The sequence below is a fragment of the Salvelinus namaycush genome, chromosome 6, assembly GCF_016432855.1.
Source record: "Salvelinus namaycush isolate Seneca chromosome 6, SaNama_1.0, whole genome shotgun sequence".
Taxonomy (NCBI): Eukaryota; Metazoa; Chordata; class Actinopteri; order Salmoniformes; family Salmonidae; genus Salvelinus; species Salvelinus namaycush.
The window spans coordinates 39,726,872-39,798,960 of NC_052312.1; the positions used below are offsets into that span (position 1 = coordinate 39,726,872).

Sequence of the window (72,089 nt, forward strand, 5' to 3'; positions counted from 1 at the left end):
GAGAGGACATTGTGGCTGAGGTCCAATCGGGTGACATAGCCAGGGAGGTCAGGGGGAACGGTTGACAGATTGCGACCACTGCAGGAGATGATGTCGCTAGCACACATGCAGGGTGGTGGGCAGGCGGCCGTGAACGTCATACGGGACAGACGCATGGACAGGAGGAATGCCAAGGTAACCCTAAAGCCATGTAAGTGCCCGTCAATGGACACACACAGCGGTTGTGGCACAACGGGACACATTCTACAGTTTGAGGGCTGAGTCTCAGGTTGTTGGTGAAGAAGTTGCAAACATCTTATGAGCCACTCTTAAGCGTTCCATTCAAAAAGAGCTGAGAGAGAGGAGAGAGAGAGACACACAGAGACAGAGAAAGATGGGTATTGGCATCCAATACTGTCATATGACAGTTATTAACTTGTTTTCTCTGCAAAATAACCTTAATGCTAGAGTCCTTAATTAAAACAATAAAAAAGCGGCCATCCCACCTCTGTTTTGGTTAAAAAAAAAACTGAGGGATGGACATGGAGAAATGTAACCACTCAAATTCATAGACATAATGGATCATCAGTCCCTGCATCCACAGCTCTATCATAATTATAGTTTTAACCATGTTGAGGCTTTACAACAGGGCTGCCCAACCCTCTTCCTGGAGATCTACCTTCCTGTGGGTTCTCAGTCCAACCCTAATTTAACACACCTGATTCTACTAAATTAGCTGCTCAACAAGACCTAAATTAGTTGAATCAGATATGCTAAATTAGGGTTGGACTGAAAACCTACTGGACAGTTGATCTCCAGGAAAAGGGTTGGGCAGCCCTGTTTTACAGTGTTTGTTTACATTTACAAACATTGTAGTACAATTTGTTGACATTTTGGGTTTTTATGGGGTTAGTTGAACTAAACTCATGAGGCATTAGCTATTAAATTAGATAACCATCTGGATTATGCTCGTTTAGTTGACTACTTACAGTGGAATACCTCGAACCACCATGTAGTTTAGAACTACTAGTGAAACTGTTATTTTACCAGCTGAAAATTAGGCTATCAGGGAATAGATCGAGTCTCATTGAAAAGACTCCCAGAGAGCTGCCAAACAAAAGAAAAGGTCAAAGCAATAGAACGTTTAACATAACCACTTACATTTCCAAACGATGAAGATCCTCACAATAATGCGACATCGTTTTCTTCGTATTGTGACCATAACCAATGAACGTATTTCGTTATCCTCTGGAACTGTTCTCATCTCACAGAAGATGCGTAGGCTATATTTCGTAAAAGAAAAAAATATTATATCCAATACTTCATACAATAAAATACACTTTCAAGCAGAATGCCACATGATTGCGCACTTCAAACGCGGCGTTGTCATCTCTAAACAGACTTCAAAAGCGTCCGAATGAAAGCAGAGCTTTTAGGACTCAGGAAGCGTGTTGTTCAGTTCACCTTTTTGTGGTAGCGGTTGCGCACAAAATACATATGGCACATCGATAGTAGGCTTAGGCTATTAAATCAATTAGGCGACTTGTTTCCTCGTGTCCCCGACAAATACAAGCGTTGCTTGTTTCTCTCAAATGTTGTGCACCAATTTGTTTACATCCCTATATGTGAGCATTTCTCATTTGCCAAGATAATCTATCCCCCTGACAGGTGTGGCATATCAAGACACTGATTAAACAGTACGATCATTAAACAGGTGCACCTTGTGCTGGGGACAGTAAAAGGCCACTAAAATGATTTGTCACACAACACAATGCCACAGATGTCTCAAGTTGAGCAATTGGCATGCTCACTGTAGTAATGTCCAACAGAGCTGTTGCCAGAGAATTGGATGTTAATTTCTCTACCATAAGTCATTTTAGAGAATTTGGCAGTACATCCAACAGGCCTCACAACCGCAGACCACGTGTAACCCAAAAACTCATTCTGATTGGCTGCGCCTGGCTTCCCTGTGGGTGGACATGGCTCCCAAGTGGGTGGGCCTATGCCCTCCCAGGCCCATCCATGGCTGCGCCCCTGCCCAGTTATGTGAAATCCATAGATTAGGGCCTAATGAATTTTTTTCAATTGACTGATTTCATTCTATGAACTGTAACTCAGTAAAATCATAGATGGGCTTGGGCTTGCTCCTACCTATCTTTCCGAGTTGGTCCTGCCGTACATACCTACACGTACGCTACGGTCACAAGACGCAGGCCTCCTAATTGTCCCTAGAATTTCTAAGCATACAGCTGGAGGCAGGGCTTTCTCCTATAGATCTCCATTTTTATGGAATGGTCTGCCTACCCATGTGAGAGACGCAGACTCGGTCTCAACCTTTAAGTCTTTACTGAAGACTTATCTCTTCAGTAGGTCATATGATTGAGTGTAGTCTGGCCCAGGAGTGTGAAGGTGAACGGAAAGGCTCTGGAGCAACGAACCGCCCTTGCTGTCTCTGCCTGTCCGGTTCCCCTCTCTCCACTGGGATTCTCTGCCTCTAACCCTATTACAGGGGCTGAGTCACTGGCTTACTGGTGCTCTTTCATGCCGTCCCTAGGAGGGGTGCGTCACTTGAGTGGGTTGAGTTACTGACGTGATCTTCCTGTCTGGGTTGGCGCCCCCCCTTGGTTTGTGCTGTGGTGGAGATCTTTGTGGGCTATACTCAGCCTTGTCTCAGGATTGTAAGTTGGTGGTTGAAGATATCCCTCTAGTGGTGCGGGGGCTGTGCTTTGGCAAAGTGGGTGGGGTTATATCCTTCCTGTTTGGCCCTGTCCGGGGGTATCATCGGATGGGGCCACAGTGTCTCCTGACCCCTCCTGTCTCAGCCTCCAGTATTTATGCTGCAGTAGTTTGTGTCGGGGGGCTAGGGTCAGTTGGTTATATCTGGAGTACTTCTCCTGTCTTATCCAGTGTCCTGTGTGAATTTAAGTATGCTCTCTCTAATTCTCTCCTTCTCTCTTTCTTTCTCTCTCTCGGAGGACCTGAGCCCTAGGACCATACGTCAGGACTACCGGGCATGATGACTCCTTGCTGTCCCCAGTCCACCTGGCCTTGCTGCTGTTCCAGTTTCAACTGTTCTGCCTGCGGTTATGGAACCCCTACCTGTCCCAGACCTGCTGTTTTCAACTCTTAATGATCGGCTATGAAAAGCCAACTGACATTTATTCCTGATTATTATTTGACCATGCTTGTCATTTACGAACATTTTGAACATCTTGGCCATGTTCTGTTATAATCTCCACCCGGCACAGCCAGAAGAGGACTGGCCACCCCTCATAGCCTGGTTCCTCTCTAGGTTTCTTCCTAGGTTTTGGCCTTTCTAGGGAGTTTTTCCTAGCCACCGTGCTTCTACACCTGCATTGCTTGCTGTTTGGGGTTTTAGGCTGGGTTTCTGTACAGCACTTGGAGATATTAGCTGATGTACGAAGGGCTATATAAAATAAACTTGATTTGATAGAAATTGTTGCATGTTGCGTTTATATTTTTGGTCAATATAGATAGGCTAACCTACCCCGGTAGAAGATTATGGCATAGGGTTTCACACACATGTGTTAAAATCCATTTAATCAGTTTTATTTAGAAATTATTTAGTAAGTAATACTGAAAAGCTAAGTCTAGTTGTCTTATTTTAACGATTTAAATAAAATATGGGGGGATGGTGTTGCATGTCACCATTAATACCCGCACTATGAGGAGATTTGATGTAAAGTCCTTTTTAACTCACCTGCACATTCATTTGATTTGTTCTTTCTTTGTTGCTCCTTTTCCATACAATCCATGATGTACCATTACACTAAATATTATTTGAATAATGCAAGATCTTAAATCCCAGAAGTCTTTAAAATGACATTCAGGAGCAAAAGGTTTTCTATAGTGTTTATAATTAATAAAAAAAATATTCATTGGAATATAATATTGGAATGAAATATAAATAATATTAAATAACATTGGAATATAACATTTAATAACAGTAACATAACTAATTAACTCAGTGTAACGATGTGGCAACTCTCTTATGTTCTACTATTGCACAATTCTAATTAGTACATGTAGGTCACAAATAAAGCTATCCCTAGTAAAATTGGAGCACAACTCATGAGCCCACCTCCTGCACTGCTTGCACCTAATCCAGTCCCCACCTGTGACTGAAAACAGGGGGAGAGATGCCAATTGAAAAGCTCTCTCTTAGCTATCTACATTTTTTCTAGCTATATGACATAAAATGCTGTGTAAAATAGCTAAAAGGCTATAAAGTTGAATTAACAGTAAAGCTATCAGTCACTAGCGGAAACATTTAGAACTGAAATTAAGTTATTGTTACATCTGCTCCTGCAACGCCCTCTACTGCTCATCCTGTGTCTCCTTGACCTCTCCTTCACCACTCCCCCAGTACTCTCTCCCGCTCCCTCTCTGTGTGTGTGTGTGTAATTGTGTGGGCGGAGACAGGTGTGCTGGAGTCAGAGCAGATCTCCACCAGCTGCAACCTGTTCCATAATCAAGACTTTTACAAATACTCAGCCCTGCCACTTCCACACTGCCAGATTGTAATATCTGCTCAGTCAGTCTACGCGGCTAGCTATTTGTTACTATTCAGATCCTGTTTTCCTTGCCTGATGCTGTTTTCCTCTCCGCTACAGTTCTGCCCGCTCTGACTCTGGTGCCTGTCCCACGTCTCGTCATCATGCTACTCTGTCCTGGATTCCCCATTCTATTACTCCCTTGGATTCCCCTCCGGACCTGCTTACCCTGTCTCAACCCCTCTCACTCCAGCCTCCGCACCTGGTTTCCAGCAACCCGCCCGAGCTTCCCCTGACCTGCACTCCATCTCCCCCCTGGGGTTCAATAAATACCTTGGTTACTTCATCCCACTCTCCTTGTCGGAGTCTGCTCTTGGGTTCCCCTGTTCCACTCTGCGTAACAGTTATGTTATCTTTTTTAATGTATTTTTACCTCAGACGATCTGGTAGTGAGGTTGCTAGCTAGCACTCCTAGCAGCTTATGCTAACTAGCTAGCTGGCAAGCATTTAATGCTAGTGAAGTTGCTAGCTAGCATAAACTAGCGCTAACTGGGCTAGTCATTGTCTAACTGACAGGTATAAACACATTCATAACCATAAAGGGGTAACTAGCCCCCAGAGGTCAGTTACTCCCTAGTAGGGGGGAGAGTTGCCCCAACACACTCATCTAACATACTCAAACTATCAACATGTTTCTCTCTAAACAAGTTGGTTATTTATCTTAAGGCTTTCCTACTTGAATATTTAACAAAGATATATAGATCTAACTTCATTGGAATGTATCTACAACTTTTTCTAAATGTCCAAAAATTTGATCAATTTACCACAAAATCGTTTTGTTGAAATATCTCAAAGTTGTCATGACACAGGACATTTTTTGTTCAGCAAGAACAGTGACAGCCAGGGAAAGTGTTGGAAAAATAATTTGACATCTTGTGGTCTTTATGTGAATTACAGGGGGGGTGGGGGCAGTTACCCCAGGTGGCTACTACTACCCTATTTACAATTATTGTTGCTAAAGGCTAATCAAATGCCATTTGTAATATACAAGTCTAATCAAGAAATGTAGGCTATGAAAGCGAAGAGAAATCACAGATATTGATAAAATCCATAATCAGTAAGTGCAATCAAAGGTTTTTTCTTGAATTATGTAGGCTACATTCCACTGGACATTTGTTGTCAACTAAATTGAATACAGCAACAAAAAATTCCCCATGTCATTGGATTTATGTTTAAAGTCGGGTGAAAACACCCCGATATACCCTTATGTTGATGTTGATTTGATTTTGATAGATTTTTGAAAAATCCAATCAGTTTTCCAAATTGATTCAACGTTGAATCAACTTAACCAGTTTTTGCCCAGCGGGATGTTTCTTTTGCCAAACATGTTATTGCGTTGCATTCTCTGTTGTTCATGTTATAAAATCATTGAAAGGATCCTGCGCAGACACAATTAGGTGGCCTATCCCATATCTCTCAAGTCTCCACTTAAAGGGCCAATCCGCTGTTGAAACAATAACAAAGCGTCAACCCTGCCTCTGTTTTGGTAAAAAGCTGAGGGACGGGCCTGGAGAAATTTAACCATTTAAATTCATGGACAGAGGACTGACCATACATTATATCAAAGGTGTTGTTTTAACCATTAATACCATGTTTTAACTATGTTTTTCGTCTATACAGTGTTGAGGCTATACATTTACAACGTTTACAATCATTGTAGTAAAACCAGCTTATATTTTGGGTTCAGATGGGGTGTGACAGTTCAACTAAGCTCATGAGGCATTACGTTATATTCTTCAAGAATGGGTATATATAATTAATTTATAAGTCCAAAAATGGATGTAGCAACTGCAGTTTGCCCTTCATTCTGTCCCTGAGCAAGGAAGTTAACCCACTGTTCCCCGGGCGCCGATGACGTGGATGTCGATTAAGGCAGCCCCCCGCACCTCTCTGATTCAGAGGAGTTGGGTTAAATACATAAGACACATTTTAGTTGAATGCATTCAGTTGTACAACTGACTAAGCATCCCCCTTTCCCTTTAAGTCATATGAAGACAGTGGCTTTTTAAATCGGAATAGAGAGTAGCATGGTTATGGAAATCACCATATGTCTTCTACCACAGTCTTTAGTGGAGAAGAATTTCAACAGACATCCACTGTAACAAACTGGTGCATTGAACTGTATTTAGCACCTGGAAAAGGGAACAATAGATTGATTGTATAAGAAGATAATTATAGGCCTACAGTATATATTTATACAAAATAATCAACACTTGAACTTGTCTACTTTGGATAAAAAATAATATATTTCATAATTGAATATGAGGTACTCTTATTGTCACAACAAAGGACATACTGTATGCCATGTCTATTGAACAGCAGTTATTAGGCCTATCTGGCAACGTTTCAAGTCTTTTGGGACAATCGAAAGACCATGGAGCTTTAAATTCAGCCCATACCCCTGACTCATGTACCTCATTTCCTGTGACTGTGTTCTTCGAAAAGGTCCCGCTGACATGACCAATGCCTGGTGGTGTTATATTGATGTTATATGCCACCCACGGGGTAGTATTACCCACATATTCTATTAGGAATAACATTATTTTAATAAATTCAGTGCATGGGTTAAATCTAAGTTTGATGGGTTTGATCGGCATAACCAATATGAAACACTTCTCACCCACCTATATAAAATATCTGATTAGCTTGAATGATACAACCCATCCTACACAGATTCCCTCCCTAAATAGGACATGATGTGAATCGCTGTAGGCAGTGGTATAGTGGTGCCTGGAGAAGTGGATATAAAATCCAAGAGAGGAAAAAAAAATCCAAATGGCCCACCCGGCAACAGAAAGGCACCCTGTGTGAAAACATCTGAGAAATAGTGACACACTCTGAATGACCAAAAATGATAAATCCCATATTGGTCTTTCACAGTCAGGCCTACCCAAGCTGTACTGTGCAAGTAGGCTAATAGTAGGCCTTCTATTGAAACAGATAAATGAGTCTGTCAACTGAGTCAGAAATTCACAGGTTTCTTATTTATATATTTTTTAAGGTTTTTAAGTCACTTTTTTAATATTATTATTTTTTTTAAATTGGAAGTTCTAAGTCACACTTGTCAAACTCATTCCACGGAGGACCGAGTGTCTGTGGGTTTTCGCTCCACCCTTGTACTTGATTGATGAATTAAGGTCACTAATTACAATAGTAAGGAACTCCCCTCACCTGGTTGTCTAGGTCTTAATTGAAAGGAAATAACAAAAACCTGCAGACACTTGGCACCTCCATGGAATGAGTTTGAACCTCCTCTTCTCCACATGGTCTGTGAAAAATCAAATACATACATTTTTTATTGTAGTTACCCTTTGATTCAAGTGTGAAAGCACATAGCACTGTTGTTTGGTTAGCGGTGTTTCTGTAGCACATGGGATGGAGTTTTCAAAACAAATAGCCACTGGATTGATGCAAATAATCATGATATCATTCAGCCAGGTAGGCTACTTTGTAGCTGGTTAACATTTAATTGAGAAGGTTTTGGGAAAGCCTTTTCATCTACCAGAAGGCGGTTAGTCCCATCAATTGGCAGCAATTACATTATACAATACTTCCTCATATGCATTCTCCTGTTTTATTGGTTTTCTTTAAACTTTCTTTCGTTGTCTAGCCACCAAAGGCATAATCCTAGTCATATTAGCAACCCATGATGTTGCATCTTTAGATCTCCTGTCACGATCGTCTTGATAAGAGAGAGAGGACCAAGGCGCAGCACGTGAAAAATACATCTTCTTTTAATGAAGGAAAAAACAAAACACTTACAAAATGAACAAAACAAACGATCGTGAAGCTAAACCTGAACTAAGTGCACACATGCAACATAGAACATAGACAATTACCCACAAACACCTAAAGCCTATGGCTGCCTTAAATATGGCTCCCAATCAGAGACAGTGACATAACCCCCCCCTTAAGGTGCGAACTCCGGGCGCACCAGCATAAAGTCTAGGGGAGGGTCTGGGTGGGCGTCTGTCCACGGTGGCGGCTCTGGCGCTGGTTGTGGTCCCCACCCCACCATAGTCACTACCCGCTTTCGTAGCCTCCTCCAAATGGCCACCCTCCAAATTAACCCCACTGGATTAAGGGGCAGCACCGGACTAAGGGGCAGCACCGGACTGAGGGGCAGCACCGGACTGAGGGGCAGCACCGGACTGAGGGGCAGCACCGGACTGAGGGGCAGCACCGGACTGAGGGGCAGCTCCGGACTGGCTGGCGGATCCTGGCTGGCTGGCTCTGGCGAATCCTGGCTGGCTGGCGGATCCTGGCTGGACGGCTCTGGCGGATCCTGGCTGGACGGCTCTGGCGGATCCTGGCTGGACGGCTCTGGCGGATCCTGGCTGGACGGCTCTGGCGGATCCTGGCTGGACGGCTCATGGCTGGCTGACGGATCTGGCTGCTCATGGCTGGCTGACGGATCTGGCTGCTCACGGCTGGCTGACGGATCTGGCTGCTCACGGCTGGCTGACGGATCTGGCTGCTCACGGCTGGCTGACGGATCTGGCTGCTCACGGCTGGCTGACGGATCTGGCTGCTCACGGCTGGCTGACGGATCTGGCTGCTCACGGCTGGCGGAAGGCTCTGGCTGATCCTGGCTGGCTGACGGATCTGGCTGCTCATGGCTGGCGGAAGGCTCTGGCTGATCCTGTCTGGCGGAAGGCTCTGGCTGATCCTGTCTGGCGGAAGGCTCTGGCTGATCCTGTCTGGCGGAAGGCTCTGGCTGATCCTGTCTGGCGGAAGGCTCTGGCTGATCCTGTCTGGCGGAAGGCTCTGGCTGATCCTGTCTGGCGGAAGGCTCTAGCGGCTCCTGTCTGGCGGACGGCTCTGAAGGCTCATGGCAGACGGGCGGCTTTGCAGGCTCATGGCAGACGGGTGGCTTTGAGGGCTCAGTACAGACGGGCAGTTCATGCGGCGCTTGGCAGACGGACAGTTCAGACGCCGCTGGGCAGACGGGCAGTTCAGGCGCCGTTGGGCAGACGGGCAGTTCAGGCGCCGTTGGGCAGATGGGCAGTTCAGGCGCCGTTGGGCAGACGGGCAGTTCAGGCGCCGTTGGGCAGACGGGCAGTTCAGGCGCCGTTGGGCAGACGGGCAGTTCAGGCGCCGTTGGGCAGACGGGCAGTTCAGGCGCCGTTGGGCAGACGGGCAGTTCAGGCACCGCTGGGCAGACGGACAGTTCAGGCACCGCTGGGCAGACGGCAGACTCTGGCCGGCTGAGACGCACTGTAGGCCTGGTGCGTGGTGCCGGAACTGGAGGTACCGGGCTACGGACACGCACCATCAGGCTAGTGCGGGGAACAACAACAGGGCACACTGGACTCTCAAGGCGTACTATAGGCCTGGTGTGTGGTACCGGCACTGGTGGTACCGGGCTGAGGGCACGCACATCAGGGCGAGTACGGGGAGAAGGAACAGTGCATACAGGACTCTGGAGACACACAGGAGGCTTGATGCGTGGTGCCGGAACTGGAGGCACTGGACTGGAGACACGCACCACAGGAAGAGTGCATGGAGGAGGAACAGGGCTCTGGATACGCACTGGAAGCCTGGTGCATGGTGTAGGCACTGGTGGTACTGGGCTGGAGCGGGGAGGTGGCGCCGGAAATACCGGACCGTGCAGGCGTACTGGCTCCCTTGAGCACTGAGCCTGCCCAACCTTACCTGGTTGTATGCTCCCCGTCGCCCGACCAGTGCGGGGAGGTGGAATAACCCGCACCGGGCTATGTAGGCGAACCGGGGACACCATGCGTAAGGCTGGTGCCATGTAAGCCGGCCCGAGGAGACGCACTGGTGGCCAGATATGTAGAGCCGGCTTCATGGCACTTGGCTCAATGCTCAATCTAGCCCTACCAGTGCGGGGAGGTGGAATAACCCGCACCGGGCTATGAACACGTACAGGAGACACCATGCGTTCTACTGCGTAACACGGTGTCTGCCCGTACTCTCGCTCTCCACAGTAAGTACAGGGAGTAGGCGCAGGTCTCCTACCTGACTTCGCCACTCTCCCTTTTTGCCCCCCCCCAAGAAATTTTTGGGGTTTACTTTCGGGCTTCCGTGCTAGCCGAGTACCTTCATACCCCTGGTTCCTCTCTCCGGTTGCCTCCGCTCTCCTCGCTGCCTCCAGCTGTTCCCATGGGAGGCGATCCTTTCCAGCCAGGATCTCCTCCCATGTGTAACAACCCTTGCCGTCCAAGACGTCTTCCCATGTCCATAAATCCTGTGTAGGTGGGTCCTGTTGCCGCTTGACACGCCGCTTGGTCCGATTCTGGTGGGTAATTCTGTCACGATCGTCTTGATAAGAGAGAGAGGACCAAGGCGCAGCACGTGAAAAATACATCTTTTAATGAAGGAAAAAACAAAACACTTACAAAATGAACAAAACAAACGATCGTGAAGCTAAACCTGAACTAAGTGCACACATGCAACATAGAACATAGACAATTACCCACAAACACCTAAAGCCTATGGCTGCCTTAAATATGGCTCCCAATCAGAGACAACAATAAACAGCTGTCTCTGATTGAGAACCAAATCAGGCAACCATAGACTTTCCTAAACACCTACACTGAACACAACCCCATACATACTAAAAACCCCTTAAACAATACACACACCCTAAACTAGACAAAACACACAAAGACAACCCACCCCAACTCACGCCCTGACCAACTAAATAAATAACAGAAAAAGGAACAATAGGTCAGGAACGTGACATCTCCCCTCTTTCAAAATGTCTAACGGATATTTAGATCTCTGTCCATGAAACTGCTCGCATGTGCGATGGGCATTTCAGAACAATGTTTTCCCGCAAATTGCATTTTGGAACATTTGCGAGTAGGCCTACCACCATGTAGCCTCTGCAGACTCCCCAACAACTGGATGTTCAGTTTTGAGGGAAATAGAGCCTGTGATGCAACTTTTTCTATTGGATTTTAACAAGGTGACGCTCCAGCTTAACTCCTCCTCCACATGTACTGGATTGGTTGAACAGTGCAGAAGAGAACCTCCCGACAGCTTTTTTTCCTTCTCGTCAAGAGCAGTATGTAGGGGATCTAGTTTCAGGCGTTTCTTTTACGCCTGCTACATTAGGTTAAACTCCGTGTGCACATTGGTGCGCTTAAAATGTGAAGAAATAAGTTTATCAACATTTTAAGATGTTGATTCAAAATTGTCTGTTCCATCAGCCTTATTAATTGATACGGCGTATACTGTACCTCCACTACACTAGTCTCTGTGTCGTCAGCAAACTTAATGATGGTGTTGGAGTCGTGTTTGGCCATGCAGTCATAGATGAACAGGGAATACAGGAGGGTACTAAGTACACACCCCTGAGGGGCCCCAGTGTTAAGGATCAGCGTGGCAGACGTTTTGTTGCCTACTCTTAACACCTGGGGGCGGCCCGTCAGGAAGTCCAGGATCCAGTTGCAGAGGGAGGTGTTTAGTCCCATAATCCTTAGCTTAGTGATGAGCTTCGTGGGCACTATGGTGTTGAACCCTGAGCTGTAGTCAATAACAGCACTCTCACATAGGTGTTCCTTTTGTCCAGGTGAGAAAGGGCAGTGTGGAGTCATCTGTGGATCTGTTGGGGTGGTATGCTAATTTGAGTGGATCTAGGGTGTCCGGGAGGATGCTGTTGATGTGATCCATGACCAGCCTTTCAAAGCACTTCATGGCTACCGACGTGAGTGCCACGGGGCGGTAATCATTTAGGAAGCTTCCTTGAGCACAGGGACTATGGTGGTCTGCTTGAAACATGTAGGTATTACAGACTTGGTCAGGGAGAGGTTGAAAATGTCTGTGAAGACAGTTGACAGTTGGTCCGTGCATGCTTTGAGTACATTGTATATATTGTTACTCACTGTGTAATTATTATTACTTGTTTTACTTTTCTATTATTTTTTTACTTTTCTATTATTTCTCAGATTTTCTTTCTCTCTGCATTGTTGGGAAGGGTCTGTAAGTAAGCATTTCACTGTTAGTTTACAAAGCATGTGATGAATAAAAATGTATTTGGTTTATGCTACTAACTTCCGATGTTTATGGTCTCCCAAGTTGTCCCTCTTTAAACACTTGTGCCCAAATACTACTTCCCTAAATCAAACTGCCCTCCATCTTTCCCACCTGACTATCCTTCTTCCTCTTTCTGTGTAACACTTTTTTATCTTCCATGCCAAATAAACCAAATGTCAATCAAGCCTGATTGATTGCACCTGCTGCTCATTCCTGGTACATAGTTATTTAAATTAGTAAGGAGCTAGGTTTCCATCCAATTGGCGACAGATTTTCATGTTGATATTCTAAAATCTGCGCATTTCCCAACAGTGATGTGTCCACCAAACTGAATTGTTGTGGATAAAAATCAGTGCGTGATGATGTAGTGCACACAAAATGTACTTTTCCGCCTTAGTTTTAATGTACCAAATAAAAATCTAATGTTCAATGTATTCCATCACATTTTCAACTCCCAATAGTTTCGTCACAAAAAATATTGCGTTAAATAAACAATGAGCCCACTCTGGTCTTGGCACGTGCGCTCTAGCCAACAGCTAGCAGATACTCTGCGGGTATGTTAGTCTGCAATACATGTGTCACGATCATCTATGGGTGAGAGAGAGGACCAAGGCGCAGCGTGTGCAAAATACATTCTCTTTTATTTAGAGAAAGGAAAAACACGAAACGAACACTGAATACAAACTAAACAAAACAACAAACGACCGTGAAGCTAAATGACGTAAGTGCAATGACAAGCAACAAACGTTCAACATAGACAATTACCCACAAAACCCAAATGCCTATGGCTGCCTTAAATATGGCTCTCAATCAGAGACAATAAACCACAGCTGCCTCTAACTGAGAACCAATCTAGGCAGCCATAGACATACAAACCCCTAGACAATACAAAAACACATACATTCCCCATGTCACACCCTGACCTAACTAAAATAATAAAGAAAACAAAGAATACTAAGGCCAGGGCGTGACAACATGAGATTATTTTGTATTTGTCAAATGGCAGTCAAGCATTGATAATCATGTCAACAGAATAAGACCAACATTTATTGGAAAGGAGCATCAAGCTCATACTGTGCACTTTCACCACCCTGTGAAGTTCATCATAATTTATTTCATCTGTAGCCTAATAAACGGCATGATTTTCCGAATCGTAGTGGGAGGACCACACACCATGTCATCGCATGACTCCAAGTTTACTTCGATATGATGGTTATTATATCAATATTTGTGCATAAAGGCGTTTCCACCGCCATTTCTCGCACAAAAAGAAAGAACAAATGATCTCTTAGAAGTTATAAAAATGTACCAAAACCTGTTTCCATCACAGCTGTTGTGATTTTCTTATATATGGTATGTCTTAAAAACTGTGGATGGAAACGCGGTTACTGTTATGAATTGCGACACTCAACTTTTTCCATACTGCACCTTTGGGCTCCCGAGTGGCGCAGCGGTCTAAGGCACTGCATCTCAGTGCTAGAGGCGTCACTACAGACCCTGGTTTGATTCCAGGCTGTATCACAACTGGCTGTGATTGGGAGTCACATAGGGCAGTGCACAATTGGCCCAGCTATGTTAGGGTTTGGCCGGGCTGTCATTGTAAATAAGAATGTGTTCTTAAAAGCCAACTGAGATTTATTCCTGATTATTATTTGACCATGCTTGTCATTTATGAACATTTTGAAAATCTTGGCTCTCTCTAATTTTCTCCTTCTCTCTTTCTTTCTCTCGGAGGACCTGAGCCCTAGGACCATACGTCGGGACTACCGGGCGTGGTGACTCCTTGCTGTCCCCAGTCCGCCTGGCCTTGCTGCTATTCCAGTTTCAACTGTTCTGCCTGCGGTTATGGAACCGCCACCTGTCCCAGACAAGCCAACTGAAAATGATTCATGATTATTATTTGACCATGCTTGTCACTTATGAACATTTTTGAACATCTTGGCATAGTTCTGTTATAATCTCCACCCGGCACAGCCAGAAGAGGACTGGCCACCCCTCATAGCCTGGTTCCTCTCTAGGTTTCTTCCTAGGTTTTGGCCTTTCTAGGGAGTTTTTCCTAGCCACCGTGCTTCTACACCTGCATTACTAGCTGTTTGGGGTTTTAGGCTGGGTTTCTGTACAGCACTTCGAGATATTAGCTGATGTACGAAGGGCTATATAAAATAAACTTGATTGATTGATTGATTATTAACTGACTTGCCTAGTTAAATAAAATACAAAAATAAACTTTACATGGGTTAATTACCATAGTGAAACACATGGGAGATTTTGAAAACACAGAGAGAAATACTGGCTGATTATGATAAACAGCTGACTGCACGTGTACAAACCTAAGGTAGATGCTGGGCTAAGTGCTTGTGTGTGTGCGCGTCTGTGCGTGTGTATGTGTTAGTGTTCATAATTGTTGCAACCCCTATTACTAGCCTGTTCAACCTCTCTTTCGTATCGTCTGAGATTCCCATAGATTGGAAAGCTGCAAAGGGGGGAGACACTCTAGACCCAAACTGCTACAGACCTATATCTATCCTGCCCTGCCTTTCTAAGGTCTTCGAAAGCCAAGTTAACAAACAGATTACTGACCATTTCGAATCCCACCGTACTTTCTCCGCTATGCAATCTGGTTTCAGAGCTGGTCATGGGTGCACCTCGGCCACGCTCAAGGTCCTAAACAATATCATAACCTCCATCGATAAGAGACATTACTGTGCAGCCGTATTCATCGACCTGCCTAAGGCTTTCGACTCTGTCAATCACAACATTCTGGCAGACTCAACAGCCTTGGCTTCTCAAATGACTGCCTCGCCTGGTTCACCAACTACTTCTCTGATAGAGTTCAGTATGTCAAATCGGAGGGCCTGTTGTCTGGACCTCTGGCAGTCTCTATGGGGGTGCCACAGGGTTCAATTCTCGGGCCGACTCTCTTCTCTGTATACATCAATGATTTCGCTCTTGCTGCTGGTGATTCTTTGATCCACCTCTACGCAGACAACACCATTCTGTATACCTCTGGCCTTTCCTTGGACACTGTGTTAACTAACCTCCAGATGAGCTTCAATGCCATACAACTCTCCTTCCAACTGCTCTTAAATGCAAGTAAAACGAAATGCATGCTCTTCAACCGATCGCTGCCCGCACCTGCCCGTCCGTCCAGCATCACTACTCTGGACGGTTCGGACTTAGAATATGTGGACAACTACAAATACCAAGATGTCTGGTTAGACTGTAAACTCTCCTTCCAGACTCACATTAAGCATCTCCAATCCAAAATTAAATCTAGTATCGGCTTCCTATTCCGCAACAAAGCATCCTTCACTCATGCTGCCAAACATAGCCTCGTAAATCTGAATATCCTACCGATCTTCGACTTCGGCGATGCCATTTACAAAATAGCCTCCAACACTCTACTCAACAAATTGGATGCAGTCTACCACACTGCCATCCATTTTGTCACCAAAGCCCCATATACTACCCACCACTGCGACCTGTACGCTCTTGTTGGCTGGCCCTCACTTCATACTCGTCGCCAAACCCATTGGCTCCAGGTCATCTACAAGTCTCTGCTAGGTAAAGCCCCGCAGTCTCTCAGCTCACTGGTCACCATAGCAGCACCCACCCGTAGCACGCGCTCCAGCAGGTATATTTCACTGGTCACCCTCAAAGCCAATTCTTCCTTTGGCCGCCTTTCCTTCCAGTACTCTGCTGCCAATGACTGGAACGAACTGCAAAAATCACTAAAGCTGGAGACTCTTACCTCCCTCACTAGCTTTAAGCACCAGCTGTCAGAGCAGCTCACAGATCACTGCACCTGTACATAGCTCATCTGTAAATAGCCCATCCAATCTACCTCATCCCCATATTGTATTTATTTATCTTGCTCCTTTGCACCCTAGTATCTCTACTTGCACATTCATCTTCTGCACATTCTACTATTCCAGTATTTAATTGCTATATTGTAATTACTTCACCACCACTGCCTATTTATTGCCTTACCTCTCTTATCCTACCTCATTTGCACATACTGTATATAGATTTTTCTACTGTATTATTGATTGTTTGTTTGTTTATTCCATGTGTAACTCTGGGTTGTTGTATGTGTCGAACTGCTTTGCTTTATCTTGGCCAGGTCGCAGTTGCAAATGAGAACTTGTTCTCAACTAGCCTACCTGGCTAAATAAAATTGAAATAAAAACAATAAAAAAGAAATAATACATTGGTTCTTGTAAGTTGTGTCTTCTGCAGGTCACGGCTGTAAGGGGGATGTGCTACTGGGTCATTGGTATTTCATACATCCCCTCATCCCCTGCAGGTCAGGGGTCACCAAGGCTATGACATTAGAGGTGTAACTTTAGCCCACCCTTCAAAGTTCCCATCCAACTTTGTTTACGACCTACAGTGGCAAGAAAATGTATGTGAACCCTTTGGAATTACCTCAATTTCTGCATAAATTGGTCATCAAATTTGATCTGATCTTCATCCAAGTCACAACAATAGGCAAGCATAGTGTGCTTAAACTAATAACACAAATTATTGTATTTATCTTGTCTATATTGAATACATAATTTACACATTCACAGTGTAGGTTGGAAAAAGTATGTGAACCCCTAGACTAATGACTTCTCCAAAAGCTAATTTGAGTTAGTAGTCAGCTAACCTGCAGTCCAGTCAATGAGACTAGATTGGAGATGTTGGTTAGAGCTGCCTTGCCCTATAAAAAACACTCACAACATTTGAGTTTGCTATTCACAAGAAGCATTGTCTGATGTGAACCATGCCTTGAACAAAAGAGATCTCAGAAGACCTAAGATTAAGAATTGTTGACTTGCATAAAGCTGGAAAGGGTTACAAAAGTATCTCTAAAAGCCTTGATGTCCATCAGTCCACGGTAAGACAAATTGTCTATAAATTGAGAAAGTTAAGCACTGTTGCTACTCTCCCTAGGAGTGGCCATCCTGCAAAGATGACTGCAAGAGCACATCGCAGAATGCTCAATGAGGTTAAGAAGAATCCTAGAGTGTGTGTGTGTGTGTGAGAGACGGAACAGGTTGCTGTGTCGCTCCAGGCAACCAGTGAGTGGTTCTTTCTCTCCCTGTAGCAGGGACAGAGGAAGACAGTCATACATCTAATCTGTTTGGGCAAACAGCCTGCGAGGAGGGCTCTTTATCAGCAACATTAGGGCCGACAGCTGGGGCCCTGACATTCAAGGACATGCACCATGGCACTGTCGCCACGGGAGTGCTGAAATCATTTATGACATATGATAAAAATACAAGACCATGTTAGAAACCAACACACATCAGTTGTGTGTTGGTGCTTTCTGTTGCTCAAAGGGCCTATGCATTATTCTGGCAAAGCTCTCACTGGGGTTGGGAAATGTCTGAGGGACACTGTGTGATTCAGGTGTGCTAGAGCTTTTTCACCCTCACATTGTAGTTCCGGATCCTGACAAAATAGCTTTTACCCGTGAGCCTTGATCTTGGGGTATACAAATTTGACCATTATCAAATCCAAGTTGTCTGTGGTAGCCCACCGAGCTAAAGCCTTAGAATTAGCTCTGGGAGCTGACATGGGTTTTCAGGTATCAGGCATGGTTGATCATCAGGCAAGCAACATTCAAGGAACCACACAATGCAGGGGGTCTCTTCAATTAAAATCTGAATGTCTATATTTGAGAACTCCGATTAAATGTTATTGAACACCAATAAGTCTGGGTATAACGTGAGACATTGTGTTTGATGTCTGAATCGTGGCTGAGACAGACTGGAGAGGTAGACTGAGTAGTCCTGCATGAATAACTATTAGAAAATGAGTTAGAATGGATTAATTAAAAAGACTAGCGAGGGATACAAATTTGAAGAAAGAAAAACCAGACGGGTCAAGGAACACTGGTCACTGGTCTGAACGAAATGGATGAAAACTCAAATGAAGCTTACATCCCATCAAACAGGAGTCTGGACATATACATATAATCTATTCATTCATTCTATTTCTATGTTCCCAGGTCCCCTACCACTTCATATTGGACATTTCTGCAAAAATACAGGATATGAGGCCATGGTCATATGATCCATATGAGGCCATATGATCGCAGATTCCCAGGATAGCCTTACGCAACTCAAAGCCGATGTCAGGGATAATCCTCTTAGAGGAGAAAATTTGCCTTAATAGGAAACAAACACGCCATGTTTCCCCTCCTGTTTTTAATTCTCAAAATGGAGAGTTTACGTGTGGATGGGCACCCTACGCTAACTCCTCCACCACACCACAGTAATCCACCCTGAAGGACATGGCACTGGACTAAATAGAACTTATAGCCTCCAATTTGTAGTGATGTGCATCATGTGCATCATGTTCAAGCGAAAGTTACAGCAGATTACAAGCATTTTGCAAGGGTCAGAAGGATTAAGCATTTTGAATATGTAATATGGAACAATATGGAAAAGTTATGAAGCTAAAAACAATATAGAAAGACCCTTATGGATACGGTGGTTATTAGATTAGTACATCCATGTATTATTACTTAATACTTAAGCTACATCAACGACTCAGATGCTAATGTGATTTCCAACAGCTTCCAGCTCCACATGTAACAGTTCCAGTCAAGGTCAGACAGTTAGACTAAGAAGGGATACTTTATGTAACCTCAGAATGGCTTTATAATGCTAACACAATATGACCATAGACAAAATACTGTAAAAGCGGTTTTCATAAAACCTACAGAATGGTTTGGAACTTCCCAGTGGCATTACAAAGCCCTTTTCTCAGGCTTCCAGGGTCAAGACAGTTGCAAGATGAGTGTGATTCCGTTGTCAAGACAATCAAATTCCAACCAAAATGCTGTCTCTCTTCAATGACATTCAGCCAAGAAATGTTCCCCCAACATTTGTGTATTTTGTGCTCAAACAGGAGCATCCAATCTCTGCTTGAATCCAGCCCTGTGGTTGCTGCTGAAAAGGCCTTTCAGTGTGCTCTGTGTGCCAACATGACCTTGACTGGCCACTTCAGCAATCTTCTTGTTTTGTCTTATTAGACCCCTGAACCTCAATCATGAATAGGAGCTGTAACAGTTTTAAATGACATCTTATCCTCAATGTAACTGTTACCTATCACAGAAAGGGATAACAAGCTATTTCACCTTGATAGGCTGTTATAGTGCCAAATGTGTGAAACAAGTCTGACAATTCCTACGGATATGAAAGAAAGTGGTTAATATTGAGGTGGTGCTTGGGGAACCAACTTTTGCCCTTGGCAAAATGTGTATTACGTAGACACTAGGAATTATATAAACGTACAGGAGAAAGCTGCGAACAGTAGAGAGCATTCAAATAAACATAAAGCTTTAAGGATTTGACAGATATTTTACACCAATAATGGTGTAAACCAAACAAGAATTGCTCCAGGGGCACAAAACAAAAACACCCTACAATGTCACTGGTAATTTCCCCTACAATAACGTAAATAAAGATACTTCTCATCTTCAAAGTATCAGAACATGACTGTTTATTTTTGGACACTTGTCAAAAAAATGTGAGAACTAACTGTAAACCTATTCCCTTCTCTCGCATTGTTTTGAGGCCTGTAACTGCATCAGAAGATAGGTGTATTGGCGCCCCTTGGTGGCCAAGTAGGGAACTGCAGAGGGGGAATCATGTGTTACCACACTAGACACTAGAGGCAGACAGTAGCTGCAGCTACAGTTACTTGGTGGGCAGCCTCTAAACGAGCTGGAGGAGACATCAGTGTTAGTGATGCATACTGTGTTCTGACAACCTGACCTACCCACTAAGGATGTGCTAACCTCCATGGAGATTCTCATAGTGGAACATTCTGTCAGATGGAAACATGTTGAAACGGTTTTAAAATTACATCAAAGTGCAAATTGGACAATTACAAAACCGGTTTGTAACAAATATGAATTTTTATTACTCTTGTTATTAGTATCCATTGTAAAGGAAGGCATTGGATGTTTGAGCAGTCTGCGTTCACTTACACAGATCTGATGGAACGTTTCAAAATAACATTGTAAGCAGCACACAACGTAAGCAGAGAACATGGCCGAAGGTTTACAACCTTGTAAAAGCAATTGATCATGATTCCTCATGAGTTTGTCCTCAAAATAAAAAGACTAGGATTGTAAACAGGGTTTGTCATTCAACCGCACGGATTACTTTTTTAAAGTTGTGACAATAGAACTGCAAAAGTTTGTTTTTTGTGTTTCTTTGAAATCTACATTCAGGTTTTCAAGAAATGTACAGTTGTGAGTCCAAAGTGGAAGGAGCAATCTGGAAAAAAGTAGTAAACCCATATTGTCAAATGTTCCAATGTATGTTCCAATCTTTTTTCCCCTCACCCACTGGCCTCTCGGATTCAAAATGACGTACAGTACGTTTGAACACCATGGCGAGGAGCATGCTGAATGCAGGTTTGTTGGACGGTCCTCTTGGGGGCGCTCACCTGGTCCAGTGAGAGACGCAGACAGGCAGGACAGTCCCTGGCGTGCATGCAGCCAGTTCTCTGTCATTCCCACACACAACGCCACCGAGCAAAAATGGACACCAGCATGACCTGTGGAGTCATAGAGAGAGTGTCAGTAGATAATCACAACAGTAGTGGAACTTCTAGACAACAGGAACAAATAGGACATTACTTTATTTTATTTACTTATTTCCCTTCCTTGCACAACCTGGTCCCTTGTCGTCCCGTGCTTCAATTGGCAAATCTTACTTCGATAGCTGATGTGTGTTGAGCGTTCAGGCATAAAATGACAGCTGTGCTTCACCCAGATGAGTGGTGCTACACATTGGTCATACAGGTGAGTTATTCTTCCTATATATAAATGTAATTCCTATGCGCCACACTCTGCAGCCTGCAAACTTATAGATTGCCTGTCAGTATTCCGTGCTGGTCCCTTCAGTGCAGTGTAGTTATTTATCACCTGTTTGTGCATTCAGAGCAATGCGTTATGATGGGCCCTGTAATTCTTCTTTTTCTCCTTCTGCAGTCTCTCTAGCTCGGCCTCGTACATCATCTCCTGGATCAGGTACTTCTCCCGCCGCATGCGGTCCCGCAGGTCCTTGGGCAGGTCTGGGATCAGGTAGGCGATCAGGTTCTTGATGGTGAAAACCATGTGCTACAAAAGAACAACACCAATAGTACAGTAATTACAGAATCATCTCGGTTGAATATTGTGTTATGGTTTTGTTGAATGGAATGAACTGTACAAACTAACCTCGAAGACTATGATGAAGGCCAGTCGTGCGGCCAGGACATGCCAGAACTGCAGCGTGTAGGAGTATGGCTCACCGGGCGAGTCTGGGGGCTCTCTGTAGTCACGGTACCTGGGGGGTCAAACACAGGGTCGAAAGGTCAAAAGTTATGACTTTTCTGTTCAAACAAGCCCAACCATACCAAGACTCTCTTTGGTCACCAAACCTACCTGCAGTACTTCACTGCTTCTCCAAACGTATCCGATCCATCTGTCCTGGGCACCGACGTGTTCTCAAAATCAGACACTCTGAACATCGATAGACTGGCGTTCACATATCCCATCATGCACCTGGACAGGAAACAATAAAATGTCAGTGGTTTGACGTTGTGATGCCAGAATACATGTCAAAGGCAGACACTTTGCCTGTGTGGCCACTGTGGTCAGGCTCGCTCACCTCTCCCCGGCCCGGCCCTGCCCGGCACACGGGCCGTACTTGTATGCGTATACAAGGCGTGGGATGAAGTCGGAGGTGACGGCGATGACAAAGGCGTTGGTGATGACGGACAAGATACCGATGCCCTCCAGAATGCCGTACCAGATCCCTGGAGGGAAAATAACAATGTTCTTGCTCCGATGCAAATGATTTATTACAGTTCACCAGCAAGCAGCCTGTCAGGACTTCTTCAAAGAATACTTATAAAGGGGTATGAAAATGATTCCAAAAGTATAAAGCATAATAGACTGGCCGGCTGAAACTAATGAAATAGGGTTCCATTAAGTGAAAATAGCTGAGGCACGGTGTTGGCGTAAAACAATTACGTCTATATGGCATGTTTTGCGTTCCTTTGAAAATGGCCCTACAGTAGGGGATTGTCAGACCGGAAGATGAGCCTAACCTATGTCTTTGGCTTGAGAGGGCAGGGGTCTCCGCCACTGGGTGACAAACTTGTAGGCGTCCAGGCGGATCTCAATGATGTTGTTGAGGAGGGCCAGGAGCGGGGCCAGGGGGAAAGCTGCCACAAATATGGTGGTGAAGCCAAACTGTAAGACTGAAACACACAGACACAGAGAGTAAAGCGTCACCAGTAGTCCTATTCAAAACCCCATTCAAAAACCCCATTACATTTTGTACAGATGGCCACCCCAAAGCCATATTCACTCAAAGGGCAATATGATTTGAGGTTATACCATTCAATGTCGCAATTGTTACTGTATGTCAGTGCGTGTGGGCATTTCACAGGACAAAGTTAGCCATTTGATTTTGTGCTTTGTGAAGAGCCTCGCCAAGGAAGTCACAGTACATCGGGCGTAAATAGAAATCAGCATTCAAAAAGCCTACAGAGACACCACATAATGGATCTATGCAGCATTATGGGCTAAAATAGCATTATGGGTTGAAATAAACAGTGACGCATGCATGTGGATATAGCTGCATGCTGTGTGCAACCAGCCTAAGCGTTACACTGATCTGTCAGTCATAAATGTCACGGTCATCTGACATTGTCATACATAAATCTGTCTACACCAAACACATGTAGGAGAAATGCTTCAAGTAACCATTGTGTGATTAATACATGGCATGTGCCTGCTTTATGTATACCTCACATAATCATACTTAAAGGACAACTCCACCTCAAACTAATTAAACAATACCAAAAGATAGTTTCGGGGCAGACTCTTCCTTCAATATACACTTGGAAAATCTATGTAGACATTAATGATTCATATTTACCAGCATTCACATTGATGGTAAATAAATGTAAACATGATATATACAGTACATGGCATGTATATAATGGTTTACATGAGCAAACACTGTACGAGTGCTAGTTTATGGTTAACCTTTCGACCTCCAGCTCCCCAGGGGGGCAAAGAGGATAAATCAGTCATGTAGATCAACTTATTCTAGAATGTAACAAGAGCAGGTTAGAGATCTTACTGTCCAAACATGGTCCGGTTTTTACTCAACAGTTCTTAAATATCAGACTGTATTATAGGATTATAAAATAGTGAAATGATGACATTTCAATAATGATCTCTCCTAGTTAGTCAAGTTGGCAGAGGCTGCATGCCGCTTTAGAGGATGTCATTCCTGTAAAGGTGAAGAGCTTACAGATTGATATGGACATTTCACATGGAGAATTGCAACGCATTATAATTCAGTAAACTTTTCAATAATGACATCATACACAGGTCATAACCACTCAATCTTTACACCAGCGTTTACTTGGTCAATTACATTCCCGGGTCATTTGTAATACTGGTATAAATTGTTAGAAATTCTGTATTCTTATTACAGGTGTTTTTAGCCTTGTGGGCCCTGTGACGTTTAATCTATGAACTGGCCACTTATTCAAGTAGGCTGTATTTCAGTCTGGAATCTCTCAGACTGAAAGGTCATTTCCACCACCCAGAAACTAGTTAGGTTAATCAACATCCTCTGAGGTGATCTATAGTCATCAATAGACTGTAGTCAGGTGTGTTATTGTCTTGGCAGCCTGGAGAAAAAGTTGCCACTAACACCAGCACTTTGCCCACTGCAGAACCACCTGCAGCCCCTTATAGGACACTGTTTTGCCCAGTGGAAATCTTTTTTCTATAGAAGTAATTAGGTCCTTAGCTAATATTCATGGTCTTTCTCCTCTCCATGTGCAGTTTGCCTGGCAAAGCAGAATATGATGGCAAGGAGCGCAATAAACATATTTGGCACATGCATTCATGACCTAACTAGTAAACAACACTTTGTTCTACAGTACCTTTCATGTTCACTGCAAGCAATCAGGCAATCAGGGAAAAATGACAACGGAGTTGGTGTCCCACATCTGACCAATAGGTTCTCTCAACTTATTAACAATTTACATTACACTACTCTTATTACTGTTGAATTATTATTGTAAGCAGTGCAAAAATAATTGTAATTAGTCATTGCTACACTGTACTTACTGTTAGTGTAACTAATGGTTACGTCTAGGGGTGCTGCTAGGGTTAGTTGTGCTGCTCTAAGTCGGAGTGTAACGATGAGTAATTAAAATTCTTGTAACACTGTACTCACAGGAATAATTACACTGTACTCACAGGAATAATTACACTGTACTCACAGGAATAATTACACAGTAATAAGAACCCTGTGTAAAGTGTTACCCAAATTGTTTAAGGAAATGGTTCACCCAATATACACATGTACATTGTTTTCCTTACACTGTAAGACGTCTAGAGATAAGGTTAGACATCAATCAATCCTTTGGTATTATATACCTGGCCACAAGTCCCAAATTCTAACATTGTTGTTTTTTTGTCCAAAGACCAATGTAACTCAATATCCCCAAAATTAACATGTTTAGCATTTCATGTCCAAATCATTCCACATTGTCTACAATTGAGCCATTTCTAGTCAAAGCGTGTGAACATAAACAGAACAGTATAAGCACCACTGATGGGAATGGGACAAACAGAAAGAACAGGATCTATCGATGACAACATCAACACATTTTTACACCCATCTTCCACAGAGGAGTTGGCTATGTTTCCTGCACTTGTGTATTAACTGCATACAAGATGATGACGGCAATGACTCTGTGTTCTCAATGCAGAGCAGTGGCTTACTTGGTTGCTCACTCAGGTCTATATCGCTCGAGCCACACTGATTTCTTCTGATTGGTCAATTGATTGATAGTGAGATAGAAATGATTTGCATTTTAAAGTAACTGTCCAGTGTTTCCAGATTTCTATGGAATATAACCTAGAACAAATTACAATATGAGTGAAATATTTTTCATTCAAAAAATGGTACTTAAGTATGTTAAAAAGCAGCCTTTTTGTATTGGAACGTTGTGGCCCAACAACAGAAAGGTGTGGGTGTACACTGGTAAAAATATTTTTTTTATATGAGTAGACCAACTGATTGGCCAGGAGGATGACATCATCCTCTATGTGGAAATAGCCCAAACATTTTTTTGAGGTGTTTTTTTAAAGTGTTTTTTCTCCAATGTATGCTTTGGCCACAAATACGAGTATAGGATGAGTCAACAACATTATTTGGGTATGAGTTTACAGAATATTAAGTTTTAAAAGTGAGATTTTCATTGGACAGTTTCTTTAAACGTGGGCTCAGGGTCAAAGGGCACATACTCATCTCCAGGTATTCGTCAAACAGTCCGTAGGCATTCATGGGCTGCAGGTTGTAGTCCCTCTCCCACTGCGGGAAGCTGGCCTTGGCGTTGGGGCCGTGCTCCTGCCTCAGCCTTCGCCGCGTCCACCAGTTCTGGATCAGCCTGACAAACAATAAAGTCGCGGGGGGTGACTGGTGGAGAAGACACCCTAGGCGCTAGTTGCGTCTAATTGGCTAAGCCAGGCCATACTCACGGGTAGCCCAGCTCCATGAAGTTGTTCCAGGTCTGCTTGAGCACCATGATGATACCCATCTGCATGCAGAGATCTATCAAACAACCACTGGGATGGCACTGCACAGAAAGGGGAAACAGTGCTGAAACTTTATTCAATCAACAACTCTTCAAATAACTATCCAGTAACCCTACACCCTAACTCTAATTTTCTGGTTCATAACACAGAGGTTTGAGTGAGAGTACAGTGTTCCAAGCTACTTTCCACTTAATCTGGGACGGCATAAATTCAATTCAGTTCTGTGCGGAGACGTGTTAGGAAATATACTAAAGAGATTAGTGAAATCTCCACCCCTCTAAACTGAAACTCTCAGACAGTTTCTGGCAAGTCTACGGGACAAATTGTCCCCTCCACTTCCTAGATTCGAAAGATGCGAGCACCTGCGAAATTGTGATGTGATCAGTGATGAAAAATCTACGTACTGGAACAAAGTTCCTAATTCGTAGTGGCATCCCACAGTCTGTCGTTAGATGCTACTACCATTTATGTTATGTGCATCTGTCCACGAGAGTACTTTCCACTATAAATTTTCCACATTGAACACATTTGAAAAGCCTAATGAAAAACATACAAGTTCACTCACCTCTTCCAGTTTCCAGCGGTTAATGAGGCGGATATAGGCTCCTGGCCGACCAGTGAACCTGACAAAGGTGGTCACATCATTTTACTAACTAATCTCTATGAAATATAGCTGGGTATTACAATTTACAGTAGAGATGTTTCCTCACCTGCCCAGGAAAAAAGCTATGTAGAAGGTAGAGCTGTTGAGATTGACAAACTGAAACAGGAACATCTTCAGGGTGAAGCTGTTCTCCCACTCGGACTCAGTCCTTGGCTGCTCTGTGGATACAGAAACAGAGGGAGAGACAGAGAAACAGAAAGAGAGAAAAAATAGAGAATAAGATTAAAATAGAGAAAGAAAAGAGGGAGACAGAAAGAGAGAGGGTGTGTATAAAATGACAGCCCCTGCATTATATTGACTGTAATTACCTCTGAGGAGGGCATGTTACAGCATGATGACAGATGGAGGAACAGTTGTAGCTTACCTAAATTGGTGAGCAGAAGGGCAACTTTTTCATACAACTGAAAAAAACAAGGTTACCAGTTAATAGGGTTTGTTTTCCATGATTCTCATGCTGTTGTAGATAAAACGCGATACGTCATGACATTGAAGGGCGTTAGGATCCATTTTTAGCAACATTTTGAGCGCAACTGTATTTAACTATATCAAAAAGCGCTACACGACATTAGGGTTTCACCACTGATAGACATTAATATACACTGAGTGTACAAAACATTAAGAACACCTTCCTAATATTGAGTTGCACCCCCCTTTGCCCAAGGAACAGCCTCAATTCATCAGGTCATGGACAAGGCGTCGAAAGCGTTCCACAGGGATGCTGGCCCATGTTGACTCCAATGATTCCCCCATGAATTGCTGGTAGTGGATCTCTACTCCAAATAGCTTGTTCCATCTCATCCCACAGATGCTCAATTGGATTGAGATCTGATGACTGGGCAGGCCACTGCAGTAAGCTGAATTCATTCATGTTTGTGGAACCATTTCTGGACAATCCTAGCCTTGTGGCATGGGGCATTATCCTGCTGTTAAAAATCTATTTGCAGACAGATACACTGCTGCCATGAAGGGATGCACCTGATTGGCAATGATGTTCAGATATCCTTTGGCATTCAAATGTTGCTCCACTTTTATCAAGGGGCCTAATGTGTGCCATGAAAACACACCCCACACCATCGCACCACCACCACCAGCCTGCAATGTTGACATACCAGGATTCATCAGACCAGGCAATGTTTTTCCAATTCCCAATTCTCCAGTGTCTTCGTTGCTTAGCCCACTGCAACCACAGTTTCTTGTTTTTTAATGAAAGAAGTGGAACTCTGTAAGGTTGTCGGCTGCCATACCCCATTCGTGTCAAGGTACGACGAGTTGTGCATTCTTTTGTGTGTTTTTGGGCAGCAATGTTGTATTGGACTGTCAGTTGACTAACGTCTGCTGCTCTGCACAACTTGTGTCAGCCTCCTTTGTCCCGTCATCAATGACCCGTTTTTAACCACTGGTTTGCCATTGGCTGGATGTCCTTTGGGTGGAGCAGGTGTACACTCAGTGTGTGTGTGATATACAGTGGGGAGAACAAGTATTTGATACACTGCCGATTTTGCAGGTTTTCCTACTTACAAAGCATGTAGAGATCTGTAATTTTTATCATAGGTACACTTCAACTGTGAGAGACGGAATCTAAAACAAAAATCAAGAAAATCACATTGTATGATTTTTAAGTAATTAATTTGCATTTTATTGCATGACATAAGTATTTGATACATTAGAAAAGCAGAACTTAATATTTGGTACAGAAACCTTTGTTTGCAATTACAGAGATCATACGTTTCCTGTAGTTCTTGACCAGGTTTGCACACACTGCAGCAGGGATTTTGGACCACTCCTCCATACAGACCTTCTCCAGATCCTTCAGGTTTCGGGGCTGTCGCTGGGCAATACGGACTTTCAGCTCCCTCCAAAGATTTTCTATTGGGTTCAGGTCTGGAGACTGGCTAGGTCCACTCCAGGACCTTGAGATGCTTCTTACGGAGCCACTCCTTAGTTGCCCTGGCTGTGTGTTTTGGGTCGTTGTCATGCTGGAAGACCCAGCCACGACCCATCTTCAATGCTCTTACTGAGGGAAGGAGGTTGTTGGCCAAGATCTCGCGATACATGGCCCCATCCATCCTCCCCTCAATACGGTGCAGTCGTCCTGTCCCCTTTGCAGAAAAGCATCCCCAAAGAATGATGTTTCCACCTCCATGCTTCACGGTTGGGATGGTGTTCTTGGGGTTGTACTCATCCTTCTTCCTCCAAACACGGCGAGTGGAGTTTAGACCAAAGTTCTCTATTTTTGTCTCATCAGATCACATGACCTTCTCCCATTCTTCCTCTGGATCATCCAGATGGTCATTGGCAAACTTCAGACTGGACATGCGCTGGCTTGAGCAGGGGGACCTTGAGTGCGCTGCAGGATTTTAATCCATGACGGCGTAGTGTGTTACTAATGGTTTTCTTTGAGATTGTGGTCCCAGCTCTCTTCAGGTCATTGACCAGGTCCTGCCGTGTAGTTCTGGGCTGATCCTTCACCTTCCTCATGATCATTGATGCCCCACGAGGTGAGATCTTGCATGGAGCCCCAGACCGAGGGTGATTGACCGTCATCTTGAACTTCTTCCATTTTCTAATAATTGCGCCAACAGTTGTTGCCTTCTCACCAAGCTGCTTGCCTATTGTCCTGTAGCCCATCCCAGCCTTGTGCAGGTCTACATTTTTATCCCTGATGTCCTTACACAGCTCTCTGGTCTTGGCCATTGTGGAGAGGGTGGAGTCTGTTTGATTGAGTGTGTGGACAGGTGTCTTTTATACAGGTAACGGGTTCAAACAGGTGCAGTTAATACAGGTAATGAGTGGAGAACAGGAGGGCTTCTTAAAGAAAAACGAACAGGTCTGTGAGAGCCGGAATTCTTACTGGTTGGTAGTTGATCAAATACTTATGTCATGCAATAAAATGCAAATGAATTACTTAAAAATCATACAATGTGATTTTCTTGATTTTTGTTTTAGATTCCGTCTCTCACAGTTGAAGTGTACCTATGATAAAAATTACAGACCTCTACATGCTTTGTAAGTAGGAAAACCTGCAAAATCGGCAGTGTATCAAATACTTGTTCCCCCCACTGTATATGTGTGTGTGTGTATATATATATATATATATGCCACTTTTTTAATCTCATAATCCTAATTACATTTCTCAACAAAGCCCTTACCACATTGAGGAGCATGATGGTGCAGAAGTTGATGCACACGGCTGTGCCGGTGGTGGCCACCTGAGAGTTATTCCTGATGAGAGCCCAGCCGAAGGCGGCAAAAGTGCTGACTGTGATCACGCGGTAAATCACGATGCCGAAGACGGCAGCGATCACCACCAGTATCTGAGGTCAATAAAACATTCTGGTCAGACACACCAATAGCAACAAGGCAAATTCGATAGCTCACTGGCTTGAGTTGGCTTGCTTGCAACATCACAGTTGTGGGTTTGATTCCTGCATGGGCCACTTACCGAAGATTTGAATGAATTCAAACAAAACCCAGTGGGAAACTAGTTCAACAAGCGGCAAGCATGAGGCAACATGCAAACCATTTTAATGAATCTGTGCCTACTCAAATTAATTTATTATGAAATATTCACTATACCTACTCCAGGGACTTACCATAAAGAAGATTCCAGAAGCTGAGACGATGAGTCGGCTGTACTTGTCTGTAAAGGCCTGGTACGGCTCAGGCTTTCCAGATATGGGGTTCATCCTCTCCTTTTTGGAATATTTGGCCTCAAACTGGGGACGGATTTCCTCCTGCAGCACACAGAAAGCTGGCTGAGCCACAAACGCTCCCAGAATGTTCTGCAAACGTCTGCAAAATGTTCTAGGAATGTGATCATGACACGTCTCCTTGGATTTCTTGAAACCGCTGTAGAACGCATAACTGTGGGTATTTCAAGAACACAGCAGAGTGTCATAACCTGAGGTCAATAACCTGAGGTCAATAAAACATTCTGGGCTGCGGCCAGAACGCCGCAGCCCGTCTGGTGTTCAACCTTCCCAAGTTCTCTCACGTCACCCCGCTCCTCCGCTCTCTCCACTGGCTTCCAGTTGAAGCTCGCATCCGCTACAAGACCATGGTGCTTGCCTACGGAGCTGTGAGGGGAACGGCACCTCCGTACCTTCAGGCTCTGATCAGGCCCTACACCCAAACAAGGGCACTGCGTTCATCCACCTCTGGCCTGCTCGCCTCCCTACCTCTGAGGAAGTACAGTTCCCGCTCAGCCCAGTCAAAACTGTTCGCTGCTCTGGCACCCCAATGGTGGAACAAACTCCCTCACGACGCCAGGTCAGCGGAGTCAATCACCACCTTCCGGAGACACCTGAAACCCCACCTCTTTAAGGAATACCTAGGATAGGATAAAGTAATCCTTCTAAGCCCCCCCCCCTTAAAAGATTTAGATGCACTATTGTAAAGTGGTTGTTCCACTGGATATCATAAGGTGAATGCACCAATTTGTAAGTCGCTCTGGATAAGAGCGTCTGCTAAATGACTTAAATGTAAATGTAAAAATAACCAAGGTTGAATATTTTCCTGGTATTTTACAAATGTTCCATCTCAAGAATAAAATCACTTTTCTCCCGGGTAACCCAGTATTTCCCGCCAAAACTGGAAGTGTCATTCAAAGTGTTTAATTTTTTGAGTGTGGACTATGTCACTGTATTATATGGACATCGCTCAAACCATGAAGCTGGGAGAGAAACTGTTATGCTGGTGCAGGACATGCAGCCTACAAAGTTAAAATTATAGGCAAGTGAATTTGATTGAAAAAATTTATGTAGTAAGGCCTATTTTACATTTCTATAATTAGTAGGCTTACACCTATATACACACCTTTCATAATATTTCCCCTAATGTTGTGTGACGTGTGTATTAGCGTATAACCACCCCGTTTGGTAATATTTAGATATGTGCAAAACTGGCAAACACATTTGGAAGGAAAATAAGTGGGCAGAATGTATATATTTTTGTTATTCAATTTAAAACCCTAATTTTAGAAAGGGGGTGTTTAAAAAAATATATTACATGAATGTACCTCAACATAAAAAAAAGAAAACAATTCTGTGCTCCATACTGAGGTGGGCTGTGTGTCCCCAACGTGAGCATTGATGATTGATCATGGAGATTTGTGATAGCAGAGAGAAGGCCATAGACTCGATAAATTATATGTCTAAATCTTAACAGTTATATTTCACATCATGCTGTTCATAGAAATAATTTACCGGTTTCTTGCTGTTAGTTATCCAGAGAAAAGGGATTGGGTTTGGGTGGAAAATCTCAGTAACCCAGTTCCCGCTACTCAAACCTAGTCATAACCCGAGTGGGAATCTCAAGGCAATGCTCCCTCTTGTAATATGTTGTATATTTCAGCAAAGTGGAACGTCCCTAGGACCTTCATGGTATGATTGTTAAAATCTTATAAGAAATGTAAAAAAATAAAAATGTATCTGAAAAGATCTTCTTGCAAGAAACACACACGTTATGCCTGGGAGATTATTTCTAATTTGATGATGCTGATTACAATGAAGATATATTTACCTCCTCTTCCTCCCAGTCAATTAGGTCCCAGTCATACGCAAGGACCGCTCGCCGCCTCTTCCAGAACTCGAGAAACACGGTTGCTAAAATACACAACTAGGTTAGTGTTTGAGGGTTGTTAGGGCTAGGTGAGTATGTGTCATATTCAATGTGGGACAAATATGTACACTTGTGTTCAAGCTATAAAACAGTGTTGGCAATGTATTACAAACAGAATCATTTAAATTCAACCATCTCTTGCAATGCTGCCAAAAACAGGAACCATTTAAATTCAATGTTGAAGGAAGGTTGTTTTGCATGACTCAAAATTATTAAATTATCACTTCAAGAAGTTCTCCACATTCAGATAAGACAATAATACAAGTATTTTGCAGCAGGGTTGCTGGGTGCCAGGATTCATACTGTTACTTCAGTTATCTAAAATTGTTCACTATTTTAGCTATTTAGGATGGTCACAATAGGTCATTTCACCAACAAGCCATTGCTGCCTTTAAAGCACTGGAGAAAGAGGGAAGGTTCTCCTGAATAAGGTCCTTTGGATGGGTTACCCATTGCCAATCTGTTTACCAGTGTGTCACTTGACAATCAGAGCAATTTCTCTTTGCAGAGGCTGGACTAAGATCAGTTAAACTAGTAGCTCTGAATGCAAAGGCACATGTTTTAGTAGTTCCAGACAGTTGCGTGATGCCGGCCAGTGACTAGCGGTCTCTTTTGGTGGAAAGGCACATGTTTCTGCAGAGCCAGCAGCAGGGGAGCACACTTCAGAGGAATGTTAATGAAGCGATTTCAATGGTGTTCTACTGTAGGTGAATGCCAAGAAATAGTCAGTGTTGGACAACAGCAAGGCCCTGCAGCAAGATCCACTGCTCTCCAGACAAACCCAGGTAGGTTGTGTTTTATACTTATTTACAGGCAGTCCAACGATATTGTATTGCAGGAATCATCAAACTAGATTCAGCCGCGGGCCGTTTTTTTCTTCAGCGCATGGTTAGGAGGTTAGAACATAATTACAAATAATTTGTAGACTGCAAAAAGACTGCCCAAACAGATTGTTTGACTTAAACAATAATTTCAAACCTTGCTTGCATTTGTATATGATCACGTCATGTCTCTCTATTATGCGGGAGAATACTTGGGAACAGATTTCTTAAATTAAAGTAACTAAAGCTGTTTTCTTTTTTACAGTCTCATGTCCAACAATGAAAATCCCCCCCCCCCAAAAAAGAAAACGTTTTTGCTCAGAAAACTTTGGGGGCCAAATAAAACCACCAGCGGGCCAAATTCGGCCCACAGCCCACGAGTTGGGGAACCATGATGTATTAAGTATCTGAGGGCCTATGCAGTTATTTAGCCTTGATTAATCCCAAATGTATTTTAAAATGTTTTGCTTTATTGTCATACTTTTATACCTGTGGTTCCACGTGTATGCACCTATATGATTATAAGTGTGTCTGGATATTGTGTCAGATAAATTACTAAAATGTTAATGTAATTGCACTACAGAAAATTATTGCAATCTACCAGTTGAAAGAAAACCGAATGCAGTTAGGTTGTTTATCACTTGTAGATTTTCCATAATTTGCTCTAGCAACAACAAAAAGACTAAAAACGTGAGTAGGCTATGGGATTGTTACAAAAGAGTAGTGTGCTATTGAAGTGTAGCTAACATGTATTACTTACATGTTTCAGGTTAGTTTATTCATTTTTGCTACCTACTGTAACTGCTTCACGTTTTCAGCTGATCTACTTTGTTGCATGAAGTTGAGTGAAGCACAGTTAACGCAATATATTTGACCATTGAAGTACTGTAACTTTGTACCAAGGAGATTAAATCGCCAATTTGTGACTAATTAATTAAAGGCAGGGTTAGATAAAATATTTTTGGTAGACATTGCACCCAAGAGAATGATGAATGGTGGAGATTTAACCTACATTTGACCCCATTAACCTATACATGAATCTCGCTAAGACATTAGATAACACATTAGGGAAAAAATTCACAATAGGCGAAACAGCACCACTGGACACCCCACCCGTATTGTTCTTATTTTGAGGAAATAAGCATCCACAATCGTACATACTCTGCTGTTCTCTCGCACGTGCAAAGATGGCCGAGGGGGAAAAAACAATTTGTTTTAAAACCTCTTGAAGCTAGGGGGCAGAATTTTTATGTTTGGAACAATAACGTTCCCATTGTAAGCTGCCTATTTCTCAGGTCCAGATGCTAGAATATGCATATAATTGACAGAGTAGGATAGAAAACACTCTAAAGTTTCCAAAACTGTCAAAATATTGTCTGTGAGTATAACAGAACTGATTTTGCAGGCGAAAACCTGAGGAAATCCAACGCGGAAGTGACTTATATTTTGAAAAATCCCTTTTCCATTGCCTGCCTTTCGTCCATTTAAAGGGATATCAACCAGATTCCTTTTCCTGTGGCTTCCTCAGGGTGTGAACAGTCTTTAAACATAGTTTCAAGCTTTTATTTTGAAAAATGAGCGAGATTTATCAAAACGCGTCAGTGGATAGACGGATGTCCCTCAACACGGAACCCAAACCGGCTGCGCGCGTGCGCCATCGTGCGCTATCGTGCATACATTTCTTTTCCCCCCCAAACCAAACGCGATCACGACACGCAGGTTAAAATATCAAAACAAACTCTGAACCAATGACATTAATTTGGGGACAGGTCGAAAAGCATTAAACATGTATGGCAATTTAGCTAGCTAGCTTGCACTTGCTAGCTAATGTTAATTTGTCCTATTTAGCTAGCTTGCTGTTGCTAGCTAATTTGTCCTGGGATATAAACATTGAGTTGTTATTTTACCTGAAATGCACAAGGACCTCTACTCCGACAATTAATCCACACATAAAACGGCCAACGGAATCGTTTCTAGTCATCGTTCCTCCTTCCAGGCTTTTTCATCTTTGAACTTATATGGTGATCGCATCTAAAACTTTAATTGTATTACTACGACAACCGGCAACAAAGTTCGTCTTTCAGTCACCCACGTGGGTATAACCAATGAGGAGATGGCACGTGGGTACCTGCTTCTATAAACCAATGAGGAGATGGGAGAGGCAGGACTTGCAGCGCGATCTGCGTCAGAAATAGGAACGACATCTATTTTAGCCCTTGGTGTCGCAGACGCTCGTTGGCGCGCGCAAGCAGTGTGGGTGCAATAATTGAATAACATGGATTTCTAAATTTATTTTGCGACGCACGCGACGTGTCCGGTCTGGTCAGCATGTTCTTGCGCGCGACACTGGTTGCTCAACATTTTCTTTCTCTCCAGTATTGAATAGTTTACAGTCCGGTTGAAATATTATCGATTATTGATGTTAAAAACAACCTGAGGATTGATTATTAAAAACGTTTGACGACCTTTACGGATACTATATGGAATTTTCGTCAAGCCTTGATGACTTGCTTAGGCTGTGGAATACTGAACATAATGCGCAAAACAAATGGAGGTATTTTGATATAAAAAAAATCTTTATGAACAAAAGGAACATTTGTGTAACTGGGAGTCTCGTGAGTGCAAACATCCGAAGATCATCAAAGGTAAGCGATTAATTTTATTGCTTTTCTGGCTTTCGTGACCAATCTACATGGCTGCTAGGTGTTCTTAATGTTTTGTCTAGTGATCGATAAACTCACAAACGCTTGGATTGCTTTCGCTGTTAAGCATATTTTCAAAATCTGACACGATAGGTGGATTAACAACAAGCTAAGCTGTGTTTTGGTATATTTCACTTGTGATTTCATGAAAATAAATGTTTAGTATTTTTTGGGAATTTGGCGCTCTGCAATTCAGCGGTTGTTTACGAAAATGATCCCGCTAAAGGGATCCGTGCGTCAAGAAGTTTTAAGTAACGTCTTTGTTGTTGTAATATCGCAAACGGATGTGGCAGTTTCACCGCTGGATTCAAGCTTTAAGTACACGATGCCTAAGTAAAGCCATCACAAACAACGACCACTGATCAACACGTGACCATTCAAAACAGTATGACAAAAATCATGACTCATGAAGTATGCAATCAGTAACCATAACGTACACTGAAGAAACATGCAAACCCTACTGTCACAAGCTCTTATGAAGAATGACAGCCTCTGTCAAGTCCAAAATGTTGTTATCTAAAGCAATTGGTGGTTGACGCTACATGCTAATGTCTCCGTCTTGTCTCGATTGGTCCTGGTCCAGTGTAAAGGAGTAGATCGATGGGCTGTCCCCAGAATGACAGCTTCTCTCTGGACCTTTCCCAGTCAGACGTCTGGGTCTGGCAGCCAGAACCCACGCCAACGGCGGGTGAGTGAATCACATACAGCTGAAGTCGGAAGTTGACATAAACTAAGTTTAAATGTATTTGGCAAAGGTGTATCACAATTCCTGACATTTAATCAAAAAATGTCAGGTCAGTTATGATCACCACTTTATTTTAAGAATGTGAAATGTCAGAATAATAGTAGAGAATTATTTATTTCAGCTTTTATTTCTTAAATCACATTCCCAGTGGGTCAGAAGTTTACATAAACTCAATTAGTATTTGTTAGCATTGTCTTTAAATTGTTTAACTTGAGTCAAACGTTTCGGGTAGCCTTCCATAAGCTTCCCACAATAAGTTGGACGAATTTTGGCCCATTCCTCCTGACAGAGCTGGTGTAACTGAGTCAGGTTTGTAGGCCTCCTTGTTCGCACACGCTTTTTCAGTTCTTCCCACAAATGTTCTATAGGATTGAGGCCAGGGCTTTGTGATGGCCACTCCAATACCTTGACTTTGTTGTCCTTAAACCATTTTGCCACAACTTTGGAAGTATGCTTGGGGTCATTGTCCATTTGGAAGACCCATTTGCGACCAAGCTTAAACTTCCTGACTGATGTCTTGAGATCTTGCTTCAATATCCACATAATTTTCCATCTTCATGATGTTATCTATTTTGTGAAGTGCACCAGTCCCTCCTGCAGCAAAGCAACCCCACAACATGATGCTGCCACCACCGTGCTTCACGATTGAGATGGTGTTCTTCGGCTTGCAAGCCTCCCCCATATTCCTCCAAACATAACGATGGTCATTATGGCCAAACAGGTCGATTTTTGTTTCATCAGACCAGAGGACATTTCTCCAAAAAGTACGATCTTTGTCCCCATGTGCATTTGCAAACCGTAGTCTGGCTTTGGCAGTTTTGGAGCAGTGGCTTCTTCCTTGCTGAGCGGCCTTTCAGGTTATGTCGATATAGAACTCGTTTTACTGTGGATATAGATACTTTTGTAAATGTGTCGTCCAGCATCTTCACAAGGTCCTTTACTGTTGTCCTGTGATTGATTTGCACTTTTCACACCAAAGTACGTTAATCTCTAGGAGACAGAACGAGTCTCCTTCCTGAGCGGTATGGCGGCTGCGTGGTCCCATGGTGTTTATACTTGCATACTATTGTTTGTACAGATGAACGTAGTAGCGTCTGCTAAATGACTTAAATGTAAATGTAGTAACTTCAGGCGTTTGGAAATTGCTCCCAAGGATGAACCAGACTTGTGGAGGTCTACAATTTTTTTTCTGAGGTCTTGGCTGATTTCTTTTGATTTTCCATGATGTCAAGCAAAGAGGCACTGAGTTTGAAGGTAGGCCTTGAAATACATCCATAGGTACACCTACGATTGACTGAAATTATGTCAAGTAGCCTATCAGAAGCTTCTAAAGCCGAGATATCATGTTCTGGAATTTTCCAAGCTGTTTAAAGGCACAGTCAACTTAGTGTATGTAAACATCTGACCCACTGGAATTGTGATACAGTGAATTATAAGTGAAATTATCTGTCTGTAAACAATTGTTGGAAAAATGACTTGTGTCATACACAAAGTAGATATCCTAACCCACTTTCCAAAACTAGTTTGTTAATAAGAAATTTGTGGAGTGGTTGAAAAATTAGTTTTAATGACACCAAGTGTAATGTAAACTTCCGACTTCAACTGTAAATCAAGTGCTATATATTGCATCTGAAAATGGCCTAGAATGCACCTTGGAGCATTGCTCCATTGTTTGTGTTGGTCAATTCATTCTTCTTGGATAAACTGAATTTAAATAGTAGACTTACAGTACAGTATTATATGTAGAGTGTGTAATGAATACCTGATCCAATGTATGTTGAAGTTAAATCCCTCTATACCATAAATTGCTCACCATAAAAGATGAATGACAAGGACATTTATAAGAGTGGTTTCTATAAGCCCTGAAGACAATGTCTGAATTTGCAGTGCAATCAATAATTGAAAAACTAAGAGTTACAGCTATTTTAATGAGCACAGTCTGGCAGCGCACTCACCACCTCAGCTTTGGAAGTCACCTGAGAAGAATAGAAGAAACATGACACAACTTGTATTTCTCATTTGAACTATCTGGAAAATAGAGAGGACTGGTAGTATGGATTAGTGTTTGGGCAGTTTACAGTCCGGTATCTACAGTGTATTAAAGCCATAGTTCATGCCTGTTGTGTACGTTTCTGGAAAACAGATGGAAGAGGACTGGTGTGGAAGAGGAAATTAGATTTTTAATTTGATTTTTAATCTGTTCTTCGTCTTGTCTTTCAGGTTGTTCTGTTCCCTGATATGTAATATAACTAGTTTGTTTTAGAACTGTTTCTAAACTGCCCTGTTGTAATTTCCTGTCAAACAATCTTTCATTGTTCCTGTTGTCCCAGGATGTGTGGGGGAGTGGACATGTCCTTGATATGATTGGTCTTTCTCAGAGTCTACTATCTGTGGTGATAAGCAGAAGTACCGGACTCATTTGAAGGGCATGTGAAACACCCCACCCCATCCTTGGTCTGTATAAAATGTCTGTGGAGAACAAATAGCGAGTCAAGTTGGTTTTCCCTTGCATGCATGCTCGTAATAAAGCTTTTTTATTTTGAGATTGGACTGCCTTTTTCCACCACACTGGTTACAGTCTACAACTTCTGTATCGTTACTTTGCTATATGTTGCAAAGGGCTTGGCCCTGGCCATTACGAGCGCTTGTCCAGATGTGCTAGGTCTAATCTAGGTCCATTTCCCCAGGGACATTTTGGATAAACTGTAGACATTTGATCATCCCTTCCTCTACATCAGTCTATCAGCTTTGCGCTCTTCCTTTATCTCACTAACTCTTTCCCCACCTGTCTTCTCACACAGCCGCCCAGGTCTTCATTTGGCTAGCGCTTCTGTTGGCGTTTGGCCTGCAATTCTACCTAGCTGTGTTCTGCCTGCTGAAGTGCTGGAGTTTTGACACAAGGCTAAAGCAGGCTCTTAAAAACCTGCCCTCTACAGGGAAGCTCCTCACAACAGGTAGGCCTATTCCAGGGATGTTGCCTTGACACAGTGTAGTGATCCATGAACTGACCAAGGCAAGTATGTAGTTTGACAAAAACTTGTTTTTGCTTCATCAAATCCACTGAACACTTTCGATCTCCCTACATTCTGAAATCAAAAGTTAAGCAGGTTGAAATGCGACCTTTCATTTGAATAAACTGGAGGCAATGTTAATAACACCTGTATTCCATATGTTTCAGTCCCTTCCTCCATCATTCAACTTCCAGAGGACTTGAAGAGTGTGAAACCACCGGCTTACTGTCGTTATGACGTAGAAGTGGCTGAATCCTCCCTGCCTAGACCCTGCTGCTATGACGATGAGGAGGCTGGGCCCTGCACTAACTCTCCCTATACACCCTTTGCCTGGGATCTTGTGCAATGCTGAGGAGAACCATGTAACACTTCACTGTAAATACTGACACTTAAATATAGTGAACATGGAATGCTGATCCATAAAACTGTTGAGTAAGTTACTTCTTAAACTTTATTTTTCAATAAAATGAGATTTGTTTTAAATTTAACCTATAGTATTTATACTAAATGATAACTCACCCCACACAGCCATGAATACAGCAAAGAAAACTGTTGCTCCGTTGTCAAAAAGATGGGTGACCTAAAGCCAAGAAACAGATCAATAGCAATTGCTTAGAGAAATGAATTCAGTACAAACGCATAAAGTAGTCACATTTGTATAGAAAGATTACAAAGGAGGGTTGTTTGTTAGACATTTTCCAGAGCAAGCTCACAAAGTAGTCCCGTGGAGCTCAGTTGGTAGAGCGTGATGCTTGAAACGCCAGGGTTGTGGGTTCGATTCCCATGAGGGACCAGTATGAAAATGTATTCATTCACTACTTCAAGTTGCTCTAGATAAGAGCGTCTGCTAAATTACAAAAATGTGAAGTAAAAAGGTTACCTTGCTAAGTGTGTTGTACTTATGTTACTGTGGCATAGCTCTGGAGGAAATGTTTGTCAAAAAATGTAATGTTGTTTTAAAAAGTATATGACAAAAATCCCTGTTCCTGGAGTGCTGCAGTGTACGCAGGCTTTTGTTTCAGCCCAGCTCTAACACAAAATAATTGTGGTCTAAATTTATGACCATCATTAGTTAATCATTTGAATCACACACAGTGGCTCTCCAGGATCGGAATTAGCCACAACTGCCCTGATGTTTGTCAGCATTGCTCAGTCTGGGGCAAACGTTTAACATACTCTACATGGTAGTACGGAAGTCACCTTGGCATAGATGCAGCTGTCTGAGAGTCTCAGGTAGGGGCAGTACTCGTCACATATGGGGCACATGATGATGTCAGTGGCCTGGCAGATTTCTTTACTGGAGAATCACAGACAACCTTTAGCCTGGTTCCATACACTCATCAATTCTTAGTGCATTTATCAGCCTGTGTCAGTGTTGCCACACAACTAAGGCATTGATAGCATTGGTAATAGACTTCTACCAGACTAAGGCCAAATTTACACCAGTGTAAAGCATGTGTCTGTTTGGTATTTTTTCTAGTGGAAGAACACAAGACCAAACATAGTGAAGGATAAAATATGTATAAAATACTAAGGTAAAACAATGAGGTAAAACCTAATTGAAGAAGACCAATGAGTATTAGGTGAGCTCACATTACCTGACCTGGCAGTGGTCTAGGGTGAACCAGCCGTAGAGGAAGACCATGAGCCCAACCAGCGCCGCAGGGAACAGCATCCCAGTGTACCAACCCAGCCAGGCAAAATAGAGACCAATTTTCTCCCCGAAATACCGCCTGACAACACCGCCAGGAGACAAACATGTCATTATGTACCACCACTGAAATTATGTTGTGGCTTCATACGTTTTTAATGATCTAGTAAATTCACTCCTTCATTGATTAATTCATGTGGCTTTAATACATGTGGCTGGTGAAGTTGTATTGCTTGCAGGATCGAGGACAACCTGCAAGGTGCAGATAATACATTGTATTAGATCTGTGATGTCCTTATAGAGCAGGAGTGTTAACACAGTGTTGTACCTTATGAGGTCCAGTGGCTGGTACTTGTACCACACACCCCACCAGGCCCAGCATTCATACAGCAAGTGTCTGTGGTTCTCTGCCCCATGCGTCCGGATGGAGTTCTTACTTCTGTAGCTCCCCTGTTAACACACACACATTATTATAACTACAGATGTAGGATCTTAATTTGATCACTTTTTTTGTTGCTGACAGGAAATGCAAACTTGTAGTGTATTTGAGTTTGAAAAATGCTTTGAAAGTTTGTATTTTCCACTTTGAAATATAAGACTTGATTTGTCCCTATGAAAAATGTATCAACCCCTACAAAAATGTCCATTAAATAAATAAAATAATAATTCACATTTCCGGTTGCCACAGGATTATTTTCCTGCTGTAGTGAACCGACTCAAAGGAAGATCCTACAAGTGATATTTCTCTTCTAAGTCAATGTGTGAAGTGTCAGTGCATTACCTCATGAAGGGGAAAAGCTGCCTCGTATGAACTATTGCTCAAAAGACGATTCAGCCCTGGAGCATAAACAAGAACATGAAGACACCGTCAATAACTCTACACACCAGAGACATGCTGTATCTCAAACGTGGAACACATCTAGCAGTGGACTTGTACTACTTGGAGAGGCGCCAGGTAGCCTACCGGTTAGGAGCGTTGGGCCAGTACCTGAAAGGTCGCTGATTCGAATCTCTGAGCCGACTAGGTGAAAAATCTGTCAATGTACCCTTGAACAAGGCACTTAACCCTAATTGCTCCTGTAAATCACCCTGGATAAGAGCGTCTGCTAAATGACTACAATGTAAATGTATTATCCAGAGGCCATTTCTAACTGTGTTAGACGACGATGACAATCTCACCCATTTTGTCTTTGCCCTCCTCATATTTGACCCTTTGCAAGATATGATGGACGATGCGACTCCTGGTAGCGTTGTTGAAGAACGTGTCTTTGTTGTGAATGGTGAAACTGTAACATAATATAGATACAGAAAAGGATCCTAGATCATATTTCTTCTAGACCGTTCCAGTCCGTTGGATTTATTGAGCTTTTGAAAAGCACACCATTTTGGCCTGATGTCATCTCAGTGCATTCTATATCATTTTGCCTCGACAGGCGCTTGTGAGCCCCCCCAAAAAGGCCACTAAAATTGGACCACACCCACAAGGAAATTTTGTTCATTTGTTTACACTGCAAAAATGTGGTACCCAAAACTAAGAATTGTGGTTTAAAGATGGAAGACATTGATTCATTTTCACCTTTAAGTTAGTGACGAAAAAACATATACCAGACTGGTGGTGGACACACACACACACACTCACTCACTGATGTATTCTGGAGCGACTGAAGGGGGCGGTAAAGCTCTCGTTCTCCTCCAGGTCAGGGAGGGCGTTGTTGTCAAACTTCATAGGTTTGCGAGGCAGCCATCCTCGAAATCTGTTGATTCTCTTCTCCATCCTGGATGGTGACAGAAAACCCAAAACCACATCAAACATTGCCAGAGACCATTAACATTAGGGTTGTGCCCCAAAATTCAACCAATAAATCAATTCGCACTCACCTACTCATGAACTTGTACCGTCGATGCATGTAGTAGATTTTTCTCCTGAAAACTCCCACAACATTATCAACTATTAAAAATCTCAGTGCATTAATGCATTGCAGTGGCCTGCGGCGGTCTAGCAGTCTAGGTCACTTAAGCCTCTGGAACACACGGTGCTCGCATGTGTTAGAATGGTAAGAGTGCTCTAGAGGGGTCAGATTCTATCTAACAAACATGAAGAAATACAGAAAATAAAAGTGCATTGCAAATAACTGTAGATTCATAGTATATAAGAGAGAGTCAGTGAGAGAGAGAGAGAGAGAGAGAGTCAGTGAGAGAGAGGAGAGAGAGAGAGAGAGAGAGAGAGAGAGAGAGAGAGAGAGAGAGAGAGAGTCAGTGAGAGAGAGAGAGAGAGTCAGTGAGAGAGAGAGAGAGAGAGAGAGTCAGTGAGAGAGAGAGAGAGAGTCAGTGAGAGAGAGAGAGAGAGAGAGAGTCAGTGAGAGAGAGAGAGAGAGAGAGAGTCAGTGAGAGAGAGAGAGAGAGAGAGAGTCAGTGAGAGAGAGAGAGTCAGTGAGAGAGAGAGAGAGAGTCAGTGAGAGAGAGAGAGAGAGTCAGTGAGAGAGAGAGAGAGAGAGAGAGTCAGTGAGAGAGAGAGAGAGAGAGAGTCAGTGAGAGAGAGAGAGAGAGAGAGAGTCAGTGAGAGAGAGAGAGAGAGAGAGTCAGTGAGAGAGAGAGAGAGAGTCAGTGAGAGAGAGAGAGAGAGAGAGTCAGTGAGAGAGAGAGAGAGAGAGAGTCAGTGAGAGAGAGAGAGTCAGTGAGAGAGAGAGAGAGAGTCAGTGAGAGAGAGAGAGTCAGTGAGAGAGTGAGAGCGAGACAGAGAGAGTGAGAGCGAGACAGAGAGAGCGAGACAGAGAGAGACAGGCAGTGTGTGTGGTGGGAACCTGTTTGTCGATGTGATTTATGTGTGTGAGTGTCTGGAACTACAGAGGCTGTGTGTTCGTCTCCCCACCTGAACGGCATCCGAATGTTCATAAGCTCTGCGTAGCGACACAGCACCTCCCAGGGAGCATGCAGCTTCAGGAAGATCACATCACTGTTGCACACAGACAACTGTTTGAGGGGAAAAGACCCAGCATTAGAAGTATTACGTCCTGTTGATACTATTTCTTAGAACAGTTTCTTAGCACATTCAAAAATGTGAATAATATAAAATCTAATGTTTTAAATGAAAATGTTTCTATTCTAAAATCATGTTGCCACACATGTATCGAGCTTCAGTAGATATGACATTATTTTGATCTCTTTTAGTCCTCATTTGGACTAATCTTCTTTATGGACATCATAACTGGACATAAAGAGGAAAGGGACAGTTGAAATATTGATTTTCTTTTCTCTCTCATCATTTCCTGTGACATCAATTTCCTGCGACTGATCTCAGAACAGTTAACAGGCATTCGCTGTCATGGCTGCGGAATAGTTTTTACTAGGATCTTTAAAAGATACCAAACTATGTGAGTTTGATTTCGTCAAAATCCCAGTAGCACAGTTATATAGTCAGTACTGCATTCTCTGACAATTTCAAGCAGAATTCTGCCTTGCATCTTGTTGTCATCATAAGCAGTCTGACAGCAAATGATGCTGTTAAAAGAGAGAAGAAGCATAGTCTCTTTGAATGCTCCATATGATGACCTTGATGTTACTGCGTCAGCACACTAGGCGTCAGCCTCTCACACACATGCAAAAGCACACACTCAGCACATTGCTTCCCTGCTCCATTTAAACAGGCTTGAGGATGAAACTTGCCATCAGCACATTTGTATTGGTTTATGAGTGAAAGGCAGAGCTTCAGTGACTACTGTAATACTGTCATACTATAATATACTATTACTGTAATACTATGTTACTGTAATACTCCGTAGTACTCGCCTCCTTCTCCATCTGCAAGCCCTCGGCCCGGATGTTGCGCTCAAATATTTCCCTCTTCTCCGACTGTGGACCAGACTTCCTGTAAACCAGGATGTAGTCGATGTGGCACTTGCCATCGCTGAAGCACAAGCCACTGGACCTACTTCTCCCTACCTGGGGAGAGAAACAGAGGGAGGGAGTAACCACTATAAAGTTGTTTGACCCAAAGTGACTTTAATATATTTTACCATTAGCACTGCCTAACATTTACAGAGGCAGTTGAGCTAAAGTGCTTTGCTCATAAGCACAATATCTAAATATGCTCTTCCAAGGGTTATATATCACACTACTGTAGTAAGAAACCAATGAGCTCACCCTAAGAAGACGAAACGTCTTTACAGTTCCCCCAAGGAGGATAAGAATAACACTGACAGCAGCCAGCTTCAACCCACATCGACCATACGTGCTTTACGGACACACCTGTAATTGACCTCTCACCTCTGGTGCCGGGTCAGTCCTGGTGTTGTCGTCCAGGATGCTACTGGTCCCGGGGTCAAGCAGGGTCGAGTCGCCATCTTTGGACGGAGTGCTCAGCCCCTCCAAACTCTCCATTAACAACTTCACATCCTTCAAAACTGGACAGAACATCAGCAGAAAACCCAGCGTCATTGGTCAAACCCTCAATATGTTGTTGATTCTGTGGACACCTAGATTACTTCCTAACTCACTTAATCCATCAAAAACAATTAACAACATATTGACAAAAATCCAAAAAAAAATTATAATAATTAAGTGCATGACTACCACGCAGATTTCAACTTCACAAAAGTTTTTTTGTCTCATAAAATTTGCTCTTTAAAAAGATGCTGCACAACAGTTACATTATGGTAATGTTATTTGGTTGAGGTACCCCTTTAAGGAGGTGCCAAATGGCTTACCGGGGGGTGGCACGCTGTTCTGTGTGCTGGGGGAATCCGGGGCCCCAGCCAAGGACTCCTCCATTCTGACTGGCGACCTGTTGTGGGGGAAGGAGAAATCCGCAGCCTCAACCCCAGGGGACGGGGGACGCAGAACTCTGCGTCTGTGGGGGCTCTGCCATTGGAGCTCAGCCCCATGTAGAGAGAAACTCACACCTGGAGGAGAGATACAGAGAGAGAGACAGAAAGACAGAGCGAAAGAGAGAAAAAGAGAGAGAAAGAGACAGTGAGAGAGAGAGACAGTGAGAGACAGAGAGGAGAGGGAGAGAATTCATCATATAATCAACCATCAGTAAAGACTGAGGCCCCACATTTAGTGGAAAACAGATGACAGAAGAGGGTGAGGGGTATTATCAGAGCTCAGTAAATAAAGTAAAACTCAGTTAAATAAGGGTTCAATAAAATACAAATACAAATAAAATAACCTAACAGTAAGGGAGCTGGAACATTTACATTGTAACGTTTGAGACCTTATCAAACCTTCAGGAGACATCCTCTGTTGGTTAGGAAATGGGAGATAGGTGAATCCAGAGCCTTATATAGTAGGGCTGGGAATTTCCCGGGAGTTCACGATATTATCATCTCGATACTTAGGTGCCGATATGATAATGTATGGCAAATCTCACGATTCTATATGTATGGTGATTCTATATGTATGGTGATTCTATATGTATGGTGATTCTATGATTTTATTGCGATGCGATACTGTGATTTTATTGCGATGCGATACAGTGATTTTATTGCGATGCGATACAGTGATTTTATTGCGATGCGATACTGTGATTTTATTGCGATGCGATACAGTGATTTTATTGCGATGCGATACAGTGATTTTATTGCGATGCGATACAGTGATTTTATTGCGATGCGATGCGATACTGTGATTTTATTGCGATGCGATACTGTGATTTTATTGCGATGCGATACTGTGATTTTATTGCGATGCGATACTGTGATTTTATTGCGATGCGATACTGTGATTTTATTGCGATGCGATACTGTGATTTTATTACGATTCGATGTTTCTAACATATTACTCGCCATATGTCTGCTGCAGAGAGACAAGAGAGAGACATGAGAAAAGTAGTTTTGATCAGTCAGGGAAATAAGTGCTGAAACCATGTTGGCTTAATATTTTAAAAGAAGATGGAGAACAAGCTATAGGAGGTAAATACCAGAGTTTTGGCACAGGTTGGCCCACAGCCGATAGCGCTAGCTAACGCTACCAATAGTAGCAAAAATAAATAAATACTTTTTGTGTCAAATATTGATATAATATTGTCCCAAAATAATACACCCCCCCATCACTATTATACAGACATGCAAATCATGAGTAAACTTTACAGTGGCCCCAAAGAAGATGTAGAGATATATCTATCTCTATACAGTCGGGTCTGAAATGATTGACACCCTTAATAAAGATGAGCAAAAAAGACTGTATAAAATAAATAATACAAACACTGAGCTATATTATTTGCACATTTTTTTGTTGATACTAATGCAATTGATCAGAGAAAGAAATTGCGTGATTCTGTGCTCCCCCTGAGAGGAGCCATTATCTAACATGGCCTAGTGAGTAGGCTAACAACAGCCCCTCTGAAGAGGTCTGTGACCCACTCTTCCATCTGACGAGCCTAGGCTCTGGGGAAGGTCGTCGCTGGTCTGAACGCTGAATTTCCCTTTGTGACAGCTCCGCGACTCAGCAGAATATTTCTGCTGAGCCCCAGACATACAGAGAAGGAGTGGGAGAGAGAATGCTCCCTTCCCGCAGTGGCTGAGGTATTGAAATAACAGCAGGTAATAAAACCACCATGAACTCTTTCTTCCTGGCTGAAATCGATGGGCGGGTTCCCTCAGTGACTTCAGTTGTAATAAACGTTTCACTCAGCCATCAGCTGCTAGGAGGTATTATTATTACGCGAGTAGAGGTTACTGCAGCCCCAAAGGAGATGTGAGGGATAAAAGCCAGGGCACTATAGAAATCGAATGATTCCATCCATAATAACATTACATTTGAAAGAGTTGTCCAACGCACCTCTGCCGGTCTGAATTGACACATCAAAGCATATCATTTGCACACTTTAAAATTCCATATGTGCCCATCAAAATCCAAATGACCTGCTACTTCCAAACACAAGGTCTATATCGTGCTGTTACCACGACTACCACAGTACCCTCTAAGTTCAAGATTAAGCACAAGTCACAACATTGAGAAAACCCTTTACATTTAAAATATACTTTACATGATTTATATTAACTAGTCAGTAGATTAGACCCTGGAAAATTATAAATATTGAACATGACAAGATGATTGGCCTACTAATAGACCATTAGGTTGATCTAGGTTGGATGATAAGATATGATATAAGCATAGAAGCCTAGGTGTCCATAGAGAAACAAATCCAATCAATAATTAACAACAGTGGTTCTGTTGCCTCTGAGTGACCACTAGGCAGCAGCACACACACATTTTAGTCATTTAGTAGATGCTCTTATCCAGAGCAACAGTAGTGAGTGCATACATTTTCCAATACTGGTCACCCATGGGAATCGAACCCACAACCCTGGTGTTGCAAGCACCAAGCTCTACCAACTGAGACACACACACACAAAACACAAACTGATTTACACAGAGTCAGACAGTCACAGTGCAGAGTCAATGGGCATATCGGCCAAAATCCTGACCCAAAGTACACACACAAAATGCCAATTGTCATGTGGTAATCCATGCCATAAGCGTGGAGGCCAAGCCAGTGCTAACATGTTGCTATGCTAGCTATCTCAGGAGGATGTTCAGGCTAAGCTAGTTGGTTTAAGTAGTTTCCCACACAAAACCATTGTACAGTCAAACACATAATACTCCTCTCCACTGAATAGTACTATCAGAAACTTCTAATTGATAATGAGAAGTACATTACATTCAGGTGTGCTGCATCACATCACCAGCTAATTACAGGACAAATAGAGTGGCTCATGTGAAAAGTCTAAACAGGATCCATGGGATTTCCCAACTCTAACGACACCCCATTGAAGTTGAAATTTAAAACGTTTAATGGTTAGAGTAAGGGCAGGGAAGTTCCAAGGATCCCAGATAGCATCAACAGTGGCTCATGGCCTCTGCACATGAACAGGTAAGCATTGAGTCTCCCACATGGAGGGAAAAATAGGCTCTATTCCTCCAGGAATGGGGGTCATTACCAAGATGCAATGAAGTTAGCAGACAGCAAAACAAAGTATGAAGTTACATTCAGTGGATGTAATGAAATTACACTCAGGAAATGTAACATGGGACTAAAGTGATTCTTAGGTGACTTTATTTGCTAATCTGTGAGTAAAGCTGCACCATTTAGCTAACATGATTTAGCTACAGTGGCGACAAGCATGGTCTCTTTTTTGTTTTCTTGAGTGAGGCAGCTCCAAAATGGAGGTGTTTCAGCCTAGCTCAGTGCTTTCTGTGGTGGTGGGGCGAGCCAGCAGAAAATAGGAGCATTGCGCCGTGATTGGCTCAGTGTTCTGTCACTCATGGGGACACTATGTCATCGCCAAGTTTAAGTCCTTAGTAAGAGTAGACATCCAAAATTTCAGTCCTTTGGGTCCTGCCATAGAGCTTTATTACAAGTCTCAAGATCATTGGCCACATATAAAATTACGTCAAATCACGTTATATGTACAGTAGCTTTGATTGGACTGATCATGTCAACATCTTACTTTCAAAGTCTTAGCTAGCAAGTCATCATCATGAATTAAGTCAACAATCTACTGGCAAATCATTTTTAATCCTTGTCATATGAAGAGAAATAATGAATAGAAATGATAGATAAAACGTATCGGTGCTCATCGGCCATTAGACATAAAGATTACACAACAAGTTGGAAATCACAAATTCAACAATGAGTGGTTTGTAAGAAATCAGTGGCTGACTGCAACATTGCAAAGAAACCCCTAGCCTGCTATTCAATGGAGTGGCTGTGTGTTTTTCCCCCAGTGTACCCACCATAAATCCAAAGAATGCCAGACTTTGATGACAAAGTTTGATGACAAATGTGTTGTATGCTGCTGCATAAATGATGTAATATGCCAGAGAGATATGTATACTGTAGCTAAGAAAGTAATACTAAGTGTATGTTGTGTAGTAAGCTGATAGTAGCCCATGTGCATCACCTTAATATTTTGGTTAATTTTCACCAACGTGGTATTGTAAACACATCGTTTGTGGCAGGTGTGTGGTTATTTGCTAATTTTTGTTTGTACAGTGCTACTGATAGTAGTGGTGGCGCTTGGCTTGCACGTGCAAATTCAGCACACACAACATTATATAATAGAATTGTGTTATTTGACTTGTCAAATTAAAAGCTTATTTAATGCGTCAAATAGTGTTATATGACATGTATATTTTTGACAGGCAAAGACCCAAACGGCGTTCAATGTGCCTCACCCTAATAATTTGGTCTATTTTCACCTCTTAATTTTGTCTACTGTTCTAACTTGGTGGTGCACATGTAGCCTATAACCTGTTTTATAGAAATGTAATAATTGAATATTGTAAGAGCTTTCATTGTCTGTTTATGTGCCCCCTTTATTTTTCCTATGGTTCTGACTTGTTGTACAGAGAGTACACTAAGAACGGCCCATGTTCTGAATTCTGTCGCTGTACATTTCAAAAGTCCTGAACAAATAGTTATATTGACTACGTCCGTAGTCGCTCGCTCATTAATCGAAATTACAGATTGCCTCTTATCCGCTTGTCGTCCTCTTATGCCATAGTTTGTACATCTCAATTGTCAGTAGAAACCACATTTGTTTAAGCAAGTCAGCCATATCAGCTATGTTTTTTTAAAAGGCAGTAAATGAGGCTGAATTAACTTTCTTCTCTGGCAGACAAGGCTCCGCTGAAAGCCAAGTGTAGCAGTGGTAAGGTGTTGGGACTGCTGTTGGGACAGCTTTATGTATGACAGCTTTATTGGGGCGGCAGGTAGTCTAGTGGTTAGAGCGTTGGGCCAGTAACCGAAAGGTTGCTAGTTAGAATTGCCGAGCTGACAAGGTAAAAATCTGTCATTCTGCTCCTGAACAAGGCAGTTGGCCTAGGAACAGTAGGTTATCATTGTAAATAAGAATTTGTTCTTAACTGACTTGCCTAGTCAAATAAAGGTTAAATACAAAATAAAATGTAGGCCCTAACAGTTTGTGGTCACTGTTATAGTGCAATAAATGTATTGTTTAGTGTTGTGTTGTGTAGTGGCTTTGCTGGCATGCATCCCACATTTTGTTTTGTGTGCCCCACCAAGATTTACATGCTAAAATCACCACTGTTTAGCTAACATTATTTAGCCTGGCTCACAATTCACAGCAAATCAAATCAAATGTTATTGGTCAATTACACATATTTAGCAGATGTTATTGTGGGTGTAGCGAAATGCTTGTGTTCCTAGCTCCAACTGTGCAGTAATATCTAAACAATTCACAACAGTAGTGTTTCCTACAAAATAATCATTCTGTCAAGAGTCAAATTGTTTTTCCCTCATTCCCATAAATGTTACCTCTTACATGATGAAAAAGAGATTGGTTAGTATTGATCCAGAATATTTATTTCACATTTCATGTTATTTATGACCACACAAATCTAGTGAGCTGAGCTCATAGAGGTCCTATAATTCATGTGATTCTGTATGTAATTCTATGGCTTAAACAGTCGGCACTCATTAGATCTGTATCATTATAAGACTCTCTGTTATACCTGAATTTGAGTGATTCCATACGAAACCAGGACAAAATGTCATAAATATGCCAACTTTTATTAATTATTTCTCAATTATACTTTTAGATAAATATGTCAACAATACCTCCCCCAAAGAAAAATGATATGAATAAAATAGTGAAAATCCCCAAAAACCATGGTATTTCTTTGTCCTGGTTTCATATGAAATCTCCACTCATTTGTAACATAAGCTACTGGTGAGGTCACCTCAGCCTTGGCAGCAGAGGAAAACAGACAGAGCACCGAGATATTTTGGGATGGACGCCCATTTTTGGATCTGAATGTCTAGAAATAGTGAACTCGTCAAAAACTAGACCACCCACACAATATATTTATCATGGAATCTACAAACAATCTAAAACTGTTGAACAGGACAGACAACAGCAAATGTTGCATGATACCCAGTCAGACACACCGATTAACCAACAATCTAGGCTACATGAGAATACTTAAAAATCAGAAGTAGGGTTCAAATAAATAGTCAAAGCTAGTTTCGGTTGGTTTTCAAATAGCTATTTAGCGGACTTCTCCACAGTATTGCTAGTTGATTTGTAACCCTGAATCATAAACCACTGATGATTGTCAGTAGAGAAATCTTTCTTGCGAAAAATTATTCCCCAATGAAATGGCTAGCGCCTCCTCAGTTCATATGACATAACCTTGCCTTAGCATGACAGCTCACAGTAGGCTAGCTGGTTGGGTAAGTGAGCGGAAAATAAAAAGGGGGGAGGGTTGCCATGGGGACCAGGTATCAGGAAGACAGAGGAGGGTTCTGTACCACTACACCAGCACAGTCAGGGGACAACAGACCTCCAGGCTTCGTTAGGCCCCGGGGCAACACAATGGCCGTTTCACGCCTGCCAGATGGGAAACAGAGCTCAGACACACGGCGTCTCCACTGAGCCCTGACCCACTTCTCCTTCCCTGAACCATGCATAATGGAGGAGTGCTACACTTTGGACACATAGCTCATTTACAACCCCCGGAGTGAAACCGTGTGGGAGGGAGGGCGATACGGGAGCCAAGGAGAGATGGGAGAAAGAGGGAGAGAGTGTGTGTGTATGCGTGTGTGAAGGTCAAATGCCTGTACGGTTCAGGAACACAACAGTGTGAAAAGAGAACAGAGATGATAGACAGTAAAAGAAGAGTACATGTGGGTCATAGCATATGAGTAAGGGACAGAGAAAGAAAGAGATCGAAACAGAGAGGGGGGGAGCGAGCGAGAGCGACAGAGAGAGAGATCACTGCAGCAAAACCACTACAGAGGGGAAAAAAACACTGCTGTGGGTCAAGTTGCCTGCAGCACTCACCATGCAAGGTAGAGAGGGAGAGAGCTTCAACCCCTCAGAGGGCAACAGGAGGAGGGGACGACACAACCCAGGGGCCGACCCAGCGGAGGCTCTGCAAGCGCTACAATAGCGACAACTAGCTAAACTTGGCTCCCGCACTAAAGACCCCGCAGGGGGAAAAGGAAAAGGACCTTCTGCAGAGGCAATTAGCTGCATTCCCCATGTTACTTCCACTCCCGAGCACCGCAGCGCTCTGCTCTAGCTCCTGAGCTCCCTCACACACACACACACCACTCTGCTCATCCCCAAAACATCCCTCAGATTATATAAACCTCTGTCCAGCCGGCACGAGGCAAAGCTCAGGAAGAAACAGATGCAGACCAGCTTAGATCCTCTCTCAGGGAAAAATACAAGCAGAATGTTTATGCAGAGAGAGGGAGAGAGCGAGAGCAAGAGAGCTGCAAGACAATCAGTATTCTTAATCAGTTATCCCCGTCAGCCAATCCGTGGGATAGAAGCTTTGAGGGTAGCCAATCGGAGCAGGGCTGCCTCTATCAGTGTGGTTGTTGACCAAAGGAATGACAGTTTCTGCTGCTCTGGGTGTCAATGTGTTTTTTAAAGCCAGCACCTCACACACATGCACATAAACACATTGATGCACACACACAATTGTTGTGTACAGTGTGTATATTTTAAAAGGAGGAATCCCTTAGAAAACTCTACCATTAGTTACCCTACTTGCATGCAACACTCAGAGTGAGTGAAACGCTACTGCAAATTAAACAAACCCCACATATACTATAATAGCTGGCTGCTTTCCAAAAGTGTGTTTTCAAGTCTGTTGTACGCTTTACCATGTTAGTAACACCATTTTAACAATTTGTTTTCAGGCAGGATCCAACTGGAACAGTCTGCTAACCAGTGGTGTAAAGTACTTAACTTCTTTGGAGATCGGTGTCCCTTCCACGGGACGGTTGAGGCTAATGCGATTAGCATGAGGTTGTAAGTAACAAGAACATTTCCCAGGACATAGACATATCTGATATTAGCAGAAAGCTTAGATTGTTGTTAGTCTAACAGCACTGTCCAATTTACAGTAGCTATTACAATGAAAGAATACCATGCTATTGTTTGAGTGCACAATTTTGAACATGAAAAGTTATTAATAAACAAATTAGGCACATTTGGGCATTCTTGATTCAAAATTTTGAACAGATATTAAATGGTTTATTGGATCAGTCTAAACCTTTGCACATACACTGCTGCCATCTAGTGGCCAAAATCTAAATTACACCTGGAATAATACATTATGGCCTTTCTCTTGCATTTCAAAGATGATGGTACAAAAAAATACAAAATAATGTTTTTTCTTTTCTTTGTATTATCTTTTACCAGATGTATTGTTATATTCTCCTACATTCCTTTAACATTTTCACAAACTTCAGTGTTTCCTTTCAAATGGTACCAAGAATATGCATATCCTTGCTTCAGGGCCTGAGCTACAGGCAGTTAGATTTGGCTATGTCATTTTAGGCGAAATTAAATTTAAAAAAAGGGGCAGATCCCAGAACTTTAAAGTATTTTTAATTAAGACTTTTTGGGGGTATCTGTACTCTACTATATTTTTTTGTTGTCAACTTTTACTTCACTTTCCTAAAGAAAATAAATGTACTTTTTATTCCATACATTTTCCCTGACACCCAAAAGTACTTGTTACATTTTGAATGCTTAGCAGGACAGGAAAATGGTCAAATTCACACACTTATCAAGAGAACACGTGGTTATCCCTACTGCCTCTGATCTGGCAGACTCAATAAACACAAAATGCATAATTTGTAAATAATGTCTGAGTGTTGGAGTGTGCCCCTGGCTATCCATACATTTTTAAAACAATAAAATGGTGCATCTGGTTTGCTTAATATTGGCACGCCCTGACCTAAGTTCCTTTTTTATGTCTCTATTTTGGTTTGGTCGGGGCGTGAGTTGGGGTGGGCATTCTATGTTTGTGTTCTATTTCTGTGTGTTTGGCCGGGTGTGGTTCTCAATCAGAGGCAGCTGTCTATCGTTGTCTCTGATTGAGAACCATACTTAGGTAGCCTTTTCCCACCTGTGTTTTGTGGGTAGTTGTTTTCTGTCTCTGTGTCTGTACCAGACAGGACTGTTTCGTTTGTTCCGCTTTGTTATTTTTTGTTCTAGTGTTCAGTGTTATTAAAAATCATGAACACGTACCACGCTGCACGTTGGTCCTCTCCTTCTTCCTCAGACGAACACCGTTACAAATAAGGAATTTGAAGAGATCTATACTTTTACTTTTGATACTTAAGCATATTTTAGCAATTACATTTCCTTGTGATACTTAAGTATATTTAGAACCAAATACTTGGACTTTTACTCAAGTAGTATTTTACTGGGTGACTAACTTTTACTTGAGTAACTTCCTATTAAGGTATCTATACTTTTACTTAAGTATCACAATTGGGTACTTTTTCCACCACTGGTACTAACCACAAATAGACTGTGCGTGTATGCTTATGTAACAACCATATTTGTTTCAAGCACAGAATTTTTTCGAGCATGGTTAGGTTTTGTGATGTACAGTATGGTATTTCAAATATTAGATTCACAGTCAACCAATAAGGTGGAAAGCATCCACATATTATTTCAAAAAGGTCAGCGGTGGGTTGTTCCACCTCAAAAAGCACAAGAAAGAGGATTTACACCCATTATCTCAGATTGTTCTGAAATTGTTTCTGTTAGAAACATAAGATTAGCACTCCTGCTACATTATTTTGTTGAGATATTAAGCTAATTTATTGAGTATTATATGAATCCTATAAAGTAAAAATTGGCCATTTGCATGCAATCAATTAGCTTGATTTCTCAGAAATCAAATTATATTTCAACAAAATAATGCTGCAGGACATCTTATCTGTTTCTAACTACAGAAATAATTTCAGAACAATCTGAGATAGTGAGTGTCATGACTTGCTGAAATGACATGGAACGATCCAGGTGTGTTCATACTATAATGTGATTCCAGGATAATCTCTTCTGTGCAACTCAGAACCAACAGACTGACTCGATATAACTCATCAGAGGGCCGAATGAATTTATTTCAAATGACTAACTCAGTAAAATCGTTGAAATTGTTGCGTTTATATTTTTGGTCAGTATACATTTACTGATGGCTCTCACTACTGCCATCTACTCCGATTACGGTCAACGCCAAAGGTTCTGAGCTTAGGCAGGATAAGCCGTTTCTAGACCGGATTTTTAGTGACCAAACCACAGAGCTGAGATTAGAATGACGTCAGGGTTCAAAGTTGAAAGGTGAAACCTTACTTGTGCTGCTTTCGCTGATGGTCTCCTGGCTGGCGCTGCAGTGGGATGATATAGGGTTGATTGACAGGGAGGCAGGACAGGACACTGGCTCTTGGTACTCAGGGAGTTGCGGGGCTGCGGCAGCGGAGGCCTCGGAGCGAACCCCATCAGGACTGTCACACAGGGGGTGACCTCTGGAAGGGAATGGACTGTTCCAATGAGAGATACCAATGGCCACTTGGCCCCCGAGATCAAACCCTGTAGGGAATATTAATATCTCAGACTGAAAGAGTTTCTCAAAACAGACTCTGTAGTGGTGTGACTGTGTAGTTCCCCTAAGGAAAAGCACCTTTAGTAAATCCGCTTTTTCTGTGAGAGCTTCCCATGTCTGGAATACACTGCCATCAGACACACATAACTGCACCACATATCACACTTTCACAAAATGCTTGAAGACATGGCTAAAGGTCAATCAGATTTGTGAACATGGTCCCTAGCTGTGTGTTGCCGCTTTCCATGTCTGTTGTCTGTAACTTGTGAGGTGTGGAAACACTTTGTTGCTTTTATGAATTTTGTCTTGCTGCTTTTTGTTCTATGTTGCTCTGTCTGTATGCTACGTCTTGCTTGTCCTATGTTGCTATGTCTGTATGCTATGTCTTGTTCTATGTTGCTATTGTCTATATTGTAATTGTTTTTAATAACCTGCCCAGGGACTGCGGTTGAAAATTAGCCGGCTGGCTAAAACCGGCACTTTTACTGAAACGTTGATTAATGTGCACTGTCCCTGTAAAAATAAACTCAAACTCAAACTCCCTTCCTATAACACATAACCCTGGAAAGCATGTGAATGTGAACACTTGTCCTTGCAACTTGCATACTTAGTCTATTTCTCTTACAGCAATGTCAAGGTTCTTTGAAAAGCCTTGATATTGAATAGATCCCAGAAAGTCAGACATTGCAGAAAAATCCCATTGCTTGAAAAGGGAAATGAGTGATATTATTCAAATAATTTCCTGTTTCATAATGAAACTAAGGTTGTTGCTCTCTGGAGGATTGAGTTTCCACTTACGATTACATTTCCCATATCTCAGAAATTCAGGGTTCCGCTTCCCTAGTTGAACCAATTTAGCAAAATGCAGACATATTTCGCTCTCCCAGTTCATAAGGAAAAATATGTCCATAACAATGCTGCTCTCTAGTGGTTGATGTTGCCAACTCCATGACTGTCCTTTCCCTTGTCTGATGAGTCCATCTTCGTTTCTCGTTTGTCAGTGGTCTACTTCCACATACATCTTGGGAAGTATCAGAACTAAGTATGAGGAGGCTACTTATGACAAAAAGTATGTTTTGACAGTTGCCAACTAAATCTATATTAAAAAGGTATGTTGTGAAACATTTCCACCTGCAAGCACCTTTGTGGAAGTCTGTAAATTCTGTAAAATCTGTAGAATGAAATAAGAAAAATATGGTAACATTGATAGCATGCTGCATAGTGTACATTTAACTTGAATTGATTTAACAGAGTTTACTTTATGCATTTGACTTTCCTTTTGAAGCATACCACATGAAGGTTGCCAACAAACCCAACAATCCTAAAGACATTGTATGAACGCAAATATCCAAAGAGCAAAGAGATCCTTCTTTAGCTTTTCTGGAAACACAACCCCAGCACATTATAAGATACACTTCAAATGAGTGGATTTGGCTATTTCAGCCACAACCGTTGCTGGCAATCTCCATAGACAAACATTGACAGTAGAATGGCCCATCTGAAGAGCTAGTAGCCTTCTTATTAATGCTGTGTAAAGCATCAGTAGACAGTAATGCATAATTCATTGCATTTTTTATTAGGCTATATATTACACTGAAGCAAGCACTAAAATGGAATTAAGAATGTAGGAAAAAAATGTATCGCCTCTACGGGTGGCAACTATATTACTACTATTTATTCATTAACATAAATCTTTATTCCTATCATTGCAAATGTAGTGGATCCCTGGGAAATCTGAACCTCCATTGCAACTGTATGCCACTTGAAATGCTATAGCATACAAGGTAATCCACTGCAACTGTATGCTACTTGAAATGCTATAGCATACAAGGTAATCCACTGCAACTGTATTCTACTTGAAATGCTATAGCATACAAGGTAATCCACTGCAACTGTATGCTACTTGAAATGCTATAGTATACAAGGTAATCCACACCTGCGTGTGCTTCAGGGTGCCCTCTAAAACCATCCATGCAATGAGCTGTTTGAATGATACAGTGTGTTCTAAGCAACATCTCTGTCGCAGTCATCATAAAAATAAATGCCCTGCCTAGCTCTCTGAGGAACGTGAGGCCCAGATCACCACCGCCAGCACTTCCTGCCTCTTAGAGGGACCAAGGTACACTACTATGCAGGTGCCTAGAATTGGGCTAGATTTGTATTATTTTGTATTTATTAAGGATCCCCATTAGGCAGCAGCTACTCTTTCTGGCGTCCAGCAACATTAAATCAAATCAAATTTTATTGGTCACATACACATATTTAGCAGATGTTATTGCGGGTGTAGTGAAATGCTCGTGTTCCTAGCTCCAACAGTGCAGTAGTATCTAACAATTCACAACAATACACAAATCTAAAAGTAAAAAAATGTGTTGCATTAAGGCAACATATTACATGACATTACATTTCATAACACTTTTCACAACACATTAAGTATGCTCCCTCAGGCAACTACTCTACTACCACATATCTACAATACAAAATCCGTGTGTACTTGTGTGTAGAGTGGGTGTATTATCATGTGTGCCTCTTCACAGTCTACAGCCTTATTCTAAAATGTATTAAATTAAAATGTTTTCCTCATCAATCTACACATTGTAGCCCATAATGACAAAGCGAAAACTGGTTGACATTTTAGCAAATGTATTAAAAATTAAAACAGGGGTCTCCCGAGGGGAACAGCGGTCTAAGACAGTGCTGGAAGTGTCACTACAGATCTGGGTTTGATTACGGCTGTGTCGCAGCCGGCCGCGACCGGTTGTTCCATGAGGCGGCGCACAATTGGTTAAGCGTTCAGCATGCGCGCTGACTTTGGTCGCCAGCTGTACAGTGTTTCCTCTGACACATTGGTGCGGCTGGCTTCCGGGTTAAGCGAGCAGTGTGTCAAGAAGCAGTGCGGCTTGGCGGGGTCGTGTTTCGGAGGACGCATGGCTCTTGACCTTCACTTCTCCCGAGTCCGTACGGGAGTTGCAGCGATGGGACAAAACTTTAACTATCAATTGGATATCACGAAATTGGGGAGAAAAAGTGGTAAAAAGTACAAACAATTAAAATATATACATATTACAAAAAGCTCTCGGCTGTGCTTCCCTTTGTAGTCTGTAATAGTTTGCAGGCCCTGCTACATCCGATGAGCGTCCGAGCCGGTGTAGTACAATTCGATCTTAGTCCTGTATTGATGCTTTGCCCGTTTGATGGTTCATCTGCGGGCATAGCCGGATTTCTTATGAGCTTCTGGGTTAGAGTCCCGCTCCTTGAAAGCGGCAGCTCTACCCTTTAGCTCAGTGCGAATGTTAACTGTAATCCATGGCTTCTGGTTGGGGTATGTACATACAGTCACTGTGGGGAAGACGTCCTCGATGCACTCATGTGGTGTACTCCTCAATGTCATCGGAAGAATCCCGGAACATATTCCAGTCTGTGCTAGCAAAACAAAACACAGTGTCCTCCATCATTCTTAAATGGAAGAAGTTTGGAACCACCAAGACTCTTCCTAGAGCTGGCCGCCGGCCAAACTGAGCAATCAGGGAATCAGGGATGGTAGGTGATCAAGAACCCGATGGTCACTCTGACAGAGCTTCAGAGTTCCTCAGTGGAGATGGGAGAAACTTCCAGAAGGACAACCATCTCTACAGCACTCCATCAATCAGGCCCTTATGGTAGAGTGTCCAGACGGAAGCCACTCCTCAATAATAGGCACGTGACAGCTCGCTTGGAGTTTGGCAAAAGACACCTTAAGGACTCTCAGACCATGAAAAACAAGATTCTCTGGTCTGATGAAACCAAGATTGAACTCTTTGGCCTCACTGCCAAGCGACACGTCTGGAGGAAACCTGGCACCATCCCGACGGTGAAGCATGGTGGTAGCAGCATCATGCTGTGGTAATGTTTTTCAGCGGCATGGACTGGGAGACTAGTCAGGATCGAGGGAAAGATGAACAGAGCAAAGTACAGAGAAATCCTTGATGAAAACCTGCTCCAGAGCGCTCAGGACCTCTGGGGTGAAGGTTCACCTTCCAACAGGACAACGACCCTAAGCACACAGCCAAGACAACGCAGGAGTGGCTTCGGGACAAGTCTCTGAATGTCCTTGAGTGGCCCAGCCACAGCCCAGAATTGAACCCGATCTAACATCTCTGGAGAAACCTGAAAATAGCTGTGCAGCGACGCTCCTCCAACCTGACAGAACTTGAGAGGATCTGCAGAGAAGAATGGGAGAAACTCCCCAAATACAGTTGTGCCAAGCTTGTAGCATCATGCTGACAAACGTGCTTCAACAAAGTACTGAGTAAGGGGTCTGAATACTTATGTAAATGTGATACTATTTAAAAAAAAAAAAATTTAATAAAATGTCCCCAGAAAAATGTAAAAAACTGTTTATGCTTTGTCATTATGGGGTATTTTGTGTAAATTGATAGGGGGGAAAACTATTTAATCCATTTCAGAATAAGGCTGTAACTTAACAAAAATGTGGGAAAAAACAAGGGGTCTGAATACTTTCCGAATGCACTGTACCTGATGTGAAATAGAGTTCCATGTAGCCATGGCTCTACGTAGTACTGTGCACCTCCCATAGTCTGTTCTTGACTTGGGGACTGTGAAGAGACCTCTGGTGGCATGTCTTTTGGGGTATGCATGGGTGTCTGAGCTGTGTGCTAGTAGTTTAAAACAGACACCTCGGTGCATTCAGCATGTCATGGATATTATTAATGTTAGCTCTCTGTGTACATTTAAGGGCCCTGTTCTGAGCCAATTGTAATTTTCCAAGGTCCCTCGTGGCAACTGACCACACGACTGAACAGTGGTCCAGGACGACCAAACTAGGGCCTGTAGGACCTGCCTTGTTGATAGTGTTGTTAAGGTAGAGCAGCGCTTTATTATGGACAGACTTCTCCCCATCTTAGCTACTGTTGTATCAACATGTTTTGACCATGACAGTTTACAATCCAGGGTTACTCCAAGCAGTTTAGTCACCTCAACTTGCTCAATTTCAACATTATTTATTTATGGCTTTACTCAAAGCCAGTGGCATATCATTAGCAAAGATTGAAAAAGTAAGGGGCCTAGACAGCTGCCCTGGGGATTATGTTGGAGAGGAAGCCTCTGTGTTCTGTTAGACAGGTAATGCTTTATCAACAATATAGCAGTATAGCAATATAGTAAAGGCTGCTGAAACTTACTAAATAAATAACGTCTGTTTTTGGATGGACTTTTTTTTAAAGTCATAACACATACGTTTTTTCGGCAGCAGACTACCATAATGTCAAACGCAGCACTGAAGTCTAACAAAACAGCTCCCACAATCTTTTTATTATCAATTTCTCTCAGCCAATCGTCAGTCATTTGTGCAAGTGCTTGTTGAACGTCTTTCCATAGAAGCGTGCTGAAAGTCTTGTCAATTTGTTTACAGTAAAATAGAATTGTATCTAGATTCATCATGGGCTGTGATCAGCTGGCCTGGTCAATAAATGAATTCAAACAATGGTGAGTGCAGCAGTCAGTATGTTTGACCAGGCAAATATTCTGCATCAATAAATCAATTCAATACATTTGATTAGATGTAGCTCATCACTTTAGAACACCATTTGCTTGGAATCCAGGAATTGTCCATGGTTATAATACGCTTATTCATTTCCAATATTCAACAGCACTTACTAGAGTAAAGACTACAACAAACCAATAGGGTTGAATTAGGGGAGACTGATCGCCCATTAGCACTTTAGGGGACCCATAGTGATGCAGAGTACCCTATCCTGGCAAACAATGGGGAAAGATTTTAAATCACACTCATCCAGGGGGTATATCGACTCCTCTGAAGGCAGCTTATTGAGAAAGGCCATTGAGGTCATTTTCTGAAGACTAGAGGTGGCTCAAGGTAAAGCATGTGGGCTACATTTAGAATGATCAATCTGTGAATGACTTGTGCCTGGTCAAAAACTCATCCATGCATCCATTAACATTAGCTTTTTATGTAGGCTACTCTATATCAATTTCATTGTCAAGAACTCCACATACAGCACCTGAAGAATTGTTCATGTGCAGGTATAAAAGATGCATGATATTGGATCTTGTCTACTTCTACCTGATAAAGGATAGACTCATTTTTTAAAAGTCTGATTTCTTGGCGTGGTCAGCATTTTCACACAGGGTCTATTTTCCAAACATTTCTGAAAGTTTCAGTGTGACTTTTTCCCGCCAAACCAAATATGGCCTCCCGTTGCGGTCTCTTTTGGATATAGAGTAAGACATTCTGTAAAGTACAATTACCGATGGTGATCTGACTGACGCAGCTGTAAAAGGTTCCCGTTCCAGTGGAGACGTTGTAACTGCCACTGCTTGGTTCACGGTCTGGAAAGACAACATCATCATTGGTTGCCCTTGATCAGAGCCACTCTCACATCACACTCAACCTTCAAGAACATGTTTATTCACCCCAGATAACCTGGATTTATCCCATGCAAGGTCACACACAGTAGTTGGTGTACTGCTTTGGAGTTTCTTTAAGGACATTTTTGTGTTTTAGAACAGAAGACAAAAACACCCCCATTGGTTCGATAAGCTTTTATGGAGGAGCTAAATCTTGCCAGAGGCTGCTGAAACTTACTAAATAAATAACGTCTGTTTTTGGATGGACTTTTGTGTCTGGGATGGGGAAAGTGCTGCAATATAATCAATACTGTACTCAGAGATACATGCTTCCTTTAATTCAGGGGGATGTTTGTTGTCGCCACTCTGAAAATGGACTGAAAACATTTGCGCCTAACTATCCAATGTGTATTTAAAGTAAAGGCACACTAAATAGGTCCTAAATTGCAATACTGTTTCCACGTCCACTACAAGACCTATGTCGAGTCAGACTACTCAAAATATGCAATGGTCATTCAGTAGCCAAAAAGACATTAACATTTTGGAAACGTTACTAATTATATTAAGGGGAAAGGGTGCCAACATTTACAAACAATTACGTAGGCCTACTTCAGATAACATGATGCAAAAGGTTTAAAAAGACTCACATCTTGTATTTCCACACTTGGTGTCATATTGGAATACTGGTGTGCATGCATGTCAATGACTCTCCATAATGGGTGAATGAGCAATTTTGCTGGTTACGATTATGAGGGTCATCCAGTCAAATAAAACATTTACCCTGAAACCTATGGCTGATGAGCTGAGAAATAACCAATTAAATCTGGGTCATCAAGGGAAATTAAAATGTTAATGTTTAATAACTCTGAGTTGGCCTATAGAAAAACAATCACATTTAGGCTTCATCAGGACTATACATGATTTATATTAAGCATCTATGTACTTGCTTATGGCTGCCCTTAAATGTTTAATTTAAAGTTAGTGTGGGATGTTAGTGTAAATTGTAGCGCACTGTACATTTTGCTACATTGTATCACCACCCCATGCACCAACACTTATCTACAGAATCAGATATAAGCGCTCTGTGTAAAGGGGTTATTCGTTTGTTTTCATTAATCTCGTGTCGCCTACTTTGAAAACCTTAAAGAAAAAATATACAATGCTTTCTTTGGACTTTACCTGCTGTGGAACAGGAGGATAGCCGCGTGTCTGTCGCCAGTGCTGGGCTTCCAGGACACACCCGTCCCGTTTCATCCTGAGATTGCAGACAAACAATATTTTCATTGACGTCTCCAGTTTTACATCCCCGTTGCTGCTCGGTCCCTCCGCTGCATATCCCTGGTTGAATCCTCATACCCTTGTTGAGCTGACGAACCAACCGAACATCAGTCCCAGAACAGTCATGATCCACGAGCATCATCACCAGCAAGTTCAATTCCTGGGATATGTTAGCCAGCCTACATGTCTCGAGCACACGTGTAGCTAATATTTTAATGACTATAAATAAATACAGAACGTAGCCTACAACTACTCAGGATGTATAACGTTTTTTTATGGATAATTTGGTTTGCCATTCTGTTATCGTCCACCCTGACTTCGTCTTCCAAATAGCTTGGAGAATAAGGTCGATGGATTTAGCATTGGGCGAAGAGTTTGGGACAGGCGTGGTTTTCATGCACGTCGACCAGGTGGCACCCTGCCACACTCCTGACTGTTCATAGGCTGCAGATTAATAGATGGACGTGTTCCTACAGCTAGAGACTTACAAAATACGCATCTTTATAAATTAACCATGAGTGTAGCATATTGCTGTAGCCTAAGACCATTAAATATATTTGAACCTTAGAGGCATTTTCTGATTTAAGCACACAACCTTTTATTGAAAAGTACTTACATTTGACTGACGTCAAACAACAAATTCTGCAGCATATAGCACATTGTGTGTATAATGCTATTATAGAAAAATATGGCGGCATGAAGTAGCCTATTTAATTTCACTAGTTCTAATGCCAGTGTTTGAGTTTTCAACCGAATGTAGGGATAGGGTAACCCGTGATACCTCTCTGAGGGTGTCTCAGGTGTAGTTGGCATATGCACAAAAAAATAGGATAAATAATTATAAGCACCCACCAAATTATTATTGTTGTAGATCTGTGGCTACATGCAATTACGAACTCTCAAAGAGGGGATTATCCTGCACAAAATGTCTACATAAAAATGTATGAATGAATCAGCAGTCAAATATAAGTAGATTAATGCATTACACATAAACTCTACATTGTGGATGGTTTGCATGGTACAGTGAGTACAGCTGGCTTTTATCATTAACACAGATAAACAGCTAGGTGCAGAGCTGGTACACGGCATCTTTCAGCACTGTCAGATTGTGCTATAACCTTGAGTCTCAATATTTTAGTCAGGATTTCACATTGGAGGGAGCTGTTTATCATGCAACTGTTCCAAAACACTTATGCAATCAAATTCTCAAATGATTCTACCCAATGAGGAATACCAGTGTTTATCGACCTGTGGAGTGGTGTGATGAAAATGGTATAATCCTGGATCACCAGGAACTGATCTTTGGTGTTCAACAGGATGTCTACAACACACCTGTCGTGATCAAATCAAATCAAATTGTATTGGTCACATACACGTGCTTAGCAGATGTTATTGCGGGTGTAGCGAAATGCTTGTAAGTTTGATATGATCCACAACCAATCCATTAAAATCATGGGGCCGTATCCTAAAATGTCCATGTGAATTTAATTTGCAGTAAGAGGTTCATCAGCAAATCTACGTAGGCTAAGGTCAAGGTCTTTTGGGTCAAGAAGACAAATGTTGTTTCCATGTTTCTGCTCCACCATTCAGTTTCATGTAGTACAGAATGACAGTTTGATATGATATAGCAGCTTCTGCCACCCTGTACAGCTTAAAAACACCATGTTGACTCCTTCAAGTTTGTTAAAAAAAATGTTGGTCACTTGCACTTAAAGAGTCCTTTAAAAACTAGGATAAAACTTTTCGGTGCAGCGATGAAAAGTATGTGCGCTATACATTATATGCTTGCTCAGATGCTGTGAAGTGGAATCTCAGCTAAATCGATGTCTAAACCGAACATGGAGGTATCTAAAATATATTTTCAGCATGGGCATAAAAAAACGAATTTATAGGACACAGTTTGCATTGCAACATCTTAAAACAGGAAAATACTGGAAAAATGTGGAGCGTGTTTCATATTTTTTTGTGTGCGTGTTTGTCAACTTTGGGTGGAAAAGCTCCTCAGCAAAGCACAGCACTGTGGAGAAAGGCCCTCTTGCCCAGGGGAAATAGCCCAAATCCGTCAGGTCATTACTCAAAGGCCGATATCCTCAATGCCGTGTTCTACATTCACAAACATAAGATGAAGGACCTGGGGACTTGAAATTAGGGTTTCGCCTTTGCAGGGAACTTCTGAAAGTATCCCTCGCTTTACCTTCACATCTTTCAATGTAAAAGGGGGAAAATGATAGAAAGTTAGAGCTGGGCTGTTTTAAAGGGCCAGTGCAGTCAAAAACCTGATTTTCCTGTGTTTACATGCTATTTCCACACTATGAGGTTGAAATAATACTGTGAAATTGTGAAAATTATGATAATGCCCTTTTAGTGTAAGAGCTGTTTGAAAAGGCTGCCTGAAATTTCCGCAGGTTTTGCATGGGTGGAGTTTTGGCCTAGTCCTGGACTTAAAGCATGCTCAATGGAGAATCTCTGAGTAAAGTACTTTTTAAATTCAGGACTAGTAGGCTAAATCTTTGGCTGGAAAACCGTCTTTTAATGTTTGGCAGATTATGCTGCCATATTCTTTGCTTCTCTTATGCTGAATTCAATCAGTACTTCACATATCAGTGTCTACTGTCTTCAAAGAAAAGGTGCTATCTAGAACCTAAAAGGGTTCTTCAGCTGTCCCCATAGGAGAACCCTTTGAAGAACCCTTTTTGGTTCCAGGTAGAACCCTTTTGAGTTTAATGTAGAACTCTTTTTCACAGAGGATTCTACATGGAACCCAAAAGAGTTCTGCCTGGAACCAAAAATGGTTCTACCTGGAACCGAAAAGGGTTCTCTTATGGGGACAGCCGAAGAACCCTTTTGGAACCCTTTTTCTAAGAGTGTATTTCACACAATTACGTTCAATGTTATTATTCACCACGAAACAGTTATCTCTCTTCAAAGTACATTTTGAAGAGACTTTTTGGGGTCACTAGCAGCTGCACTGTCGCACCATCGGACCCATAAAGAGTGGGAGAAGTTTACCTCTAATTTCTGTGAAACACAATACATATTTTCTGATGAGCTACAACGTTGTCATAGTCATTTGAAATGAATTAAACAAGACTATGGGTTCATCTTATGTCAAAAAGGGCCATCAGTCAGTCACTTTTATCTGGCAACCTGCCTCTTCCCAGGGTACAGCTTCAGTAAAAGGCAACCTGACACTAAATGTGTGTGTATGTGTGTATGTGTGTATGTGTCAAAGTGAGAAACAATCAATGTCAGTTGCCTCACACCAAGCAGCTGTATGATACACGGCAGTGTCTTTTGTTTGCTTGAGTAGTGTTAGGCCTCACTACACAGCTGCACGTCTTCATTTCACTCACCAAGTAGCCTACAGTGCATCCTTGCAGCCAAAGAGTATAGTCTAGATACAGAAAGAGGCCCAGAAGCCGTCATCCTTGAAGCTGGAAAACTAAGTAGTCACAGCTTCTTTGGCTAGCTCAGCCAAACAGCACAAAAGACATGTGACCATGTCAAGTTGCAGAACATGTGTAGTACAAGTTGTTGTGTTGGAAACTTTGACAAGAAACTTTGTTGTTGTTATTGTGTTTGAATTGAATCTGAATCTTATTAGCCACATCAACACAACACTTGTGAAAGCCATCCGTTAGGATGGAGTAGCCCACACACATCAAGCAGGAACCTGTGTGTTACCTAAGAAGAGACATAGAGGTGGACTCATCATTGCCTTTCTATCTGGGTTGCTGTGTCTGCAATCTGAGGGCATGTTCAACTAGGGCTGTGCAGAGTGCTGACTCAGAGGCTCCCTTCCTCACCCTCTCTCTCTGGGGTGGGGGTATGCCGGTGAGTAGATGCATAAAAGTAGATGCATAAATAGGCCATGGTGCATGACTCCCACTAAACAGATCTCCAAGGCTATCTGTAGCAAGTAAATGCTGTGTGCCATAGGTTATGAACACACTTTTGCACATAACCTACCACCAGGCACTACAGTATAACACTGAATGACAATACATGCCTCTTGTATTGTCATTCAGCAGAGTGATCTTAGAATGGAATAGGTCCATTTGTATTTCTGAATCTCTATTAATTCATGTTCAGATGAGAGCTCGCATTTGTATGTGTTAGCAATAGTGCTTTTTTAGATTAATGCTAAAGACGCAATCATTACCTTGCTCAGTTTGTCTATAAAACACTGTTAACTTTGTAACATTTCTACCGTGTCACCATCTTGAAAGTCTCACGTTCGGTGTTCTCAAAAGCGCTCTCATGCACTACTTTACCTGTGTAGTGTGCAGGCATTTTTTGGGCTAAGTTTTGTGTCAATTAAAATTAATTATACTAATTCCATGACCATTATACACTGAGTGTACAAAACATCAAATCTTCGGGGCATGTACTCTAAAAGGTGTTGAAAGCGTTCCACAGGGATGCTGGCCCATGTTGACTCCAACGCTTCCCACAGTTGTGTCAAGTTGGCTGGATGTCCTATGGGTGGTGGACCATTCTTGATACACACAGGAAACTGTAGAGCGTGAAAAACCCAGCAGCGTTGCAGTTCTTGACACACTCAACCAGTGCGCCTGGCACCTAAAACCATACCCATTCAAAGGCACTTAAATATTTTGTCTTGCCTATTCACCCTCTGAATGACACACACACAATCCCTGTCTTCATTTTCTCAAGGCTTAAAAATCTTTCTTTAACCTGTCTTCTCCACTTCATCTACTCCGACTGAAGTGGATTTAACAGGTGACATCAATAAGGGATCATAGCTTTCACCTGGATTCACCTGGTCAGGCTTTCATGGAAATAACAGAACATGTTCATAATGTTTTGTACACTCAGTGTATGTGTTAATGTCAAATAAACGCTTATTGTATCTTGTTTTCCTGGAGGAGAAAAGCATGCATGCAATTATGTAAACATAATTTGTGCTAGTGGAGAAGGAGAGTCTAATTTTATGCAAGCAAATTTGTTTCCATGTTTCCTCTCCTCGCCTCCTCTCCTCAATTACCTTTGAACTTCTTCAAAAGGAGGCAAGGAGAGGAAGGAGGGAGTGGAAGTAAGGAATCGAGGAAATCCAATTGAGAAAAGGCCAAGGAGGCATCAAGAGAGGTGAGAGGATGCGAAGAAACGAGGAAGATTAATTGAGAAGCAGACAATGTCCTAACGCTCTCTCTGTGTGTATTGTGATTCTAGTGCCCTCTAGTGTCAGTGCAGGCCAAGGCCCGACACCTGTTGCTCCATACCTACAGTACAGCCTGACCAGCTGCATCGAGCAGGTCCTGACTCACAGGAACAGGGCTACACACACATGCACAAACTGCAGAGAGTCCACCGCCTAGCCTAAAAAATGTGGATCTATTGGGCATGCATTCTAAGTGGTACACTGGTATGGACATTAGAACAGAGACTGCTATTCTCTTCCAGAGGAGGTTGATGAGAGGAGCTACAGGAGGACAGGTTCATTGTAATGGCTGGAATGGAATAAATGGAACTGTACAGTATATTTTATTTTATTTCACCTTTATATAACCAGGTAGGCTAGTTGAGAACAAGTTCTCATTTGCAACTGCGACCTGGCCAAGATAAAGCATAGTAATTCGACACATACAACAACACAGAGTTACACATGGAATAAACAAAACATAGAGTCAATAATACAGTAGAAAAATAAGTCTATATACAATGTGAGCAAATGAGATGAGATAAGGGAGGTAAAGGCAAAAAAAAGGCCATGGTGGCGAAGTAAATACAATATAGCAAGTAAAACACTGGAATGGTAGATTTGCAGTGGAAGAATGTGCAAAGTAGAAATAGAAATAATGGGGTGCAAAGGAGCAAAATAAATAAATAAATACAGTAGGGGAAGAGGTAGTTGTTTGGGCAAAATTTTAGATAGGCTATGTACAGGTGCAGTAATCCGTGAGCTGCTCTGACAGCTGGTGCTTAAAGCTAGTGAGGGAGATAAGTGTTTCCAGCTTTAGAGATTTTTGCAATTCGTTACAGTCATTGGCAGCAGAGAACTAGAAGGAAAGACGACCATAGGAGGAATTGGCTTTGGGGGTGACCAGTGAGATATACCTGCTGGAGCGCGTGCTACGAGTGGGTGCTGCTATGGTGACCAGTGAGCTGAGATAAGGCGGGGCGTTACCTAGCAGAGACTTGTAGATAACCTGTAGCCAGTGGGTTTGGTGATGAGTATGAAGCGAGGTCCAACCAACGAGAGCGTACAGGTCGCAATGGTGGGTAGTGTATGGGGCTTTGGTGACAAAACGGATGGCACTGTGATAGACTGCATCCAGTTTGTTGAGTAGAGTGTTGGAGGCTATTTTATAGATGACATCACCGAAGTCGAGGATCGGTAGGATGGTCAGTTTTACGAGGGTATGTTTGGCAGCATGAGTGAAGGATGCTTTGTTGCGATATAGGAAGCCGATTCTAGATTTAATTTTGGATTGGAGATGCTTAATGTGCGTCTGGAAGGAGAGTATGGAAGCCACATGTTTGACTCAGTTCCATTTATTCCATTCCAGCCATTAAAATAAGTCTGTCCTCCTATAGCTCCTCCCACCAGGCTCCTCCTTTCCCTTCCTAACCTCAGGATGCAGTACTGGCTGGTCATTGATCACATGATCAGCTGTTAGTTTGTGTGTGAATGATCAGCTGTTAGTTTGTGTGTGAAGGATCCTTGGTTATCAATTTTGAGTTAAATTATCACTAGACTGAGACAGAGAGAGTGAGATCTGTCTTTGTGTCTGTCACTCACGCTTTCTTTTACTAAACAATGCAGCATAACTGTCAGTCACTGTCTCACCTGGAATATATGTTGACTGGAAACATGTGAATGAAGAACCTGTTAGTACATTCTGAAATAATAAATATAGTATTTTGAAAACTCACCTAAAAAGTTGATTCGTTATTAGATACAAGGACCCCACTGGGCACATATTTCAAATCAACATCAATTCCATGTTTGTTCAACGTGATTTAATTGAAATGACGTGGAAACGACGTTGATTCAACCAGTGTGTGCCCAGTGGGAAGAGGCAGAGAGACGTGAGTCAGGTTAACATGTTTAGTTATAATATGGCAATGACAGAGGTCATACATGTTAACCTGGGTTTTGACATTGACTGATATATTACAGGACAAGAGTGTTATTTGTGGTCTCTTCTGCTTCTATGGAAGACTAGAGTGGTGAGATCCTGTTTCTGCTGTTGTATTACACTAACACCACTAGATGGCGTAGTTGTCAGCAGTATGGTGTGTTCTGTCCAGACTTGAGCCTAGGTGTCACAGTCAGGAAGAAGTGAAGCAAACACTCATGCTGATAACCACTACACTTGACTAGCCTGTTTTTCTTCTATACTAATAACCACCACACTGTGACTAGCCTGGTTTAGAACTTTAGTACTGCACTCTGCTCTTGGCCTGGGTGATCAGTTTAGAACGGATACAAACCCTGCCTATCCCAATAACCAAGAGGAAACACAGTCCGTGTTCTGATTATGGAGTGGAGTGGACGCCTAAGTCACAATGAGCTAGACTTCCCGATCACAAGACAGGGGTGTGAGTGGTAGGATGTGTGTATGTGAGACTGTTGTCACGTACACACACTGACCCTATTCAAACCCTTTACATGTGCACCTTTCCTTTCTTTCTTCTTTCCTCTAGGT

At 42.4% G+C, this 72,089-nt stretch overlaps 2 protein-coding genes across 2 annotated transcripts in view; both read right to left on the bottom strand.

Moving 5' to 3' along the window:
- Positions 1-155, bottom strand: part of LOC120049124 (amphoterin-induced protein 2-like) — a 1,437-nt gene extending 1,282 nt beyond the window's left edge. Inside the window, exon 1 of the mRNA XM_038995364.1 lies at positions 1-155. This exon is cut by the window's left edge and continues 1,282 nt beyond it. Coding sequence (XP_038851292.1) covers positions 1-155 — 155 coding nt within the window.
- A 21,346-nt stretch (positions 156-21,501) lies between these two features.
- Positions 21,502-45,789, bottom strand: LOC120049391 (anoctamin-4-like). The gene is made up of 24 exons (XM_038995659.1): positions 45,658-45,789; positions 45,181-45,333; positions 44,264-44,364; positions 43,273-43,317; positions 43,038-43,169; positions 42,574-42,680; positions 42,176-42,231; positions 41,723-41,844; positions 41,342-41,476; positions 40,944-41,040; positions 40,263-40,323; positions 32,366-32,448; positions 30,439-30,579; positions 29,995-30,159; positions 27,210-27,246; positions 26,892-27,003; positions 26,747-26,804; positions 26,125-26,222; positions 25,891-26,033; positions 22,659-22,811; positions 22,217-22,364; positions 21,991-22,110; positions 21,784-21,892; positions 21,502-21,684 (listed from the first exon to the last, which is right to left on the bottom strand). The coding sequence occupies exons 1-24, from the start codon at positions 45,769-45,771 to the stop codon at positions 21,502-21,504; spliced, it is 2,673 nt and encodes an 890-aa protein (XP_038851587.1). The 5' UTR covers positions 45,772-45,789.
- Between the last annotated feature and the right edge of the window lie 26,300 nt (positions 45,790-72,089).

Excerpts from the sequence above, each read along its gene's own strand:
- LOC120049391 (XM_038995659.1), bottom strand. The coding sequence starts at position 45,771 with ATGGAGAGTTTGGAGGGGCTGAGCACTCCGTCCAAAGATGGCGACTCG. Across the intron at positions 41,041-41,341 it reads CTAGACCACTGCCAGGTCAG|TAAAGAAATCTGCCAGGCCA; the intron begins GTAATGTGAGCT and ends GTGATTCTCCAG. Across the intron at positions 26,223-26,746 it reads ACCGCTGGAAACTGGAAGAG|TGCCATCCCAGTGGTTGTTT; the intron begins GTGAGTGAACTT and ends CTTTCTGTGCAG.